Raw genomic sequence first — 72,089 nt, forward strand, 5'->3', positions numbered from 1 at the left:
AGTCTATGCAGAAGGCATATGCTGGGAGAGGGAGAAGAGGACATGAAGTCATAAAAATGAATTTTATTTTTTCCACACCACACGGCATTTGTCCTCTTGAATTCTTTACAATAAGCTTGATGGTTGAAAACAAAATTTATAACATTTTCTGATTGGGATTTCAATGTACGTAGATGTAATACACAAGACAACTACAATTTAAAGTGTGGAGGGTACAGAGACTTTTATGTGTCAACATATATACATTGCACTTAATTAGTGAAATATTGATTCTAGGTAGACTGAAAAGTTAAGTCTGTAAATTATAATCCCTAGCACAGCCACTAAAACACACTATACAAAGAGATATAGTAAAACGCACAACAGACAAATTAAAATGAAATATTAAAAACTTCAGAAAGAACCCTGAAGTAAACATCTGAATACTTCATTTGAGAAAATCTGATGATAATGATAATCAGTATTGTCCTTAGTTACAGACCCGATGGTCACTGACTTTTAGAGAGTTCTGAATATCACTAGTACACACTCAAATAAATGTATTAAAGTATATGTGGATGGCTGTGTCACTTGAAATTTGGAGCTCAGCCATGGCACCTTGCTAACTGTAACCTTAACATGGAATGTCCATTTTTGTGGCTCCACAGAAAAGTTTCTTCATTGCTCTTGTCTCATGTTCTCAGGGCAAAAGACAATTATATCTAAAAGTTGGGAAGATTTAATAGGCTATGCCAACTTTAGAGATGGATACTACTTTGGAGTGTGGGTAGGATTTGAATGGCATAAGAGAAAAAATAACTCGTCAAATCTATCATCCCATGTAGTATGAATGCAATAGATTCTTCCATAAGAAAGAGTAATTGCCCAATAATACCAAGAAAGCAGCCACTTTCCTGCTTCTCTTAGAATTACAATTTGTGCTTCTGCAGATATTGCTCAGCATGGTGCTCCCAACAATTGCACATGGCAACTGGAGAACATTTTGCAGTATGATAAATATTCAAATTATTCTTAAATTTGTATACTTGCAAGTCTAGATGTAATATCTATAAAACATAATATTAATTATTTACATTTACAACTGGTTGGACAGAGAATGTTAAAATCGCAAATGGTTTTATTTTATTAAAAATATTTTAAGGACTAACTAGCACTTAAAAAATAAATATAATTTAAAAAAAGAATTAGCTAGATGTTCAGAAAATAAATAGAATTCAGTTTTAAATAAATAGTTTGATTTTAAGGTTTATATTTATTCACTAAAATTCTATTTTGCTTTTTAATTTTAATAGGTAATTTTGAATATTTTAAAACATTTTGCAAGCACATACATAAAATCAATTATAATTACAACCATGATTTTCTAATTTTATATTTACTTTAGTTTGCATTTTTGATGAAAATATATTCAGATTGTGTATTCTTTACATAAATTTATTTTTTAATCCTCTAGATCATCATCAACAGAACATATATGAAAATATATTGACGTGACTAGTTATTGGACTAAATGAAAGCAATAAAAAACTAAATTTATAAAATAAATACACAATATTTTATGAATTAAATATGTCTTTATTTGATTATTTATCCAAATATCACTAGTCTAAAAATAGAATTCCCTTTTTTATTTTGTCATAATTAAGATATATTTTTTCATAGTAGAACGATAAAAATATGCTATTTAACACTTTTTAGCTTGACTTGTAATTGTTAAATATTTAGGTATCTGTTACATGGACCTCCATTTGTACATTTGCACTAAACCCCAGGGATAGGACTGATGATAATAATCACAGTAGCTAAGATGAATCACTTACTCTAATACTGAAGTAAGAAAGCAGATTTAAGCCAAATTATTTATTTTTTCATTCATTTAAAAACAGTCTTTGAAATCTATGCTGTGCCAAGTACTATATTCAACACCAGAAATAAGGGGCACTGAGTAAGCAAAACAGACCTTGATTCCTGCCCTCATCATGGATATAATCTAGTGAGGAGACAGGCACACAAGGTGACAAGTTAGGAGAGGTAAGTACAGAGTTCTAAGAGAACAGATGAAAAACACATTTGTGGAAAACTATTTTTTTCTTTTGAAATAAGAAGATTTCAGCCCTAAGGTTGGAAAAAGGGTACATCAGCATCAGTTTAAAGGAGCCAGTGGATACAGGTGTGGAAAACAAAGCCCCATCCAGAGAAAGAGGGGTACCAAATGGCAGGGCCAGTTCCCACAGCCGATTCCACATATGATTATTTCTAACATTCTTTTTTCCCCCATCTTCATATAAATAAAGTATTTGGGAACTCCAGGGGAAGCTTGACCAGGAACCAAAATCTCTCTTGTTGACATTTATATAAATCATGTCAACAGGGAAATAGAACACCCTCCTTGCCAAGAATAAGGGAAGAATACTGGGAATAACCCAATTAGGCAATTATTTCCTAAATCCTATTGTGCTGTTTTAACATATCGCATGAGGAAAATTCACCTACTTGCAAATGACAACCAGTTAGAATATATAATGCAAGAGAAGACTCACTTTGCAATAGCAACCAAGAGATTAACTATCTGAGAATAAATTTAACACAACATTCTAAGTCCTATATCAGTAGTTCTCAACTCTCACTGCACTTCAGAATCACCTGGGGTGCCTGATGCAAGTAGGTGATGAGAAACTCCCCATGAGGGAATAGCCAGTGAGGGGTGTCAGAGCCCAAGTAGAATGAAGAGGGTATCCACTTGATGAGGGTGGCCTGGTATAAGTGGGTTGAAGATGGGGTGTTGGCAGATTTGGGGATTGACTTTACACAGGGGGGTTGATTAAATCAGTAAATATGTTCAGAATAATGAGAGGCATAAAGACAGAACTAGAATGAATTCTGTGATGTTGTATTGGAATTAGAGGTCTCACTGTGAACTCATGGTTTTGAATATTTATAGAGAGATATAAAAGTACAGATGTAAATGTGTTTATATACATGCGTACATATATTTCATTGAGAAAGCTTGGCAGAAGTGGCACCTCAAGAGCAATGAGCATAGCTAACATCCAGTTTTTGGTTTCCAAATGCCATTCCTCTGATTCCAGAGCTGGGGAAAAGAAAGTAGGAGGTGACTTGGAATATCTCATTGTAAGAAAATTTATTAGAATTTCTATTGCTGTGTAACAAAGTAGCACAAACTTAGCACTTAAAAAAACACATGTGTATATCTCACAGTTTCTATGGGTCAGGAGTCTGGGCACATCTTAGCTGAATCCTCTGCTCAGTGTCTCACAAACCTGTATTTTGTGTCAGCCAGAGCTGTAGGCTCATCTGAGGCTCAAATGGAGAAAAATCCACTTCCAACTTCTTTCATGTTTTTGGAAGAATTCATTTCTTTGTGGCTGTATGATTGATGTCCCCATTTTCTTGCTAGCTTTTGGTCAGGGGCCATTCTCAGCTTCCAGAGGCTGCCCTCAGTCCTTTCCATGTGTCCCCCTCCATAGGTCCTCTCACAACATGGATACTTAATTCCTCAAGGATAGCTGGAGAATATCTTTCTCTTCAAGAAAGGCTATGCCTGCTTTGAAGGTGGTTATCTGATTAGGTCAGGCCAACACAGGATGATCTCCCTTTTGATGAACTTAAAGTTCATTGAGTGGGAAACTTAATTGCATATGCAACTCCCTTTGTCATATGATATAACCTAATCACAAGAGGGGTCTGCACCATATTCACAGGTTCAGCTCACAGTCAGGGAGAAATTTATATAAGGTGTATACACTAGGAGAAGGAATCTTGGGGATACCTTAGAATTCTGCCTACTAAAGAAGTGTTCAAAGAATGATGATGATATGCCAAAAGGACAGAGAAACCAAATTGAAGGGGTTCTCACTAGCTAAATCTGGGACAATTTAAGAATAAACAAAAAGAATATTGATAGTAATAAATTATAACCTATGGAATAAAATAAGAATCCATGAAGCAGGAGGACCCCATCTGGCCACCATTGCCTCATCGCCATGGCACCCACCAGGCCCAGAGGAAAGATGGACATAAGCTCATTTCCCACCGACTTTGACTGAGAGGTCTGGAGTGGTCTGTGGGTCAAGTACTGCAATCACCTTCCTGACATCACTTTTGATCCCAAGGTCATTACTTAGGCCTTGGACCAGAACAGGTTCGTCAGTACAAAGCAACTTCATTGGAGAAACAGTATAAACATGACCTATTGACTGAGCCAGACCTGGGATTCACCATTGACCACATCAACTGGGGTTCTGCATCAACCCCAGTGTTCTTCTAGATCCTGCTGATGAGAAGCTTTGGGAAGAGGATATTCAGGTTCCCCCAGGTCTAAGAGATTCCAGCAGCATGAAAAGGTTGTGCCATGGATGAGGAAGACAGACTATATCTCCACTAAGTTCAACCATTATGGTATTTTTAATGAGAAGTCTGAGGTCAAGATTGGGGTTTCTGTGAAGCAGCAGTTCACCAAGGAAGGAATATACAAAGACAGGGATAGCCAATTTTAACCATTGGGAAGAGTTTTGAGGATACCCAGAAATCCATTTTGCAGCATTACAGCAAGCCCTGAGTGATGCCAGTGCAGGTCATGCCTGTCTTCCCAGACTTCAAGATGTGGATCAACCCATGTGCTCAGGTAGTCTTTGACTCTGACTTGGCCCCCAAGGATATGCATGGAACAGCTGCACTGCAGATGATGTATCAGATATGATCAGGGTCATGACTGATGAGGAAGGGAAGCAGTTTGTTGCTTACTTCTTGCCCATGGAAGAGACACTGAAGAAATGAAAGTGGAACCAAGAAGAGATGGACTACACACCAGATGATGTGTATGACTATAAGGTGGCTTGGGAGTACGACTGGAATGTAAAGAATAAGGCTAGCAAGGACTATGAGGAAAATTACTTAATCTTCTGAGATGGTAATGGAATTTTCTGAAGTATTTGAAGGGGGATGGGCAACTTACTCTCAAATGGTTCAGGAAAAATAAACTCCTTGTACTGTACTTGCAACTTTTCCATAAGTTTGAGATCATTTCAAAACAAAAAAAAATTAATTTTAAAATGCACTGATCATGTATAGGTCCTCCAACAGTTTTCTGCTGTGCTCAGACTGATACCTTGCTTATTTATTTGTTTGCCTATTTATTTCCTATCTCCTTACTACAATGTCAGCTCACTGAATACAGGGATTATTTCTGTCTTGTCCACTGCTATATTCCCAGCACAAGACCTGGCACAGAGAAGGCATTTGATAAATAGTTGTCAAGTAGTGAAAACTGAATGAAAAAGTGAGTGGTGGGAATTATACATGGGAGCCTAGGGTAAAAGATGAGGTGGAGTAGGAGATAGGAGGCAGTATGCAAGTGAATTTGTTTTGTTCCCTTCACCCAGTGGTGTTCAAACTTAATATGCATCAGAAGCAGCTGGGGAGCATAAAGTCAAGAAGCCTGAAATCCAAAATGAGCTGAGGATGTTCCAAATGCCACACAACAAAAAAGGTTTTCCAATTATGGCTGGGAGAAAGGGGATGAGGAAGGAACAGGTCTGCTGACCAGAGAAGACTGGACAAGGGAACATTGACCAGGAAAGGGAAGATCAAACAGTGGTTGGGAAGCAGCAGAAGCTCAAGCATCACACTAGAGAGACCATGGAACAGCTGTCTTATTTAATCTCCTGGTCCAAATTCATTACATTCCAGATTACTCCAGAGTACTAAGACAATGAGTAGATGAGATCACTAAAGCATAGACAGTATACTCTAAGGAATCATGGCAGACAGGAAGGGGGCAAAAAACTGTAGTCACCTAAAATTTGTCCAGATTGACTAAAGGGAGAAAAATGTGAATGGTGCTAAAAGAAAAGATAGATTCTTGAAGGGTATGCAGAGAATATGTAGAAGACATACTTATCAAGTGCACAGAAGACAAAGCGGCAGAAGAAATGTTGAATGACAAGCCAGTATCCAAAAAAGATCTTTGGAAGCTCTGGCAACAAGATAAATCTAGTGACCAGAGTAGGAGGTAAAACATATCCTTGTTTCTTGATGTAGCCTGTGGTATCTCAGTCCCTCCTTCTCTTTCCACACTGGCTCCAGATGATTCAGTGCAACCTTCCACTAGCTATTCTCAATATTATCATAGATTTTCTCATCCCTTGTTCTTCCACAGTACTAACCATACTGAATCAGTTCCAATCCTGCATAGCCCAATCATGTTTGTTTTTGACCCTGCATCTTCTTTGGTCTCTCAAACCAATGGAATCTACCACCTGTGGTCTGTCCACTTCTAGATGCCATGCCATTTGACAATACTTTAAGTCATTCCCATATGATTTCCTAACCCATTCTCTATAGAAGTTCTTATAAAGATTCTCCATTCTCTTTAAGCCACTGGCACTTTTCCTTGCCATCCACTCTTAACAGATAATGGGGCCTCTTTTCTAGGAAACATCAAAGCCAAATTTCTTTCTACTTCCCTCCCCTCCACCCAGAACTCTCAGTGCCCTCACCCTTCATTCTCTTTCCTGTCTCTGTGATCAGAATCCATTCTTTTGTCTAAAGCTAACGATGTTTATCATCTCCAATCCTCCAATCTTGTAACTGCATTATCTCTCTTCTAATAGTTCCTTCTTGGACTATAAATGTCCTCATGTCTTCAAGCAAACATATGCTGCCATTCACAAACTTTATCCCTGAAAAGGTATCTTACCGGTTTGATAAGGCTTACCAATCTCTTATCATCTACCAGTTTCCATGAAGCAGATTTTGTATATGTTTCAATGACATTTTTGTCAGGCATTTCCTAAGTGCCTAATTTTTGCACAGCACTCTGCTAAATACTGGGAATGGTGAAATATATAGAGAGAAATCAAGCACAGACCCTAAGTTAAAAGAACTTACCATATACTTATGGAGAGAATAGGCACAGCCAAACCCAATACAAGGAGAACATATTAAAGGATCCCAAGGGGGAGCAAAAGGTTGCAGGCACTCAGAGGTGGGAGAGAGCTTAATTCCAACTGAGAGGACTCAAAAAAAAAAAGAAATGTTTTTCTAATTTTAATGTTTAAAAATCCTTCCTAAAGATTCTCTATTAAATTTTTGTTCTGTTTTCTGTGTGCTTGTTTATTTTTTTTTTGTGGTTGGGTTTTTTTGTTTGTTTGTTTGTTTTGTTTTTTGAGGTACCAGGGCTGGGTATTGAACCCAGGACCGCATATGTAGAAAGTCAGTGCTCTACCACTGAGCCACATCTGCTCCCTTGAGTTGGTTTTTTCATTTGTTTTCTTGTTTGTTTGTTTGTTTGTTTTGTTTTTAGGAGGCACCAGGGACCAAACCCAGGCCCTCCCTTGTGGAAAGCAGGCGCTTAACCACGTGAGCCACATCTCCCTCTATTAACTTTTCTGTGATTTAAACCTCTCTAAAAATAAAGTTTATAATGATTTTTTAAAGGACATTTTTGGGACATTTGAAAACATTGGAATATAGATTAAAAGCCTTAAATAAATGTTAAATGTCTTGAACTTGACAAATGTACTTAAGGTGGTTATGTAAGTGAATATCCTACTTCTTTGGGAATGTACATGCGATTATTATGTGTTCAGGAAGCATGATGTACACAACTAGTTCTCAAATGTTTTGAAAATAGAATGATACAGCAAAAGTGGCAAAATACTAGAATTGGTGGATATGGGTATTGTGGTATGGAGGTGTAGGTTGAAATTCTGTGTATGGGTTTTGTATTATTTTTGCAACTGTCCTGTAAATTTGAAATAATTTCAAAATAAAAATTTTAGGAGAAAAAACAATTGTGTTATGATGATTTACGCACTAGATTGTAACCACATTCATTCACTCAAGGACATTGCTGTAGTAATTTTCTTCTCTCCTACATCATCAATTTTTTTTTTACTATTTGATGATTGTCATCAACATACAAAAATGCTATTATTTCCCTCATCTTAAAAAAATCAAATACTTTCTCTTGACCTCACTTTCCCTACAGCTATAGTCAAGAGCCTTCAATATTCACTTTCCAACCCTCCCATTTCTCCAATTCTTCCCTTTGTGTTCTCTCTTTCTCTCTCTCACCTACTCTTCTAAGGTTTCCTTTTCCCTCCTCCATCCACAGAAACTTCTCTTGTGAAAGTAAATTATCTCCTCCTTTTCCTCCCTTCCCCTGTTACCTCTCTGATCCTCTCCTATTACTTTATCCCTTGCCCTCTCTGCTCCAACCACACTGGCCTCCTTGCTGTGACAATGTCAGTCTCACTCCTGCCTCAGGACATTTGCACAGACTGGTTCCTCTTACTGAACAATCTTTCCTCCAAATTCCATAAGGTTAGCTTCCTCACTTCCTTCAAGTCTGTGTAAATGTCACTTTCTCAATGACGCTTATCTTCATGTTAAAAAAATTAGACAAGATATTAACTATGGGAGTTTATTTGAGCAGTTTATTATTCCTGAATCAGGCAGCATCCAAACCGCATGTGGAAAGGAGCTCCACCTATATAAAGAAGCTTATATAGGGCAAATGTGGAAGCAAAATGAGATCTGAGCCCCCTGTCAATTAGAAGCAGAGTGGGCATCACCATCCCCAAATCCTCAAGATTAGGGAATGGACAATGGACTAAAGTAGACTTATTATTATTCTACTATAGACATTATTATTATAGCAATGGAAGAACTCTTATCATTGACCTAAAGGCACTAAGTGTGGATTATAGTTTACATTGTAGTTTACACTCTTTCCTACACAATTTTGTAAGTTACAACAAGATATATAAAGGCTTGTATCTGTCATTGCAATACCACTCAGGATAATTCCCAAGTCCTGAAAATGCCCCACCATGCTATTTTGCTTAACATTTGCCATCCTGTTTAACACAGCATCTTGCCCTAATCTCACGGCACCCACACATATACATACACACATTATACTTTCAATCTTCCTTACCATTTTACTTTTTTCATTTTTTATCAGCGTTTATCACTTTCCAACATACTACTATAAAATTCACTTATAGATTATATTAAGTATCTGTCTTCTCCTGTTAGAATATAAGTTCCATGTGGGCAGGACCTTTGCTTTGTTCATTGATGTATCTCAATCACCTACCACACTTTCTGGCACAAAATAGGCATTAAGTAATATTTGCTAAATGACTGAAAGAACTCATGTAAAAATAATCTTCTGTGTGCAGTGTTTCCTAATAGTCAGTTCTCAGATCACCTTTGTGAAAGTCCTCATGAACTTTGGCATCCTGAGTACCATATGAAGAGGAACTGTGCATTTGGAGAGGTGGGGGAAAGGCAGTGCCTTTCCACTGCTGCCAGGTGTATGAGAGAACATCAGAAAGGCCCCTGAGTGCCAGAGTGCCAGGCCCACGGAGGTTTGGCTGGTCCAGATTAAGGACGGGATCTAGACTCCCTGCAGTCAATAGTAGCTCTCTTTGGTGCCAGTGACTTTTCTTTTTACTACAACAGCAAATATTCTCTAAATTGTAAGTGTAAAAGAGGAAAAATGCTCAGTATGTGCAGAACATCCAAGAAGGCAGAAACATCACAATAAGAGAGCAATTCCAGAACTCTAAAATAACCAAATAGCCATTTGACCTGGGTGAATCTACCTGACATCTTATTTGAATTGACAAAAATATGAGGGCTGTCCACCCTACTGTGTGAACCCTTATGACCATCTCCTTATTAATAGAAAAGTGTCCTTTTCAGGAAAAAATGACTCATATATTTGTTCCTGCTTAGTGGTAATTATTAGGACACTTAAACAATTTCCTGGTGCCCCAAAAGCATGGATCCTGGAAACCATTGGTTGAGTGGATGAATGGACCCCTATGATCATGGGATTTAGTATATGAAGTGGAAATAGCATTGCATTTAGGGACAGAAAGTCAGAATTTGAGTCACAATACCACTGTCTATTATTTGTAGTACCACATTTTGGAGACTCAGTTTCCTCACCTATAAAATGCCGTAATGATTCTTATCCTGACTGCCACCAGGGATATTAAAAAGAGGATCAAATTATAAAATATATATGAAAGTTCTTTGCAAATTGTAAGGAATGGAATTTAAGTAAATAGTTAAACATTTTAAAACTCAAGTATGATCTAAGGCAATCTTTTTGGTAAACAGGCAGAGGGATACTGAGGCACAAAGAGGGGCAGAAGTTTGATCAAGGTCACACAGTAAAGCACTAGTATGGCAGATCCTAGAGAACAGGTTCTTGACTCTCAACCCAATTCTCTTTCCATTATACCACAATGGTTTTGTGTTTACCTAAAAGTTGGGAAGGATGTTAAGATTCTTGTGGGATCAAGGAAGCTAGATAACAGGATGGAGTACCAGAGAGGAGACAATTGAAGAAAAAAGAATTATGAACATCTTCAGAGTGTCCCTTTTGGGTATTCAGCAGAGTATCAATAAGCACGTGCATGTGATATAACTATCCAAGACCAGAGAACGAACCTGTCATAGAACTCAAGGAATCAGTACTTGGAGTTCACACAGGGATTAAATAGAGACTGTTCTCATCAGCCAACCTGGAACCCTCATGCTTCACAGAGCAAAGGGTAGAGTATTCAGAAGGATCTTGCTTCAGTGGTAGGGGATAGTTATTCCTAGAACAAATGCTGCTACTCTGGTCCCACCTAAAATTCTTAAAGCAAGACATGAAAAGATCAAATTGTTACAAGTAGCCTAATTGCATACCAGAAAAAAGGTCAACATGATTTCTACTAATGCAAAAATATCCAGCATACACAAGGTAAAATGTATAATGTGTTGTATCCAACCAAACATTAACAGGCTTGCAAAGAAGCTAGACAATATGCCCATAATAAGAAGAAAACTTAATGAATCATATTTGATCCAGAACTGACACAGATGTTAGAATTATCAGACAAAGAGTTCCCTTGACCTGCTTCAGTTCCTATCAGCTTTGGCTGTCTAAACAAGAGGGATATCCACTAAAGAATTCTTCCTATGGTAATTTACTAACCAGTCTTCCAGTGAAAAGAATGAGTCACACACAAAGATGGTCTTGTCAACAAAGCCAATATTCCTGTTAGTAGTTCCTTAGGCTTTGGTGAGAAAGGATGACATTTTAGTAATGGCTCAGGTACTGGAGTCCAGGACTGAAAGCCTTGTTTTCCTGGTGCCTCTGATGAGACCACTTTGGGAAAAAGATGAGGGAACTTGGCACTGAAGAGGGCTGACCCAGAATAGATAATGCTACCCTCCTCTCTATGGGAGAGTAGTTTTATTTTCTACCCACCCAGCAAGTTTCCACCATTTGCCACTGAGCAATCAACAATGGAAAGGCCCAATCCTTCCATGGGCCATTGAAGTTGGCTGGATTTGTGGGCACCTTATTCTGGTTCTGAACACACAAGGTAAGTGCATCATTCGTGATAGTGACCAAAGTTAATCCTGTCCTTAAATCAAGTTTTGGGGGAAAAAATCAAGTTTTGCCTTCATATTTACTCCTTTCTTTGGATTTTTCCAGGAAGATTCTGTTCCCACATTTAGCAAGATACTTTGAGGAAATTTGGAGTGTGGCTGGTACCTCCCATGACTAGCTGGTTACACTGAATTCTGTGGAGGAGTCCTTGTGCCTGGTGATGTCTTAGCTCTTTTTCTCAAGTAACTCAATAGATAAAATTCACATTGAACACACTACAGTTTTTAAGGCAGTTTGACATCTGCTATCATTAAAACTGTACAATCCAATGAAGGCTACGTAGGACAAAAATTGTTATCCCAATTTATAGGTGAGGAAGTTGAAGCTCAGAAGTATGAAACACAAGGTCACACACCTCAAGAAGTGGCTGGTCTAAGACCTGAATTTAGATCCTTCACTCCCCAGGACAATGCTTCTTTCACACACTCACCACCTTCTATTATTATTACTTTCCCTTCAGCCCAAATTGAAACCGTACAGTTATTTTGCATTAACTACCCACCGATCCTGTCTACCCCCACCTCTGGTAGTCTGTACTCTACTTTTTGCCTCTATGAATTTGCATATTCCTTGATATTTTCTTTGTGGTTACCATGGATCTTAAATTTAACATCCTCAAGCTACAATAATCTCATTTGTTAAGGTACCAGTTTAACTACAATAGCATATATAAACTATATTCCTATATTCCTCCAACCCCCACCTTTATGTAGTTCTTGTCACAAATTATGTATTCATTATGAGTTCTCAAACCATTGATTTCTCCCTATATTTTATGCATTTGCTTTTTAGATCCTGTAGGAAGTAAGAAATGGAGCTACAAATAAAAAATACAATAATATTGGTATTTATATTTACCCATATCATTTTCTTTACCAGATTTTTCTTTCTTTTTTTTTTTTTGGCTGAATTCATCAGTGAAACCAGATGGCCTGGAGATTAAAAAAAATTTTTTTTCAGGTTCTTTATTTCTTCATATGCCTTCAATCAATTGTCTATTTTCCTTTACTGTCAATCTGCAGAAATCCCTTTAGCATTTTTTGTAGGATTGGTCTTCTGGTGATGAAGTCCCCTGTTTTTCTTTATCTGGGAATTTCCTAATCCCACTCTCATTTTTGAAAGATAACTTTGCCAGATATAAAATTTTTGGTTGGCAATTTTTTCCCACTTTCAGCACTTTAGATATGTCCTCCCACTGCCTTCTTGCTGCCATTGTTTCTGATGAGAAATCAGCATTTAATCTTATTGAAGTATCTTTGTATGTGACTTGTTGCTTCTCTCTTGCAGCTTTCAGAATTGTCTCTTTATGTTTGGAATTCTACAGTTTAATTATAACATGGCACAGTGTGGGTCTACTTGAAATTATCCTGTTTGGAGTTCATTGAGCATCTTTGATATGTATATTCCTGTCTTTTATTGAATTTGGGAAGTTTTCTGCTACTATTTTTTTGAACACTCTTTCTGCCCCTTTCTTTCCTTATCCTCCTTCTGTAGCTCCCACAATACATATATTGATATGTTTGATGGTGTCCCACAGTTTCTTCAGGTCTGTCCATGTTCCTCCATTCTTTCTTCCTTCTGCTTCTCAGACTGGATTATTTCAATTCTCTTATCTTCAGGGTTACAGATTCTTTCTTCTGCTCTAGTATGTCCTTCAGTCAAATCTTCTCATTGATGGTTTTTAATATTTTAATATTCCCTTTTGCCTGGGCCTTTGCTTCCTGTTTCTTTATATACTCTGTAATCTTTTGTTGAAACCTGGACATTTTTATATTTTAATGTGTTATTACTGGAATTTAGACTATGAGGCATCTGTTCCTTAAGCTTGTATCCAGCTAGTTTTCTGACAGCTTTCTGTGAATGCCAGGAGTCAATAAAAAAATAAATGAATAAAAGAAAGAAAAAACGAAACACCTAGTCTTTGCAGATTGACCTGTGTGAGCGTACTCCTTCAGGGCTTATCCATACACTTAGTTTGGATAAATATCTCTGAGAGAGTGTGGAGGACTCCTTGATCTTTTCTGTGCATGTGTCATGTCTTGGACCTGACTTGTGGCCCTAGCTATTCCCATTTACACAGATATGAATGCCCCTCATCCCTAGAAAGTAGTTTCCAGTCTCGGGCACTATACTATTTGTCCTACAGCCAGCAATCTCTTGCCCCAAGCAGAGCAAATTGACTGCTTTCCAACAGCATTCTGTAAGTGAGATCTATGAGTTGCTTTTTATATGAAAGGCAAGGTCTGGGATAGTAAGTCCTGCAGCCCATCATCAGACAGATTGGGCCAGACATACATGCACCTAGTAAATGCATGAAGTTTACTCTGCTCCCTCCAGAACCAGAACCATGGACCACACTAAGAGTGTGGGCTGGCTCTGCAGAGCTGGTGAGGTGTGGGGAAGAGAACAGTCAGTGTGTCATGGCATCCTACCACTTTTAAGTAGTCTTTTTCTTAATTTGGTGCTTGCTTTGTTACTACAATCCTTTAACTGTTTTCTGGAGCTTTGAGAAAGATGTTTCTGCCAGTTGTTGCAGGTTGTTCAAAACTTCTATGGGGGATGGAGCACTGAAGCTTCTATGGAGGATGGAGCACTGAAGCATCTCATTCTGCCTTCTTGATTGAGGTGGGACATACACTGACCAGTTTGCATACCTTGTGAATATCTGTTCTCATTGATTTCATCTCCTCAATATTACATGGAACTGGTTGCTGCATAGTTCAGTTCTGTGTCATCTCTTGTCTGGACACTGAAGCAACCTCATTCATTCAACCAGCATTTATTGAAGCTTCTCTATGTGCTAGGCACTGTGCTAAGGATTTAATGGTAAGCAAAACTTAACCAGTACCTCCTACCATGGGGTTTACATTCTAGAAGAGGAAACAAAGTTTAAGCCAGCTGTCTTACCCTCACTCTTTCTAAAACAAAGATGAGCCCTATCTCAGAACCAGTGCATCAACCTTCAGGATAAGGTCCAAGCTTTTTAATTTGGCATATAAGGTTTGAAAAGCCTACCCCAATTTTCCTTTCCAAACTCAATATCCATCCCCCATCCAAACACACACATTCTCCTTTCCATTTCCAACATCCCATGAACCAGTCAGACTAGATTGAATCCCTGTTCTCCAAACACTTCAAGCACTATCCAGCTCATGGCATTAGAGTTCTTCTCTGAAATCCAGTCTTTGAGGACTCTCCCCACCATTACAGGCTGATATCCTATGAAATTCATAGGTTGCCCATAATTAGGCCAAATGTTGGAAGAAGGCCTTTGTGCTCCCTAACACCTCTGCCTGGAATAGAGATTGGGAGCACACAAATATTTGCAGAAATAATAGCCAAGCACTTTACAAAATCAATGACAAGCAGAAACTAAAGAAAAAGAAAAAAAAAAACAATGACCAGCATGAAAACACAAATACAAAAGCTCAGAGAACACCAATCAGAATAATTACAAAGCAAAACAAACAAATGAACAAAAAAACAAACATACCTAGACATATATATAACTGCTGAAAAGAAAAGGAAAAGAGAAAATCCTGATGGTATCAAAGACATATCACATAAAGGAAAATAAAATAATAATTACAAAAGACTTATCAGAAAATATGGGGGGGGGCAAGACGGCATCTGAGTGAGGGCACCTCATAATCTCTCCTGCAAAGAAGCGGCTGAGTAGGGTTGGAGTCCTGCTGAACCGGGCTGTTTTGGGTGCTTGTAGGGCAGGAGGTGTCTGGACGTCGATTTAGTGGGATGGTGACAGAGGAGATTCTTGCAAGAGGTAGAATTTTGGGTCTCTTTCACGGAGGTCGGGGTTGTGGATGGGACCCTTCCCCCTGGGGTTGGCGGCCCGGCGGTGGCAATTCCTGAAGGCTTTGCTGTGCTGGGGAATTCCCAAGCCCTGAGCAGGCTGTTTTGGGGGCTTGCAGGGCAGGAGGTGTCTGGAAGACGATTTGGTGAGACAGTGATGGAGGAGATTCTTGCGAAAGGTGGAATTTTGGGTTTCTGACTCAGAGATCGGAAGTTCTGGGTGGAGCCCCTCCCCCTAGGGCTGGCGGCTGGGCCACAGTGATCCCTGGGATCTTTGTTGTGTGGGGTGTTCCCAAACGCTGAGCAGGCTGTTTTGGGGGCTTGCAGGGCAGGAGGTGTCTGGATGTTGATTTGGTGAGACAGTGACAGAAGAGATTCTTGTGAGAGGTGGAATTTTGGGTTTCTGAAACAGAGGTCAGAGGTTGCAGGTGGGACCCCTCCCCCTGGGGCTCGCGCCCAGCTGCGGGAATCTCTGAAGGCTGTGTTGTGCTGCAGTGCTCCCAGGCCCCCTGTTAACCAGATGTGTGGTTCCCAGGTCTGTGTGCCCAAACCCTGGTGGCCCATGCTCCAGAGACTCACACACCTTGAGTCTGCAATATCACAGACTTCCCATCCCTGAATCCACCATGTCCTGAGGTCCATCTGAGGTCCTTGATTACCCTAGCCCTTGGCGTTTGTGGTGGTTTATTTTCCTCTCTCTCCTTGAACTAGAGGAGTGTACCAGCTGTCTCAGGGAGAGTATAGGAAGAGAGAAGAGGTGAATCTGCTGAGAAAGCTCAATTTAACTAAACGTCCTGGGATAGGAAACTTGGTCTGGGAGAAGGAGGAGTCAGAAAATGGATTAGACCTCTTCTAGCACACCTAAGGGGGAGAGACTGTAGGAGGTGCTATCCAAGCTTCCAATAACATATTTGGGGTTTTTGGTGAGGTGTAGGTGCTCTCAAGCTGGAAATAAAGAGTCGTAGTCTTCTGTGTTGAGTTGGTTCAACAAGGACCTACTTGAATCTCCTACAGGACATGTCAGGCAGCTTTCCTGCTGCCTTGGGAGAGAGAGAAGTGAGGAAAGTAGAAAGGGGGAAGGTCACATCCCTAAATGTATTATTTAACTGCAAAGAGTATTCCTAGCTTGAAACGTTGGTCTTTTTTCAAATTTATTTATTTATTTATTTATTTTTAAAAATTTTACCATGGTTGCTAATATTGCATTGTCTCCTGGTCTTTTCTCCCATTGTGTCAGCCAAGGTCCCTTTTCATTTATTTAGTTTTTTTCTCTTTTTCTTTTTCTTGCTTGTTTCCCCTCCTTTTTCTTTGCCCCCCCCCCTTTTCTCGTCTCTTTTTTTCTCTCTCTTTTTCTTCTTTTTTGTTTTATTTTCTTTATATAATAGATGCTGCAGGGAGTACTGCATACTTCCTGTGTTTCCTCATCCTCCATTTCCTCTTTTCTGTGAGTATTGATTTTGGCCACCTATACTATCCCCTTTCCCCCACATCTTTCTATCCTCCATCATCTGCTGTTTCCTTATATTCTACCTCCCTTTCTTTGGCCCCCAAATTGTCTGACATTTTATTTCTAATACCTTTGTTCTGTTTTCTGTCCCTTATCCACTCTTGATATTATTGTCTTTCTTTTCTCTTTCCCTCTTTCATGAAAAACTGGCCTTTTAATCCATACTATATTCCTCCCCATATTCAGTTGACTATCTCATTATCAGAACTCTACTTACTGCTATAACTCTACACAACTTATATGAGTCTAATATCCATTCTCCTAGATCTCACATTGTTGCTCTGTTAACATTTATTACCAATACTACTTTATACATTTTCTTTTCTTTCTCATTTTGCTTTCCCTAGCCCTAATATTTTCCTTTGAAGTGAACTTAGCCAGCAACAAGAAAATAGAGTAAAAAGAACAAAGTGAAAAAGAGAAGACATAACACTTATGCACAAACAAAAACTAATTAATCCCCAAGACTATACAAAGAAGCTAAGGAACTGAATAAACCCATCCAGATAAAATGATGACCAGACAGCAACAAAAAACTACAAAACAAACTAATAATCAGGAAAACATGGCTGAATCCAATGAAAAAACTAAAAACCAGGAAGAGGATCAGAACATCGGACAAGTAATTAAAGATCTGAAAACATATGTTAGAGACCAACTTAATGAAGTAAAGGAAGAGATTAACAATATGAAGAAAACACTTGGAGAGGAAATTGCAGATATATGCAAAAGGATAACAGATATGATGGTGATGAACACCACAGTTCAAGAAATCAAATATACATGCTCAGCAAATAGCAACAGATTAGAAGAGGCAGAGGAGAGAATTAGCAACGTGGAAGACAGTACATCTGAAATCAGACAGATAGCAGAACTGATCCATAAAAAGGTAGAAAAAATCCAGCTAGGACTTAGGGACCTAAATGACAAGGCAAAATGCATAAACATAGGTATTATAGGCATCCCAGAAGGAGAAGAGAAGGGAAAGGGGACAGAAGGGATGTTGGAGGAAATAATGGCTGAAAATTTCCCAAATCTACTGAGAGAGATGGATGTACATGTCCAGGAAGCACAACACACACCAAATATCATAAAACCCAACAGGAGCATGCCAAGACATATAATTGTAAAATTATCCAATGCTCACGACAAAGAGAAAATTCTAAAAGCAGCAAGAGAAAAGAAAACCATCACATACAAGGGAGGCTCCATAAGATTAAGTGCTAATTTCTCATCTGAAACCATGGAGGAAAGAAGTCAGTAGTATGATATAGTCAAGGTATTAAAAGAAAAAAATTTCCAACCAAAAATACTCTACCCAGCTAAGCTAGGATTCAAAAATGATGGAGAGTTCAAAATATTCACAGATAAAAAGAAATTAAGAGTATGCCAACAAGAACCCTGCCCTTCAAGAAATACTAAAGGGAGTTCCGCAGGAAGAAAACAAAAAACAGGAGAGGCAGAGCTGGAGGAGAGTGTAAGAGCAACAAAAAAGACAAAAAGAGAAGGAAAAAACAAACAAACAAAATATGACAAACACAAGTCCAAAGAAAATATGGCTAACATAAATAATTCCTTGAAAGTAATAACACTGAATGTCAATGGATTAAACTCACCTGTCAAAAGATTCAGACTGGAAGATTGGATAAGGAAATATGACCCATCTATATGCTATCTACAAGAAACACATCTTAGACCCAGGGATGCAGGGAGGTTGAAAGTGAATGGCTGGAAAACAATCTTACAAGCAAACAAACCAAAAAAGGCAGGAGTAGCTATATAAATATCAGACAAAATAGACTTTAAATGTGAAACAATTGTGGGAGACAAAGATGGATACATATTAGTGAAAGGGATAATCTTTCCAGAAGAAAGAACAATCATAATTATTTATGCTCCTAACAAAGGCGCATCCAAATATGTGAGGAAAACACTGGAAAAAATAAGTGAGAGAATAGATGCCTCTACAGTTATAGTTGGAGACTTTAATACACCACCATCAACTTTTGACAGAACATCTCAAAAGAAAATCAAAAAAGAAACAAAAACTTTGAACAGTAGATTAGAGGAACTGGATCTAATAAACATAAACAGATCATTACACCTGAATACAACAGGATATACATTTTTCTCAAGTGCACATGGATCATTCTCCAAGATAGACCACATGCTAGGCCACAAAGTAAGGCTCAATGAATTCAGGAAGATTGAAATCATACAAAATAATATCTCTGACCACAGTGGAGTAAAGCTGGGAATCTGCAAGGGCCAGAGACCCAGATTTCATGACAAGATATGGAAGTTAAAGAGCACACTCTTAGAAAAACTGTGGGTCAAAGAGGAAATCTCAAAAGAAATTAATAACTACCTTGAAACTAATGAAAATGATAACACAACATAGGAAGACTAAATATTATTAAGATGTCTATCCTACCAAAATCAATCTACACATTCAATGCAATCCAAATAGAAAGCAACACAGCATTCTTTAAATAACTAGAAAAACTAGCTATGAAATTTATTTGGAAAGGAAAGAGGTACCGAATAGCCAAAGACATATTGAAAAAGAAAAACGAAATTGGAGGAATCACACTACCCGACTTCAAAACATACTACAAAGCTACAGTAGTGAAAACAGCATGGTATTGGCACAAGGAGAGACACAAAGACCAATGGAACCGAATTGAGAGTTCTGATATAGATCCTCATATATATAGTCACATAATGTTCGATAAAGCCCCCAAACCCTCTCAACTGGCCTCTTTACAAATGGTAACTGGAGAAGTGGATATCCATATGTAAAAGAATGAAAGAGGATTACCAACTCACACTTTATACAAAAATCAACTCAAGATGGATCAGAGACCTAAATATAAGAGCCAAGACCATAAAGACTTTGGAAAGCAGTGTAGGGAAGCATCTACAGGATCTCGTAATAGGAAATGACTTCATGAACTTCACACCCAAATCACGAGCAGCAAAAGAACAAAAAGATAAATGGGACTTCCTCCAAATTAAAGCCTTCTGCACCTCAAAAGAGTTTAGCAAGAAAGTGAAAAGAGAACCTACACAATGGGAGAAAATATTTGGTAACCATTTATCTGATAGGAGACTTATAACCTGCATATATAAAGAACTCCTATATCTTGAGAATAAAAAGACAAACAACCCATTTTAAAAATGGGAAAAAGATTTAAACAGACACTTCTCCAAAGAAGAAATACAAATGGATAAAAAACACATGAAAAAATGCTCCAAATCTCTAGCTATCAGGGAAATGCAAATCAAAACTACAATGAGATACCATCTTACTCCCATAAAATTGGCAAGTATGAGAAAAACAGAAAACTACAAATGCTGGAGAGGATGTGGAGGAATGGGAACACTCATCCACTGGTGGCAGGAATGCAGAAGGATCCAGCCATTCTGGAGGACAGTTTGGTGGTTTCTCAAAAATCTAGCCATAGATTTGCCATATGACCCAGCAATTGCACTGCTGGGTATATACCCAGTAGAACTGAAAACAAGGACACAAACTGATATATGCACACCAATGTTCATAGCAGCATTGTTCACTATCGCCAAAAGTTGGAATCAACCCAAATGCCCACCAAAAGATGAATGGATAAATAAAATGTGGTATATACATACAATGGAATACTACTCAGCTTTAAGAACAAATACACTACAAACACATGTGATAACATGGATGAATCTTGAGAACCTTATGTTGAGTGAAGCAACCCAGACATTGAGGGACAAATACTACATGACCTCAATGATATGAAATAAATAAACCAAGCTGCCTTAGAGAGCTAGAGACTGGATGATAAGCTTAAAAGAAAATTGGGGATAGAGGAAGGATGTAAGCTGACACCCACATGGGTGAAATCTATGATAAGCTGGAGGTAAGTATTTGTACAAGGAAGGGATAAAATGGGGGCATAGGGTTACCTTTGGGTGGGGCTTTGTGGGCTTTAAGGGGGCCAGGGATGGGAAGATGGGTAATATTGCCCAAGAAATTGAGGGGAGGGTGGGGTAACATACAAACATAGGAGATTGTCAGGTATCTGGTTGAGAGTATAATGCTGAGAAAACTTTTTCAAAAATATAATAAGGAAGGTTACCTATTTAAGATGCTTAAAGAGGATAATCTGACGCAGGACAGGCTCCTAGGGAGTATGTGAATGCACATTTTGACATAGTGGGTTAAATCATTGGATAGAGACCCATATATTGAGAGTGAAGTTATACCCACATCCTGGGGAAGACTGATGTTCTCAAACAGAGGGAATTGTATCTCTTGAGAGAAATGGTGGCTCCCAGTGCATTAGGGCAGTTGAGCATGTCAAGCCCTCAACACTGTTGCAAGTATCTCTGAACATGGCCTTTCAAGCAATGAAGATTGACTGTCACTGTGGGCCCTAAGGGCAGGGGGAAAGAGGTATTGAATAGATGGAGCCAATGTAACTGTGTGGGCAATAGAAGTGTTCCACAGGAGTACGCAAGGATGGATATAAGACATGTACAATTACACCAAATATATGTAGGGGCTGATAGGCTAAAATGTAAATCATAATGTAAAACATAAGATAACTGAAAATTTAGAAAATTGTATAGTCTAAAATATAAACCACCATGTAAACCCAAATGTTACCTTATTTGAAAGCTATTGTCTCAATATCTGTACATCAATTTCAGTAAATATAATATGAATATATAGAGTATTGCTGTGGAAGGGAAAAGGGTTTTATGTTGGATATGTGGGAGTACTGTACATTGTATATAGGAATTACTGTGATCTAAAACTTTCATGAAGATAAGCTTAATATTTAGGAAAAAAGAAAAGAAAAAGATAGGATGTAGACACTGAGGAAAAGACGGAAGTAGTTGCCTTGCCAATTTCCATGCAGGGCAACACTTATTGGAGTGATGAAAGGCAAAATTTCAAAAACAAAGCTTTTGCATTTTAAAATTTTTGATATTTCAATTTAGTTTTACCTTAATTTTTCTAAATTAATATGTATTCTCTATATAACCTTTAAACTGGTCACTATATTACATTTTACTATTAATGGAAACTAACAATATATTGGGCTTTACTTTTGAAGAAGTCTTGGATCACAGAGAGGTTCAAAAATGGCAGGGGAGAAATACTGGTGTGGGATGTTATTGACAGGGGACACATGGTTGGCAGGGAGTCCTACAGGGCATATATCAAAGGTACATAAAAGTGTTTGGATATTTTCATAGTGGTTACAATTAAAAACAACAACTGAGGGAGTGCTGAGTTCCTAGCCAGGGGAGCTCTATCACAGTCCCTAAAGGAACAGCAACAATCCCCCAAGTGCATCGGCAAAGACCAAAAATGAAGGAAGGTCCAACAATGAGCCCTTGATACTAATGACTATGCTTGTAAGCCTGTGCACCTGAAATAAGAACAAGGCCTAAAGCTACAGGGTCCCTAAGAGTTCCCTCCTGAGAGCCTCCATGTTGCTCAAATGTGGCCAGTCTCGAAGCCAAACTCAGCATGTAAATGTGTTGTCTTCCCCCCAGTATGGGACATGACTCCTGGGGATGAGCCTCCCTGGCACCAAGGGATTACTACCAAGTACCAGTTGATGATGTAACTAGAAAATGACCTTGAATAAAAGGGTCAACCTGGACGAGGAGAATATCTCAGTCTACATATAATACCAGGAGTTAAAAATGCTTTTTTGACCTGAATCAAAAGAAGAAATGGAGAGGATAAATGAGTTTATATGGCTATGAGTCTCCAAATAGAGCCGGGAGGTTATCAGAGGGGTTGCCCTTATGCACACTTGAGCAGAGTCCCAGAGACACATAAAGTAGATACTACCCCAGGTATTGGTTCTTCTGAGCGCTACAGAGACCCACAGGTTCTATGGTCATGGAAGATGGAGTTCAGTGCCATGTCAGTTGGCCCTATTTTGGAGTTTGTGTTTCTGTGTGATGGAGCTGGACTCAGATGTGATCTTGTCCACAAGTCTCTCCTTTTACTTTTACAGGAACTGTAGTTGATGCAGGGGTTTAATGTATACCCAGGGGACCTGAATCTCTGGACTGAACATGTGATAGCCAGGCCCTGAGCCTCAACAGACTTGCAACTCCTACACTCTGGTTTATTGGACTTAGCCCACTCATCTAACGTGGAGGTGAAGAAGGTCAACCACAACACCAGGGAGCCAAGACTGCCTGCAACTGAAAGCAGGAGAATTGCACCCAGCATCCATCTGGAATCTAAGCCACTCTTGATATAGCTGTGGAGTGGACACAACCATTCTAAGTTCCACAGGATGGAGGAATAGAGTATGGTTTAGAGTGGGCTTACTGATATTCTATTCATGAACTATTGTGATTAGTAATTGAAGAAAATGTGGCATTGGTGTGGAGAAAGTGGCCATGGTGGCTGCTGGGTGTAGGAAGTGGGAGGAAGAGATGTGATGTGGGGGCATTTTTGGGACTTGGAGTTGTCCTGGGTGGTGCTGCAGGGACAGTTACCAGACATTGTAGGTCCTCCCATGGCCCACTGTGTTGAATGTGGGAGAGTGTGGGCTATGATGTGGACCATTGACCATGATGTGCAGCGGTGCTCAGAGATGTATTCACCAAATGCAATGAATGTCTCATGATGATGGAGGAAATTGTTGTTATAGGGGGAGGAGTGGGGTGAGGGGGGTAGGTGTATATGGGGACTGCATATTTTTTTAATGTAATATTTGAAAAAGAGACAAAAAATATGCAAATCAGGAGAAAAAAATAGAGTAAAATCTTTAAAGTGATGAAAGAATTGTCAACCCAGAATTCTCCAGAATTATATAGCATATACCTAAAAATTATCAAATCTTAAGTAGGAATTGAGACATTCTAAAGCTAAACAAAAAAACAAACAAAAAACACAAGAGAATTAATTGATAGCTAAAATAAGGCTATGTTAATAAAATAAATAAATATTAAAGGAAGATTTTCAGATGGAAGGAGTATGATACCAGGTAGAAACTAGGCTCAACACAAAGAAAAGTAGAACACTGGAAATGGAATAAACAAAGTAAAATAAAACTCATATTTTCATCTCATTTATAATTGTTCTAAAAGCTAACTCTTTAAAGCAAAATTAGTAGCAAAATATTAATGGAAATAGTGCTAAAGAATGGGAGAGAGGAATTTGATTTATACTGTTGTGTGATTCTTATATTACACATGAAATCTTATAACATTACTGAAGAAAAATTCTAACTATTTAAATGTGCACATTACAATTCTAGGGTAACAATTACAATTTTTTGAGAGTTTTAAAGTAAGTCAATAGTGTGCATAATATAGAGTCATAAAACTACTGAGTCAGAAAAAGAGAAAAAATAAGGAACAAAGAAAAATAGAAGAAAGCTAGAAAGACAGTGGATTTTTTGTCAAAGATTATTTTATTTGCTCTGCTGCCCACCCCCACCCCCCTTTGCTTTGCATTCACTGTCTGCCCTCTGTTCATCTTTTTTCTTTTTAGGTAGCACTGGGAACCAAACCCGGGACCTCCCATGTGGGAGGAAGGTGCTCAATCAGTCAAGCCACCTCCATGCCCTGCTTATTGTATCTCTCATGTGTTTCCTTGCTGTGTCTCTTCATTGCTTCATCTCACTGTGTCTTCTTGTTGTGTCAGCTTGCTGCACCAATCCATCACATCAGCTCACTGTCTTGCTCTTCTTCTTTATAAGACACTGGGAACTAAACCTGGGACCTACTATGTGATAGGTGGGTGTCCAGCTGCTTGAGTCAGATGTGCGTCCCAAAATGGTGGATTTTAAGAAAACAGCAATAATCACACTAGATGTGAATAATGTAAATACATATTAAAGGATAGAGGGGGAGGGGCAAGATGGTATTGGTTTAAGTGTGTTCTCACCATCTGTATCACAAAAAAATGGCTGGGTGGGGGCATGATCCTGCCTGAGTGAGGTGTTTTGGAGACCCACAGAGCAGAGGACTTTAGGGCATCAATCTGGAGAGAGCTGTACAAGGAGATAAATTGCTCAAGGTAAAACCCTGAGGTACTGAATAGATGGAACCAATGTAACTGTGTGGGCAATAGAAGTGTTTCACAAGAGTATGCAAGGATGGATATAACACATGTAAAATTATACCAAATGTATATAGGGGCTGATAGGCTAAAATGTAAATCATAATGTAAAACATAAGATAACTAAAAATTTAGAAAATTGTATAGTCTAAAATATAAACCACAATGTAAACACAAATGTTACCTTGTTTGAAAGCTATTGTCTCAATATCTGTACATCAGTTTCTGTAAATATGGTATGAATATGTTAATAGATTATTGCTATGGAAATAATATGGAAAGGAAAAGGTTTTATGTTGGATATGTGGGAATACTGTATATTGTATATATGATTTACTGTGATCTAAAACTCTTGTGAAGATAAGCTTAATAATTAGAAAAAAGAAAAGAAAATGATAGGATGTAGAATTTTTCCAAATTACTATGTATTATATATCTAACCTTTAAACTCATCGCTATATTCCATTTCACTATCAAGGGAACCTGGCAATATATTGGGCTTCACTTTTCTGGAAGTTTTGGATCACAGAGAGGTTCAACAATGGCAGCAGAGGAATACTGGTGTGGGATGTTGTAGACAGGGGACACATGGGTGGCAGGGAGTTCTACAGGCATATATCCAGGGTACATAAAAATGTTTGGATATTTTCATAGTGGAAACAATGAAAAACAACAACTGAGTGAGTGCTGATTTCCTAGCCAGGGGAGCTCTATCACAGTCCCTAAAGGAACAGCAACAATCCCCCAAGTGCAACGGCAAAGACCAAAAAAGAATGAAGGTCCAACAATGAGCCCCTGATACTAATGACTATGCCTGTGAGCCTGTGCACCTGAAATAAGAACAAGGTCTAGAGCAGCAGTGTGCCTAAGAGTTACCTCCTGAGAGCCTCCATGTTGCTCAAATGTGGCCAGTCTCAAAGCCAAACTCAGCATGTAAATGCGTTGCCTTCCCCCCAGTGTGGGACATGACTCCCAGGGATGAGCCTCCCTGGCACCAAGGGATTACTACGAAGTACCAGCTGATGGTGTAACTAGAAAATGACCTTGAATAAAAGGTTCAGCTCGGACCAGCAGAATATCTCTGTCTACATATAATAACAGGAGTTAAAGATGCTTTTTAACCTAAATCAAGGGGGAAATGGAAAGGACAAATGAGTTTACATGGCTATGAGTCTCTAAAAAAAGAGCCAGGAGGTTATCAGAGGGGTTGCTCTTATGCACACCTGAGAAGAGTCCCAGAGACACATAAAGTAGATACAGCCCCAGGTATTGGTTCTTCTGAGGGCTACAGAGACCCACAGATTTTATGGTCATGTCACATGGAGTTCACAGCCATGTCAGTTGGCCTTTCTTTGAAGTTGGTGTTTCTGTGTCATGGAGCTGGACTCAGATGTGATCTCTTTTCACAAGCCTTTCCTGTTACTTTACCAGAATTGTAGTTGGTGCTGGGATTTAATATATACCCAGGGGATATGAATCTCTGGATTGACCATATGATAGCCAGGCCCTGAGCCTCAACAGACTTCAGCTCCTACACCCTGTATTATTGGACTTACCTCACTCAGCTAACATGGACTTGAAGATTGTCAACCACCACACCATGGAGCCAAGAGTGCCTACAGCTGAAAGCAGGAGGATTGCATGCAGCATCCATGTGGAATGTAAGCTCCCTCTTGACATAGATGTGGAATGGACACAACCAATCCAAGATCCACAGGATGGAGGAATAGAATATGGATTAGAGTGGACTTACTGATATTCTATTCATGAACTATTGTGATTTGTAATCGAAGAAAATGTGGCATTGGGTGGAGAAAGTGGCCATGGTGGCTGCTGGGTGTAGGAAGTGGGAGGAAGAGATGAGATGTGGAGGCATTTTTGGGACTTGGAGTTGTCCTGGGTGGTGCTGCAGGCACAATTACCAGACATTGTAGGTCCTCCCATGGTCCACTGGATGGAACGTGGGAGAGTGTGGGCTATGATGTGGACCATTGACCATGAGGTGCAGCGATGCTCACAGATGTATTCACCAAATGCAGTGAATGTCTCAAAATGATGGAGGAGAATGTTGCTATGGGGGGAGTAGTGGGGTGAAGGGGGTGGGGGGTATATGGGGACCTCATATGTTTTGAATGTAATATTAAAAAAATGAATAAAGACAAAAACAACAAAAAAGATAAAGAAAAAAGGGAGAAGGAAAAATGGTGTGTATATGATAATACTGGTTTTGAATTAAGTTAAATTCCCATTTAAAATAAATGCCAATATTGTCACATACACAAAAAAAGATGACACTGGGAGAACAAACTGAAGAAATTTTAAGCATACTCGAAAAGATAACAGATGATGAATGGCAAAATGCAAGAAATTAAAAACACACTGGAAGCACATAACAGCAGATTTGCACAGGCAGAGAAAGAATTAGTGATGTGGAAAACAGTATATCTGAAATCAGAGAGTGGAACAGATAGATAAAAAGACAGAAACCAATACAGCAGGGACTTAGGCATTTGAACAACAACACAAAGCACGCAAACATATGCATTATAGGCATCCCAGTGTGAGAGGGGAAGGGAAAGGGAAGAGGAGGAACGTAGCAGGAAATAATTACTGAAAACTTCCCGACCCTATCAAAGGATATTGATGTACATATCCAGAATGCACAGTGTACCACAAACAGTATAAATCTCAACAGGCCTACTCCAAGGCAGACTTGTCAAACTTTCCACTGCTCAAGACAAGGAGAAAATACTGAAGGCAACAAGAGAAAAGAGAATCATCACATACAAGGGAAGCTCAATAAGATTAAGTGCTGATTTCTCATCTGAAATTATTGAGGCAAAAAAGCAGTGGTATGACATAGTTAAGGTACTAAAATAAAAGAAAACTTATAGCCAAGAATTCTCTATCCAACAAAGCTGGCATTTAAAAATGATGGTGAGTTGAAAATATTCACAGATAAACAGAAAATAAGAGTGTATGCCAATAAGAGACCTGCCTTTCAAGAAATACTAAAGAGAGTTCAGCAGGATGAAAGAAAAAAAAAACAGGAGACAAAAAGTTGGAGGAGAGTGTAAGAATAACAAAAAGACAAAAAGAAATAAAAACAATATGTGACATATACAAACCCATAGAAAATAGGGCTAAAGTAAGTAATTCCTTCGAGTAATAACACTGGCTGTTAATGAATTAAACTCCCCAGTCAAGAGACACAGATTGTCAGAATGGATAAGAAAATATGACCCATTTATATGCTGTCTACAAGAAACCCACCTTAGACCCAGGGATTCAAGAAGGCTGAAAGTGAATGGCTGGAAAACAATCTTATAAGCAAATAATAACAAGAAATGGTGGAAGACACTGTAGTAATATTGTACAAAATAGACTTTAAATATAAAACTATTGTAAGAGATAAAGAGGGGCACTATATATTAGTAAGAGAGGAAATATTTCAAGAAAGAATAATCATAAACATTTATTTACCTAACCAGGGTGCCTCAAAACACATGAAGCAAACACTGGAAAAATTAAGTGGTGAAATAGATGGCTCTACAATTATAGTGGGAGACTTTAATACACCATTATCACCATTAAACAGATCATCTTGACAGAGAATCAATAAAGAAGTAAATATTTTGAATAATACATTAGAAGATCTGGACATAATGGACACATACAAAGCAAAACACCCAAATAAAATGGGACGTACATTCTTCTTGAGCACACATGGATCATTCCTCAAGATAGACCACATGCTAGGCCACAGAAAAATTCTCAATCAACTCAGAAAGACTGAAATTTTACAAAGTAATTTCTCAGACCACAATGGAATGAAGCTGGAAATCTGTAAGGGCCAGAGAACCAGATTAGGCAAAAAGATATGGAAGGTAAACAACACACTATTAGAGAAACAGTGGGTGAAAGAGGAAATTTCAAAAGAAATTAGTAATTACCTTGAAACAAATGAAAATGGCAACACAGCTTTTCAAAAACTCATGGGATACAGTGCAAGTTGTGTGGACAGGGACAATCATAGCCATAAATTCATATATCAAAAAAAGAAAAAAGAGCTAAAAATTGAAGACCTAACTGCTCAGCAGGAGGAATTAGAAAGAGAAGAGTAAACTAACCCCAATGGAAGTAGAAGGAAGGAAATATCAAAGCTCATAGGAGAACTAAGTGAAATAGAAAATAAGAAAGCACCAGAGAAACAAAACAAAATCAAAAGCTGGTTCTTTGAGAAGATCAATAAAATTGACAAACCCTTAGCTAGACTATCAAAGAAAAAAAGAGAGAAGATGCAAATGCACAAAATAACAAATGAGGAAGCTGATATCACCACTGACCCCACAGAAATAAAAAGTATCATAAGAGGATACTTTGAAAAATTATATGCCAACAAGAAGGATAATTTAGAGGAAAATGGACAAATTCCTAGAAACACATAAGCAGCCTACATTGATGAAAGGAGAAATTGATGAACTCAACAGACCAATCTCAATTAAAGAGATAGAATCAGTCATTAAAACCTCCCAACTAAGAAGAGCCCAGGACCAGACAGCTTGTCAGGTGAATTCTACCAAACATTCCAGAAAGAATTAACAGCAATCCTATTTAAACTCTTCCAGAAAATAGAAGCAGAAGGAACATTGCCTAACAACAATACCCTAATACCAAAGGCAAACAAAAATGCCACAAGGAAAGAAATTTACAGACCCATCTCTCTAATGAACCTAGATGCAAAAATCCTCAAGAAAATACTTGCTAATCATATTCAACAGCACATCAAATGAATTATACAGCAAGATCAATTGGGTTTCATCCTGGGTATGCAAGGATGGTTCAACATAAGAAATTAATCAATGCAATACACCACATAAACAGATCAAAAGAAGTAGAAAAAACATTTAACAAAATACAGCACCCTTTCCTGATAAAAGCAGTGCAAAAGATAGGAATAGAAGTAAACTTCCTGAACATGAAAAAGGGTATATATGAAAACCCACAGCTAACATATAAAATGGTGAAATCCTAAAAATTTTCCCTCTAAGATTGGGAACAAGACAAGGATGCCCACTGTCACCGCTCCTATTTAACATTGTGTTAGAACTACTTGCTTGAGCAATGAGGCAAGAAAAAGATATAAAAGGCATCCAAATTGGAAAGGAAGAAGTCGAAATTTCACTATTTGCAGACGGCATGATCTTATACATAGAAAGCCCTGAAAAATCCACAACAAAGCTTCTAGAACTTATAAATGAGTTCAGTAAAGTCACAGGTTATAAGATCAATGTGCAAACATCAGTATCATTTCAATACACCAATAATGAGCAATCTGAGGAGAATATCAAGAAAAAAATAATGCTTACAATAGTAACTAAAAAAATAAAATACCTAGGAAAAAATTAAATAAAGATGTAAATGACATATGCAGAAAACTACACAACACTGTTAATGGAAATAAAAGAAGACTTAATCAATGGAAGAATATTCCAAGTTAATGGATAGGAAGACTAAATATAAAGGTCTACACTACCCAGACTAATCTACAGATTTAACGCAATCCCAATAAAAATCAACACAGCATTTATTACTGAATTGGAAAAACTATGAAATTTATTTGGAAGGGCAATAGGAACCTGAATATCCAAAGACACATTGAAAAGGAAAATTAAATTGGAGGAATCACACTACCTGACTTTAAAACATACAAACTACTGTGGACGAAATTGTATGATATTGGCACAAGGATAGACATACTGACCAATGGAATCAAATTGAGAATTCTGATGTAGATACTTGCATATGCAGTCATCTGATATTTGATAAGTCATCCAAGCCCATTCAACTGGGAGAGAATGGCCTCTTCAACAAATCGTGTTTGGTGAAATGAATATTCACACCCAAAAGAATAAGAGAGGAACACCATCTCACACCTTATACAAAAATCAACTCAAGATGGATCAAACATCTAAATATAAGAGCCAGGACCATAAAGACCTTGGAAGATAACAAAGGGAAGCATCTACAGGACCTTGTAATAGGAAATGGCTTCACGAACTTCACACCAAAAGTACAAGCAGTGAAAGAAAAAATAGACAAATGGGAACTCCTCAAAATTAAAAACTTTTGCAACTCAGAGGAGTTTGCAAAGAAAGTAAAAAGAGAGCCTACCCCATGGGAGAAAATATTTGGTAATCATAAGTCTGATAGGAGCCTAATACCCAGCATATATGAAGAACTCATATATTTCGAAAATAAAAAGACAACAATTCCTTTTAAAAATGGGCAAGTGATTTGAAAAGACACTTCTAGAAAGAAGAAATATAAATGGCTAAAAAGCACATGAAAGATGCAAAATATCACTAGCTATTAGGGAAAATAAACTACTGGGGATGGTGTATATTCAGAAGACCTGAATCTCTGGACTGTTCACGTGAGAGTCAGAACCTGAGCCTCAGCAGACTTGCAACTCCTACTCCCTGGTTTATTGGACTTACCCCGGCCAGCTAATAGGGAGGCGAATAAGGTCAACCATCACACCAGGGAGCCAAGAGTGCCTACAACAGCAAGCAGGAGAATTGCATCCATCATCCATGTGGAATCTAAGCCTCCTCTCAGTATAGAGGTGGAGTGGACATAACCATCCCAGGGTCCACAGGCTGGAGGAATAGAGTATGGATTAGAGTGGACTTACTGATGTTGTACTATGGAACTATTGTGATTAGAAATGGAAGAAATTGTAACATTGATGTGGAGAAAGTGGCCACAGTAGCTGCTGAGGGTAGGGGGAGGGAAGAAGAGATATGATGTGGGGGTATTTTCAGGACTTGGACTTGTCCTGGGTGGTACTGCAGGGACAGATGGCTAGACATTGTATGTCCTGCCATGGCCTACTGGGTGGACTGGGGGAGAGTGTAAACTACAATGTAAACCACTGTCCATGTGGTGCAGCAGTGTTCCAAAATGTATTCACCAAACGCAATGATTGTCCACGATGATGAAAGAAGTTGTTGATGTGGGAGGAGTGGGATGAGGGGGGTCAGGGCTATATGGGAACTTCTTGTAATTTTTAATGTAATATTTTAAAAAAGAGAGAGAGGAAAAAAACAACTACAGTGAGATACCATCTTACACCCATTAGACCGGTAGCCATTAAAAAAAGAGGACTACAAGTGTTGAAGAGGAAGTGGAGGAATGGGGACCCTCATCCATTCCTGATGGGAATTTAGAGTGGTCCAGTCATTTGTTGGACAATTTGGCGGTTCCTCAAAAAACTAATTATCAATCTTCCATATGACCCAGCAATTCCACGGATAGATATATACCCAGAAAAATTGAAGTAAAGGACACAGATATATGGACACCAATGTTTATAGCTATATTATTCACTATTGCCAAAAGTTTGAATCAACCCAAATGCCCATCAATGGATGAATGGGTAAACAAAATGTTGTATATACATACAATGGAATATTACTCAGCTGTAAGAAGGAATCCAGTACTAACACATGGGATAACATGGATGAATCTTGAGGACCTTGTGTTGAGTGAAGTAAGCCAGGCATTGAAGGACAAATACTACATGACCTCTCTGATATGAATTAAACAAATGGAGCTGACTCAGAGAGCTAGAGTCTGGAAGATAGGTTTACAGCAAATAGAAAGAGAGAAGGTTGTGAGCAAATGCCCTTATGGTTGAAATCTATGTTAAGCTGGAAGTGAGTAGTTGTAGAGTGAAGGGATATGATGGGGGTGTAGGGATATTATTGGGCTGAGCAGTGCAAGCTTAAAAGGAGGAGGATGAGTTGGATGGTCCATGGAAATGGGGGGAGGCTTGGGGTAGGGAGCAATTGAACACTAGGGATTAGCAGGTATGAGGTGGAAATTACAATGTTGCAAAAACTCTTTTGGCAATATGACAAGGAAAGGTGACTGGTTTAGGGTGTTGGATGGGGGGTAATTGGGGACAGAGCACACCTGGGGAAGTCTTCTAGTGAATGTGCGAGGGATCATTTTGTCATAGTGTGTTGTATCGGTGGGGGGAGAACCACATAATGAGTGGGAAGGAGTTGGACTCCCATACTGGGGAGGTCCGATATGTTCTCAAACAGAAGGGAGGTGTCTCTTGAGAGCATGGGTGGTTCCTAATAAGGGAGAGCAGACTAGTGTGTCAAGCCCTCAGCATTGTTGCAAGTATCTATGAATCTTGTCCTTCAAGGAATGAAGCCCATTGATCGCTGTGGGCTCCAAGGAGAGAGGCAGGGAGGAATAAAATAGATGTAAGAAGGGGAACTTAGGGGGCAATGGAAGTGTTTGCATGATCTTGCCATGACAGATACAGGCCATGTTAAATTTCATAAAAAATTATAAAGGTGTATGATCTAAAATATAAACCATAATGTAAACTACTGCCCATAATTAGTAGATACGTTTCAATATTTGTACTTCAGTTGTAACACACATACCAACCACATGTAAAAAGGTCATTAATTAGGGAAGGGGGAAAAGGGGGAGGATGTTGGGTATATGGGAGTCCCCTATAGATTCTGCATATGACTTTACCATTACCCAAAATGTTTTTGAAGACTTAATGAATAAAGTAAGTAAGACAGTGAGGAAGAAATGGGATAAATTGCCACTGTACATACAGGGCAACAGTTATTACAGTGATATAAGGCAAAACATCAAAAAAAGTTTTTAATATTTTTTATTTTTTAACACCCCATTTTTTCACTTTATTTTAGTTTCAGTTTTTTTCTAAATTATCATGTATTTTATTTTTTATGAGTAAACTGTCATGACTATCTCATTTTCCTGTTATTGAATCTGGCAATATGTTTGGCTTCATTTTTGAAGAAGTTTTGGATCACAGAAAGCTTACAACTCTGGCAAGGGAGAATCATTGGTGTGGGGTTTCAGAGATGGGAGATACATGGGAGGATGTTCACCTGGGCATATATATAAGGTACATAAATAAGTTCAAAGGTTCATGGGGCATTGCCACAGTGGGTAGAGATTCACACAACAACTGAAAGAATATTGAATTCCCATCCTGGAGAACTGTGCCACATTCTCTAATGGAACAGCAACCAGTACCCAAGTATGGGAGCAATGGAAAGTGAAGAAGGATGGTCCATTGATGGGCCCTTGATAGTGAAAATTATGCTTATAAGCCTTTTGTTCTTCAAATTGCAACTTAGCCTAGTGTTATAGGATGCCTAAGAGTTACCTACTGATAGGGTCCATGTTGCTTAAATGTGGCCACTCTCCAAGACAAAATCAGCTTATAAATGCATAATGTTCCCCCCAGTATGGGACATGACTCCTAGGGATAAGCCTCCCTGGATGCAAAGGATTACTAACAAGCAGGGTGATGCAACTGGAAAAAGACCTTGAATAAAAGGGGGAAAAGTTAAAGACAAAAGAGTTTGTGTGACTAAGAGACTTCAAAATGTGTTGGGTGGTCATCAGAGAGGTAACACTTATGCATGTCTCAGCAGGATCTCATAGACAGCCAATGTAGATGCTACCCCATATAATGGAACTCCTGAGGGCTCGAGAGACACCCAGGTCCTACAGTCATGGCAGACAGCTCTGGAGTTTGCTGCCTTGTCATTGGGGCCTACTTTGGAATTTGTACTCCCAAGATGTTCAGAGTTGGACTCAGATATGACTTCTTTAAGCATTCCTATTCTGTCCTTTTTATTGAACCTGTAGTTGGTAATGGTGTTGGTAGGTGCATGTATAAAATACTTGAATCTCTGGGCTGTCAATGTGCCAGTTGGGCCCTGAGCCTCAGTGGAGTTGCAACACCTACTCTCCAGGTCATTGGACTCACTGAGGACAACTAACAAGGAGGTGAGAATGGACAACCATCACACCAAGGAACTGAGAGAGTCTACAACTGCAATCAAGAGAGATCCATCCATCAGCCATATGGTAGGCATTTGGGTTGGTGTATACTCAGGAGACCTGAATCTCTGGACTGTCCACATGGCAGCTGGGCCCTGAACCACAGCAGACTTGCAGCTCCTACCCTCTGGTTTATTGGACTTAACCTCACCAGTTAACATGGAGATGAAGAAGGTCAACCACCACACCAGGGAGCCAAGAGTGCCTACAACTGCAAGCAGAATTGCATCCATCACCCATGTGGAATCTAAGCCCCCTCTTCATGTAGAGGGGGACTGTACATAACCACCCCAGGGTCCACAGAATGGAGGAATAGAGTATGGATTAGAGTGGACTTACTGGTGTTCTGCTGGAACTATTGTGATTAGTAAGGGAAGAAACTGTAGTAGTGATGTGGAGAGGGTGGCCACGGTGGCTGCTGATGGTTGGGATAGGGACAAAGCGATATGGTGTGGGGGCATTTTCAGGATTTGGAATTGTCCTAGGTGGTGCTGCAGGGATGGATGCTGGACGTTGTGTGTCCTGTCGTGGCCCACTGAGTGGACTGGGGGAGAGTGTGGACTACAATGTGGACCACTGCCAATGTGCTGCAGCAGTGCTCCACAATGTATTTGCTGGGTGCAGTGGATGTGCCGCCATGATGGAAGAGGTTGTTGATGTGGGAGGGGGGGAGTGGGAGAGTGGGGGGGTATATGAGGACCTCATATTTTTTTAATGTAACATTTAAAAGAAAATAAAGAAAAAAAAAGAATTGGGGCAAACAATAGACTAATAAAAAAGATTAAAAGGAGAGGAGTGAGGGGGTGGAGGGTACATGGCAACCTCATAATTTTTTAATGTAACATTTAAAAAAATAAAGAGAAAAAAAGATTAAAAGGAAAGTGGAAGTCAGATGTTCATAGAAGATTTGAAATGCTTTGACAAATTCCTCAGGATATAGAAAGCCATGCAAATATCCAGAGATGTGCCCATGCTCAAGAAAGAATGGGTAAAGGCCTTAAGCACTCTCTTCTGGCTGAACTTGAGGCACTGCAGGATCAGGAAGTGAAGGTTAAGACAAAGTCGTCAACTTTGTTGAAGATATGCCCAAACACTTACACATAGATCCTTGGCAAAGGCTGGGAAACATTGATTCCAGGCATTTAAGGAAATCTCTGTCTAACATTAACTTACTATTAAGCTAATTGAACAGAGACCTCAAAAACCACACATGAAAAAATACAGATGTTGCAGAATTAGTTCAGAAAAGACACTAAACAAATAAAAATGACAACAAAGAAGTTACAAAAAATAAAACCTAGGGAGGGGAGAGAATTTGACTTCCATAATTGATATATTATATTTTTAAATGTCCAATTTTCAACAAAAAAAATTTAAGACATGTTAATAAAGAAGAAGGATGGCCCATATACAGCAAAATAATCAATAGAAATTGTCCCTGAGGAAACCCACACATTGGTCTTACTAGACAAAGACTAAATCAACTATCTTTTTTCTTTTCTTTAAATTTAATTGTCTTTTTTTAAAGATATATACAGCACAAAAACTGTTACATTAAAAAATGTAAGAGTTTCCCATAAACACCACACCCCATCCCACTCCACTCCTTCCACATCAACAACCTCTTTCATCATTGTGGCACATTCATTGCATTTGCTGAATACATTTTGGAGCACTGCTACATTTCATGGATTATAGTTTACATTGTAGTTTACACTCTCTCCCAGTCCATTCAGTGGGTTACGGGAGGATATGTAATGCCTTGCATCTGTCCCTGCAATACCATTCAGGACAACTCCAATTACCAAAAATTCTCCACATCACACCTTTTCTTCCCTCTCCTTGCCCTCAGAAATGCCCATGGCCACTGTCTCCACATCAAGGATACAATTTCTTCCATGGCTAGTGTCACAATAGTTCTGTTACAGAAGAGGTCTAGGTCTAGCCAAGAAACCCAAGCAACACTCAAGAGATGGAGAAATGAAGTTTTATTATGTGCACAGACCCAGAGGAGAATTCAATCTCCAAATTTTGGGCCCCTTGCTGCAGTTTTCAGAGGCTTATATAGGGATTGGGGTTTCCATTGGTTGGCTTGTGATTTGCCAAGCTGACCGAGTTTCATAGGCTGGCAGGAAGCAGGCAGGAGTTTTGAACATGTTGGTTTGCAGGCAACAGCAATACAGAAGCGTATTTGCTGGTTACCTTGTGACAAGCAGACACAGGCTGAGACAATGGCTGCTAACTTAAATTAACCTGCTGACTCACACAATCAAGCTCTTACAGGTGCACACCCTGCAGCTCACAGCACACACATACACCCAATGGCTGCATTATCAGAAGGCAGCCTGTACCAGCATTACATGGTGGGATAAAAGAGAGAGACAAGGGATTACCTAAACAGTTCTATAGTACAGTACTAATAAGTCCACGCTAACTCATATTTTGTTCCTCCATCTTGTGGACCCTGGGTTGGTGATGTCCACTCCACCTCTAAATTGAGACAGGGCTTAGATCCCACATGGCTGATGGATGTGATTCTCCTGCTTGCAGTTGTAGACACTCTCAGTTCCTTGGTGTGGTGTCTGACCATCTTCACCTCCCTGTTAGGTGACCTGGGCCTGGGTAAGTCCAACAAAATGGAGAGTAGGAGTTGCAACTCTGCTGAGGCTGACAGCCCAGCTGGCACATGGCCAGTCCAGAGATTCAAGTCTCGTGAGCGTACACTAACCCCAGCTCCAACCACATGTTCAGTAAAAGTAACAGTATAGTCATGTGTAGAAAGGTCACATCTGAGTTTAACTCCATCACACAGGAACACAAACTCCAAAGTAGGGTCAACTGACATGGCACTGAATTCCAGAGCCATCTGCCATGACCATAAAGCCTGTATGTTTCTGCAGCCCTCAGGAGCACCTGTTCCTGGGGTTGCATCTACTTTGGTGGTCTCTGGGATTCTGCTGAGACATGCGTAAGTGCAACCACTCTGATGACCTCCCAACTCATACAAACTCATTTGTCCTTACCATTTCCTCCCTTTTATTCAAGGTCTTTTTCTAGTTGCATCATCAGCTGGTGATTGGTTGTAATCCCTCGGTGCCAGGGGGGCTCATCCCTGGGATTCATGTCCCATGCTGGGGGGAAGGTAATGCATTTATAAGCTGAGTTTGGCTTGGAGAGTGGCCACATTTAAGCAACAGGGAGGCTCTTAGGCGCCCTGCAGCTCTAGACCTAGTTGACATTTCAAGCACACCATAGGGATACTATTGGGTGGGGCTTTGCAGGCTTGAAGGAGGCTAGGGTTGGGAAGAAGAGTCAAATGGTCTATGGAATTGGGAGTAGGTATTGGGGGGAGCAGGTGAACATGGGAGATTGTCAGGTACATGGTTGAAGCTGTAATATTGAGAAAACCCTTTAGGAAATAAAATAAGGAAGGGTTACTGGTTACAGCATTTGATGGGGGCATCTGGGGCACAGGGTGCACCTGGGACAAGCGCCTAGGAACTTTGTGAGTGCTCATCTTATCATAGTGTGTTATACCATTGGGTGGAGACCCATAAAATGAACAGGAAGGTGTTATACCCCCATCTTGGGGAGGCTTTATGTTCTCAAACAGAGGGAAGGGTGTCTCAAGAGAGCATTGGTGGCTCCCAATTGGGGAGGGCAGTCTAGTGTGTCAAGCCCTCAGCATTGTTGCAAGTATCTATGAATCTTGTCCTTCAAGCAGTGAAGCTTGGTTGTCACTGTCATCCCCAAGGGGAGCAGGAGAGAGTAATAGAATAGATGGAAGAGGGGGTTATTGGGGCAATGGAAGTGTTCCACAAGATCGTGCAATGATAGATATAGGACATGTTAAATTTCACCCAAAATTTGTAGAAGTGTGTTCTAAAATGTACACCATAATGTAACTAAAATTTTAGAAAAGTGTACAGTCTAAAATATAACCCATAATGTAAACCAAACTGGAACCATTGTTAATACCTATGTTTCAATATCTGTACATCAGCTCTAGCAAATATATCATCCACCTATAAAAAGACTATTGCTGGGGAAGGCGGAAAAGGGCTTGATGTTGAGTATCTGGGTGTCCCCTATATTGTACATGTGACTTGACTGTGATCTAAAACTCTTTTGAAGATAAAATTTAAAAAAATTTTAAAAAGGATGTAAAATTGAGGAAGGAATGGAAGAGATTGCCTTGCCACTGTACATATAGGGCAACATTTATTCTAGTGATGAATGGCAAAATGTCAAAAACAAAGTTTTATGATATTTTTCATTTTTAATAACCCAATTTATGTTTTATCTTAGTTTTTCAAATTAGTATGTATTCTGTTTCTAAACTTTAAACCTATCATTACTATTTCATTTTCCTACCAATTGAATTTGGCAATATATTACACTTCATTTTTGAAGAAGTTTTGGATCACAGAGGGTTCAACCATGGCAGGGGAGGAGCACCAGAGTGGGGTATCATTGATGGTGACACATGTTGGGAGTTCCTCAAGGAATGTATATAGGGTATATAAAAATGTTCAGATATTAATTGGGTATTGTCATAGAAGGTAGAGTATCACACAACAACTGAGGTAGTGCTGAGTTCATAGCCAAGGGAGCTCTGTCACATTCCCCAGTGGAACAGCAACAATCTCCCAAGTGCAAAGACAAAGACCAGTGAAGAAGGACGGTACAATGATGGGCCCTTGATACTGATGACTATGAGCTTATGAGCCTGTATGATTGAAATTTAAATCAACTAAGTATATTCAAAGAACTAAAGGAAATCATGTCTAAAGAACTAAAGGAAACTATGAAAATGACATTTCCCTAAATCGAGAATATCAATAAAAATAGAAATTATATATGGAGAGAGAGAGAAAAAAAAATAGAAATTCTGGAGTTGAAAAGTACAATAAGTGAAATGAAAATGTCACTAGATGGGACTCAGCAGTAAATTTGAGTAAACAGAAGAAAATAGATCAATTGAGACTATCAAGTCTGCAGACAAAAAAAATGTAGAAAATGAACAGATTCGTATGCTTTATTAATATGTAACACTGAAATTGATTTTTTTAAAAACAATGTAAATTGTTATCTAAAGAGGGAGTGAGGGGACAGAGAAGGATCTAGACTTCTCTGAATGTACCATGTTTTGTAGACTTGTTAATTATTTTGCAGAATCATAAGAAAAATTTGAACAAGATAAATAAATAAAGAAAACGAACAGGGACTCATATACCTGGGGGAGGGTGGCGCCATCAAGTGTAGCAAATGCACATGAGAGTCTCAGAAAGAGAGAAGAGAGAAAACACCAAAAAAAAATATATGAAGAAATAATGGCTGAAAACTTTCCAAATTTGATGAAAAACAATAATATACATATCCAAGAAGCTCAATGAAATCCAGGTAGGATACAATCCAAGAGATCCACAAGTAAATACACCTTAATCCAACTGTTGAAAGACTTAAAAATCTTGAAAGTAGTAAGAAAGTAGTAAGTACAAGGAATCCTCAGTAATATTAACAGCTGATTTCTCATAAGAAACGATGGAAACAAAGAATTATCTGGCCCCAAGTGTAACAGTGCCAACGTTGAGAAACCCAGGCACAAGCTTACGTGTGTAAATTTGTACTTATTTGTGTGGCAATTACGTATTCCCTTTGTGTTTATATGTATTTCTGCCAGAATAAATTAATATGTTTGAAAAATAAAAAAAAAAAACAAAAAAAAACAAACAAAAAAAAAACCCCATGGAGGCCAGAAGGCAGTAGAATGACATATTCAAAGTGCTGGGAAAAAAGACTATAAAATTTTATACCATATCCAGAAAAACTAACCATTATAAATGAAGAATAATATAGAGAATGCATAACAATGATTTTGGTGGTAGATGAGGATTCTGGTTAATAATATAAATACAGGAATGTTCTTCTACTACAAGGTGTTAAGAATGTGGTCACAGTAAAGTCATGTAAGTGATACATGGGAACAATATAAATAGTGTAATTTATAGACTATGGTTAACAACAGTATAATGTTTTTATAGCAAAAGCAAAGAAGGTTCTATATTAATGTTAAAGATCAAAAACGAATATGGGGTTTGATTTTGTGAGATATGAATATGAATAAGCATTTTTTCTCTTCATTTTTGTGATGGTTCGGTTAATGTGTAAACTTGGCCAGGTAATTGTGCCCAGTTTTTGGTCAAGCAAGCACTGAGCTAATTGTAATATGAGGATATTTATGGACTTCACTTAACAGTGATTTCACTGCATAGATGACTGATTACATCTGCAATTAACCTGGGAGATTGCCATCCGCAGTGAGTGATGTTTTATCTAATCAGTTGAATGCCTTAAAAGGGGAAGTGATTCTATTATTTAGAGAAAATTTCCCAGCTCATCTTTGGATAGACAACTTCTCCTGGAAAGCCATCAAGGACCTTCATTGGACTTTAATCATGGCCCCTGGTTTGCAGCCTGCCTGTGGAACCTAGACTTGTGCATCCCCATAGACACTTGAGAGAATCTTAGAAATCTCATACTTTTTACAGATATCTCCTGTTGATTCTGTTTCCCAAAAGAACCCTGATTAATAAAATTTTTTTCATTAATAAAGAGACCTTGACTAAGACATTTAATTAATCTGTGTTCATCTGTGTATCTTTCTGAACACTAGAGGAGCAATTGAGTTAGTAGTTGGAATTAAGTGAGATAAAAAGTACCTGGGAAGAAGTTTTTAGGAGTAATATTTCCATAACTTGTTGAACTGGGCTTTTCTGTTCTTTCATTTATTTATTTATTTTTTATCACCCCCACCCAGTTGTCTGTTCTCTGTGTCTATTTTGCTGGGTGTTCTTCTTTGTCCGCTTCTGTTGTTGTCAGAGGCATGGGAATCTGTGCTTCTTTTTTTTTGTTGTGTCATCTTGTTGTGTCAGCTCTCCGTGTGTGCGGCACCATTCCTGGGCAGGCTGCACTTTCTTTTGCACTGGGTGGCTCTCCTTATAGGGCGCATTCCTTGCGCGTGGGGCTCCCCTATGCTGAGACACCCCTGTGTGGCACGGCACTCCTTGTGCGCATTAGCACTGCACACGGGCCAGCTCCACATGGGTCAAGGAGGCCCGGGGTTTTAACCACGGACCTCCCATGTGGTAGACAGATGCCCTAACCACTGGGCCAAGTCCACTTCCCTTCATTATTTTTGAATTTCAAATAAAATTTGAAAAAAATTAAAACAAAATACATATACCCACAAATTGGTCCACAACTATGGGCTGCAATTTTGGAATGAATAAAATATTAAATAAATGTCATAATAATCAAGAAAAAATAAAGAATAAATTAAGACTTTCCCAGATAAACAAAAAAATGAGGTCTTTGCTAGCAGAACTGCCCTACAAGAAATATTAGAGGCGGCAGACTTGGCCCAGTGGATAGGACATCCGTCTACCACATGGGAGGTCCATGGTTCAAACCCCGGGCCTCCTTGACCCGTGTGCAGCTGGCCCATGCGCAGTGCTGATGCATGCAAGGAGTGCCGTGCCACATAGGGGTGTCCCTGCATAGGGGAGCCCCACGCGCAAGGAGTGCGCCCCATAAGGAGAGCCGTCCAGCGCGAAAGTGCAGCCTGCCCAGGAATGGTGCCACAAACACGGAGAGCTGATACAAGATAACACAACAAAGAGAAACACAGATTCCTGTGCCACTTACAACAACAGAAGTGGACAAAGAAGATGCGGCAAATAGACACAGAGAACAGACAACTGGGTGGGGGAGGGGTGAAGGGGAGAGAAATAAATAAATAAATAAAAATCTTTTTAAAAAAAAGAAATATTAGAGTCCTTCAGATTGAAATGAAAAGGACAGTAGACAGTAACCTGACTCCACATGAAGAAACAAAAAGCACGGATGAGGGTACATACATAGATAAATATAAATGAAAATATATAAGTATTTTTTGCTTATAATCCTTTTTTTCTATCTGATTTAAAAGGCAACCACATAACTCAATAATTACAAATGTGTGTTGATTGCCACATAGCGTATAAATGTGTAATTTATATGACAATAAAAGCATAAAGGAGAGAAAAGGGAACAAAGCTATATAGAAGCAAAGTATTTGTATACTATCAAAAATAAATTAGCATTAATCTGAACTCTATTCTAATAAATTAAGATGTTAATTATAAGTCCCAGGCAACCAGTAAGAAAATAACTAAAAAATATAGGTAGCAAAAGATACAACCATGTCACTTACCACACTCAGCTAAGATGGAGTTGAAGAAGGACAACCACCACACCATGGAGCCTAGAGTGATTACAACTGAAAATGGGAGGATTGCATCCAGCATCCAGGTGGAATCTGACCCTCCTCTTGACATAGAGGTGCAATGGACACAACCAATCCAATGTCCACATAGAAGAGGTGGCATTGGAATGGGAAAAGTGGACATAGTGGACGAAGGGTATGGGGAAAGGCAGGAAGAGATGAGAGGTGGAGGCGTCTTTGGGACATGGAGCTGCCCTGGATGGTACTTCAGAGGCAATCACCGGACATTGTAAATCCTCACAGGGCCCACTGGATGGAATGGAGGAGAGTATGGGCTATGATGTGAACCAATGTATATGAGGTGCAGAGGTGCCCAAAGATGTACTTACAAAATCCAATGGATGTGTCATGATGATGGGAACGAGTGTTGTTGGGGGGGGAGAGGGGGGGTGGGGGGATGGGGTTGAATGGGACCTCACATATATATTTTTAATGTAATATTATTACAAAGTCAATAAAAAAAATTAAAAAAAAAAAAGATACAACCATGTCTATTTAATACAAATCAAGAATGTGGAGTGACTAATAAAGGGTATGGAGTTTCTCATAGGGGTGGTTAAAAATATTCCAAAATTAGGTAGTTATGATGACTGCACAACCATGTGGATATACTAAAAAACATTTAATTATATACTTTAAATGGGTTAATTTAATGGTATATGGAATATAACTCATTTTACAAAAACTGTACAGAAATGTAGCATGAATTTTATTTATTTATTTATTTTTAAAGATTTATTTATTTATTTAATTCCTCCCCTCCCCTGGTTGTCTGTTCTCTGTGTCTATTTGCTGCGTCTTGTTTCTTTGTCCGCTTCTGTTGTCATCAGCGGCACGGGAAGTGTGGGCAGCGCCATTCCTGGGCAGGCTGCACTTTCTTTCGCGCTGGGCGGCTCTCCTTACGGGTGCACTCCTTGCGCATGGGGCTCCCCTACGCGGGGGACACCCCTATGTGGCAGGGCACTCCTTGCGCACATCAGCACTGCACATGGGCCAGCTGCACACGGGTCAAGGAGGTCCAGGGTTTGAACCGCGGACCTCCCATGTGGTAGACGGACGCCCTAAACACTGGGCCAATTCCGTTTCCCGTGTAGCATGAATTTTAAAGAGCAGCCAAAGATTACCTACCTTTACCCATTAACTTAAATCAAATTCTAATAAAGATCACTTCTTTGTAAAAACCATCATGTGAACCTGATTGCTCATTTGTACAAAAGAAAAAAAGACTTTTTGGGAAAAAAGAGTAAAAGGTTGGAAAAAAGATGGAAAATATTGACATAAAGACAGCCAGAGTGGCTACATTAATATTAAGTCAAACTAGATTTATTAGTTTCCTGTGGTTGCTGTAACAAATGACCACAAATTTAATGGTTTAAAAGAATACAAACTTATTATATTACAGTTCTGGAGGTCAAAAGTCAAATATTGGTCTCACTGGGATAAAATCAAAGTGTCAGCAGGATTGTATTCCTTTCCAGAGGCTCTAGTGGAGATATGGCCCCCTTGCCCTTTCTAGTTTCCGTGTTCCATGGCTTGTAGTCCCCTTACCCTAACTTCAAAGCCAGCAACACCAGTCCTTATCAAACTGCCATCCCTTTGGACCGCTCTATTTTGCCTTCCACTTCTACTTAAAAGTAATCTTGTGATTACATTGGGCCCACCCAGAAAATACAGGATAATTTCCCCATCTCAATTTCAAAGGGTTAGCAAATTTAATTTCAATGGCAAATGTAATTCTCCTTTGTAATGTAACCTAACATATAAACAGGTTCTTGGAAGTAGAACTAGACACCTTTAGGGGGCCATTATTCTGCCTACCACAGAAGAATTCAGAACAAGCAATATTATCAGGTATGAAGAGGTATAAAGGAGTTTATTCTACAAGAAGACATAACAATCTTAAACATGTATGCATCCAACAACAGACCTTCAAAACATATTAAAAAAAACTGATAGAACTGAAATGAAAAATAAATCCACACTTAAAATTGAGACATCAACAATCGTTTCTTAGTATTTGGTAGAAAAAATAAACAGAAAATCAGTAAGGATATAAACAACCTATAAAAATTATCAATCAACCTAACCTAATTGACATTTATAGAACACTCTTTCTAATAACAGCAGAATAAATGTATTTCTCAAGTGCTTATGGAACATTAAACAAGATAGACCATATTTGGGGGTATTAAGCAAACTTTAACAAACTTAAAAGCATAGAAATCATACAGAGTATGTTCTAGAATAAAACCAGAAATTAGTTTTAGAAAGATCCAAATATTTAGAAATTAAACCACATACTTCTAAATACCCCAAAGGTCAAGAAGAAATCTCAAGGGATTTAAAAGAATATTTTAACTAAATTAAAATGAAGCTTACAACGTACTAATCTTTGTGAAATGAAGATAATACAGTCCTCAGTGGGTCGTTTATGGCATTAGATGACTATATTAGAAAAGAATATAAGTTTCAAATCAGCAATCTAAGCTCCCACCTTAAGACTAGAGTAAAAATAGCTAATTAAACCCAAAACAAATATAAAAGGAACGATATAATAATAAGTGATGACACTGACCAATATAAAAATAGACAAATAATTGGAAAATCAATAAACCCAAAGCTAATCCTTTAAAAGGATCAATAAAATCAGTTAATCTTTTGCAAGTTTAATTGAGAAAGAGAGAGAAGACACAAATTACTGACATCAGTAATGAAAGAGGAGACATCACCACAGATCACATAGGAAGTAAAAGTGAAGGAACAAGACAACATCTAATTTGTAAAAGAATAAAGGTTCTCTTCAACTTGAAGACAAATGGGATTCATGTGTTCTATTGCTTTGAAGCTTTTACACCAAGAATCTATTACAAAACAACAATGGTTTGATCTGTTTTAGGATGTGTGTGCAGTCTGTCTCTGAGATGACAAAGGCCCAACTAAAATTCATCAGGCTTTAAAATAAGATATTCTTAAGTTTATTAAGCAAGCACAGACATGAGTATTGAACCATCAAAATGATACTGCTTTGCTAAAAGCATATATTGTTAGAGTGGCAAAATTTCTCTACAAGATGTGATATTTTACTGAAACCTTTCTGTCAACTAGAGATTACTTTAATGGGTAAACAGGGCAGCAATAAAAAGTCAAATGTGGAAGACAGTATTGTTTGGAAGCTCATGGAATGAGTCAATCCTTTCAAAAATAAAAAACAGACTCCAAGATAGGGCAATGAAACTGGTGCATGCTGAAAGATTAGAACGAGCCTTTGATTCTCAGCTTGTTATTGGTGTAAGAGAATCCTATGTAAACGTTTGTTCTAATTCTGAGGATAAGCTTCAAATTTATAAGGACAATTTTGAGAAGGAATACTTGGATTCAACATAAATACTTCATAGAACACAGACTACCTCATATTTGCAACAAAACGGTGTGCAGAATTATATGAAATATGCAGGTGCTAAATTAAAAGAAGATAAATGAGTACTACAATATTTAGAAATACAACATGAATGTAACTCTGTTCAAGCGCTTTTAGAGTGCAGTGTAAATGCCCTGGTGACATCCTTTAAAGCGGCTATCTTAGCAGAGTGCCAGGGCATAATTAAGCAAAATGAAACTGAAAAATTATATTTAATGTTTTCATTAGTGGACATAGATTGTAATAAGATAGACAATGTTGAAAGACTTGGAAAAACATATCATTATTGTTCGCCTGACTGATATTGTAGTGTTGTGGAAGCAGAGATTCAATAATTGCTTATGGAAGGCTAGGACTCAGTAATAATTTTGGGAAGGAAAAATTTATTAATGACTGACCAGGCTCAGGAACTCTTGTTGAAAACCCCGAGCCCCAGATAAGATTTTCGAGTTCCATTTATATAGAGGAAGGGTCAAATAGTGCTTTGTTTGAGTGCTCAATAAGCTTGAGTTAACACATATTTCCCATATTCCATGTAGGCTTGAATTAACATATTTAGTTTGCATCCTTCCTGAATATTCAAAGTCTATAGAGCCTACATTGCTTAATTGGCTTTCCTGGGACTGGAGTGATTGGCATGTTTATGAAAGGTGGGGCTGCAGTTTTTATAGTCTAATACACACAACCCAGGTTATTCATGAAGAGATGCACAGGCCCCACCCATAGCCCATATCAGTAGCAGCTGCTGAAGCTATCACTACAGACTCTGAGAAATAAGTTGAGCAATTGCTTACATTATTTAATAGATTTAGTAAACTTGCAAAAGAAGTTTTTCAAGATGTTCCATGATTTTTTACTGCAAGAGATAAGGCACATAAAGCAGTTTTTAATGATGCTACCATATTTAAGCTTGAATTACCTTTGAAACAGAAAGGGGTGGGGTTAAAAAAAACAACTTGGATCAAAATTCCCTGAGCTGCTTGACAATTACTGTAACATGTTACTAATAAACACACCATTAAGCAAAAAACTAACTCTGAAGAAATTGAAACAAAGCTTAAAGAAGTGTTCTTGGTGCTTACATATGTACAAAACAAAGATGTTTTTATGGGATATCACAAGCATCATTTGACATGATGTCTTATATTAAATATCTCTTCTGATAGTGAAATTGAAGAGACTAGGGTAGAGTGTCAGAGAAATTCATATGCCAGCAGATTATGTAAAAAAAGTTTGCTAGAATGTTTCAGGGCATAAGTATCTTAAGATTTCACTTAAGATGCAAGAAAAGGAAAGCCCTCCTCCCTTCTGTCTATTTGTGGCAGCCAAGATTGAATGGAGGAACAGGAAATTCTAAAAACATGGGTTAGCAGAAAAATATCTTTGCAACTCATAAATAAACTTTTAAACAGCAGGAAAAAAAGTATCTGAAAATTTGAACCAAGCTTTTAAGGAAATGCACAAAATAATAAGGTGGCTCTACTAGCTGACTTAGTGAACATAAAAATTCTGAATGCTGGTACCTGGTCAAGAAGCTCTGAGAAAGTATTTGTCTCATTTCCCAATGAACTGGAGGCGGTGATACCTGAAATAGAAGAATTCTAAAATATGTATATATGGCATAGTTTTGAATACCATGAACAATATCAAGAACACAAATTTTGGAGGGCTTGGGCAGAAAGTTGTAACAGTTTGTGCAGGAAAAAGTTTATTCGGACTTTAATTACATAAACATTAACATCTCTGCCTTACCTTACAAAATAACTACATTTGCCAATTGCATAAGTTAGCCTGATGGCATTCCCTTTATGTTGCACACTCCCGACAGCATGCTGTTTTGTGGAGTCCATTATGAACTTTTAAAAGTGAATTTGATTTATATCCATCAGGAGAAATACAGCCAGGAAGGGGGAGGGCAGGGTTCTTGTTGCTTTTTTTTCTTTTTTTTCCTCTCTTGAAAAAATGTACTTGCATAAGGAAGGATCTTCAGATGTTCATGCTCTGGAAAATGCTGTTATCTTCTGTTTTTAAGAATGTGATTAGAACTTGAACTCGGTTTCTTTTGATCAAAAGAGAGCTGATGTAGGTGAGAAGATAGTATGAAAATGTTTGTTCAAATGCTGCTTTAGTATAAAAACTGGACTAACAGTGACCTAAAAATGTTATCAAGTATTTCCAATCTTAAAATGTTGGTTTTCTTTAAGCAAGGTACTACTGTTTTAGTTGTTTGCTATAAATGATAATGAGTTTTTATCTTATATTGCTGGAGAGTTTTGTTTGAAAAAGTGAAGCTATATTAATTGTTACTTCTGTTTAAAACAATGTACAGAATAGGTCATTATAATTGTAGAGTCAGAATAGAGAAAATGAACATATTAAGTGTGTTAGCTAACTCATTTAATATTTATATACCTAGTATTTATTATGCCCTACCTAAATTTGTTAAAATCAATGGTGAAAATATCCTACTCTGATAAAATACAGTTATGTAACTGATCTCCCAATCTGCAGCACAGAAATGTTTTGGTATTTTAAAGTCTCATGATTAGGGATTATAGCCTCAGGTTTCTGTAAAGGAAGACATTCTCTTTGAAAAAGTAGTAATGAAGCATCATTCACCTAGAAGGAAGTGAATAAATTACAACTTAAAATGACCTGAAATGCATAAGCAAAATGTTTGCAATCTTAATATGAGCAATAAACTTGACAAATATATGCACATATAATTCTTTTAAAAAAGAAACATTTAAAAATGTTTGGAAATCCAAAGTAGCAACTTAATAGTTGCTGACAACTGTATACCCAAAGTTATAGAAGTTTTAGAAGTTGAGGACATAAACACCTTAAAAGAGAAAAATGTATTTGCCATTGGGAAAGAATGTCTCAACACGGATTTTTATTCATTGAGGTACATGTTTCCAGTTTTCTTGCAAATAATAATTTGTTTTTAAATTAAGTAATATTTTTAAAAATATAATTTTGAGATAGTAGGAAATGGAGTGCCGGGGCACTGAAAAGCATACGGTATTTATTAGATGAGTACTTTCAATATCACTTCTTGGAATATGACCCAATGTCAAGATACTTTGTGAGCTGCCTGCTGAAAGGAAGGAAAGCAAATTTAAAGCATTTAAGGTTTTGCTGATTATAATCAACTGCTTTCTGTGGAACTCATAGGAAGTTGGAATTTTGTTTATAAATTAGAAATGTTATACTTCACCTCTAATGTAGCATATGTCAATTACTACACCAAGCACACTGTACAGAATTAAACTAAAATTAGTGCTCATTGTTTTCTCCAATTAAAGACTGCTAACAGTGGAGAAATCTGAGATTTAGGGACATAATTTTACATTAATGGTGGCCCTAAAGTTTAAGAGATGGTTTGGTATTGTCATATTTTCTTGTCCCAGTACAAGAATGCAAAAGGAGAAAATATTTGGGTAAAATCATAGGCAATTTTTTAAAGTTTAAGGTTTGTTGTAGTTTTAAACCTTAATTGTTCTCAATGCTTTTTTTTTAGAATTTCTAATCTTTTTGGTTATTTAGTTTAAGAATGAGAGCCATAAATGTTTTGATTTATAAAAGCAAATTTAATGCAAAAATATGTGACTTAATCCATAGCCAAGTTTTCTGTTAAATTTTATGAATTATATAATAGCTATTTGTGTCCTACTTGTACTCTGTGTAGCAGAACAGCAGCACCTACTGTCAAATTACAATTTTCATCACTTTTTCATTATGTATACAAAAATTTATCTAAGTAATTTTTTCTTCTTTATTTTCTTTTAAATGTTACATTCAAAAAAGATGAGGTCCCCACATACCCCCACCCCACCCACCCCACGCCTCCCACATCAACAACCTCTTCCATCATCACAGCACATCCTAAGTACTTTTTGATGTTTGGGAAAATCACTGTTAACAAGATGCCCATACCATTGTTAATTTTTCTTTAAATATGTTTGGCTATAGATTTACTAGTTTAAAAAAGAAGAATCTGGAAAAAAATCTCGCCAGCAACTTGCTAAAGATTACAAAATCACATTTAGCATCATTTATCAAATCCTTTTCTCCATTATGCATTTAGAATTAGTGCTATGTGAGTAGAGGTAACATAATTAAGGGAAAGAAGACAAGCAAAAAGAACATGTTATTTAGGATGTTTCAGAGGTTAATTTAAGCTTTGAACAGTCTTATTCTAATTTAAAGATTGATCCATCTAGATGTTTTTAATCTTTGTTGCCATTTCCAGAAAAAGTAGACATGAAAAAATTACAAAGTAAAAATATAGAACAATTTTCATGCTTATAATGAGATAAATATGAAAACAATTACTATTCTAATGATTTAATGATGATCTTGAAATAAATTCTGAAGTCTTCTCATTTTTACATTCATTGAAGGTGGTCCCTGAGTTCTGTCAATCTGTTTATTTAAATCTCTTGTTCTTATTTTGAGCATAAAGGTTAAAACTTGCAAAATGAAATGTTAGCTTTCTTACTTTTACTTTTTATTAAATATAATACAAAATATGACCTGAGTAGTTAAAAAAAATATTTTGTATTATATGCAATAGAATGTCATTAGCTCTGCTATAGGGGCGGATTTTAAAAATTCAATTTGGGTGAAAATTTTGCTAGTTTTACAGAAATATTTGCTATCTTAAACTCAAACTTGTTTTTCTATTTTCATGTAAATGACTGGGATGCTATCTTATAAATTCTTCTGAAGTCATGTTTGTAAGATAAACATAGGAAAACTTTTCTGTCATCTAGACTATACATCGTCTGGAGTGTTGAACAGATTTGAGTTCCTAAGTTGTAATCTATCTTCATATGATATATTCAATTTTGAATGTGTGCCACTACATATGAGATGATAATGCTATAAAATTTTAGTAGCAGTATCTGTATGTAGTAATCTGAAAGATTTTGATGAGAACGCTCAATTTTTTCATTTTATTTTTTAGTTGTATAAGTTATATTTTTGCAAAACAAAAATGAATATAAAAACAATACTAAGAGAACTACAAATAAATTTATGTACATACATTTTACATCTTAGGTAAAATGGATAAATTCCTTTTAAAAATCCGAACTACCAAAATCTACTAAGGAAGAAATAGATGCCCTGAGCAGTTCTATATCTATTTAAAAATTGAATCCACGGTTTAAAATTCTCCAGTAAGAACTCCAGACCCATATCATCTGACTAGTGAATTTTATAAAATATGTAAGGAATAAATAATACTAATTTTATCCAACTTCTTCCATAAAATAGAGGAGGAGAGAATATTTATGAATTAAATTTATGAATTTTGATTACCCTTGTGTCAATATGAAGACATTACAAGAAAAGAAACCCACAGACCAATCTCCCTCATGAGAAGAAATACAAAAGCCCTTAACAAAATAACTACAGATTGAATCTAGCAATATTTACAAAGAATAATATAACATAACTAAATGGGGCTTAACTCTGAAATATATGGCTGGTAAAATGTTCAAAAGTCAATCAATGCAATTCATCATATTAATAGACTAAAGAAAATAATAGCCTATGATCCTCTCCATAGATTCACAAAAAAGCACTGGATAAAATTTACCATCTATTCACAATAAAAAAGTCTATATAAACTAGAAATATAAGGTGACCTCATTAGCCTGATAAAAGGTACTTGCAAAAAAATCTATAGCCAACATGATAATTAAAAGGGAAAAGACAATGCTATCTCCTTGCGATGAAGAATAAAGCAAGTATGTCCCTTCTCAACTTTTCTATTCAACTTTGTACTGGAAGTCTTAGCCAGTGAAATAAGAAAAGAAAAAGAAATAAAGCCATAGAGATCAGAAAGAAAGAAATAACTCTCTATGTCAGAATGCCTGTCTACACAGAAAATTCCAAATAATCTACAAAAAAAAATTTCCTAGAACTTCTAAGTTGTGCAATTTTCATGATTAAAAGCAATAATTAAAATTAATTATACTTCTATATGCTAAAAATGAACAAATGTTTTTCAGTACCATTTATAATAGCACAAAAATTTAAATATTTAGATATGTCTAAAAAAATATGGCATGCTGAAAAGTACAGTACCCTGATGAAAAAAATGAAAGAAGTCTTTAAAAAATGGGGAAATATGCCATGTTCATGGATTAAAAGGTTTAATATTGTTAAGATATTAAATCTCAAATTGATCAGTAAATTCAAAGCTAACATGATAAAAATCCCACCAAGCATTTTAGTAGATATAATACACATCAAAAACAATTCTAAAATTTATGTAGCAGTAAAGGTATTAGAATAGCCAAAAAAAAAAAATTAGAAAGAGAGAACAATGTCAGAGGACTGTCATTACCTGATTTTGAGAACCCATGGAGTATAAACCAAGATAGACATATCTGGGCCATAAAATGAATCTCAATTTTAAAAAAATTTTTAAATCATATAGTGTCTTCTGACAAAAAATGGAATGAAACTACACATCAATAACAGAAAGATAACAGGAAAATCTCTGAAAACTCATAAGCTAAAAGGAAGTCTCAAGGGAAGAAAAAAATTACATTGAACTAAATGAAAATGAAAATACAACATATCAAGATTTGGGGTACACAGTTAAAGCAGTGCTAAGAGGGAAATTTTTAATACTTTATGCATACATCAGCAAAAAGGAAAAATCTCCAATCAATAATCTAAGGTCCCACCTCAAGAACCTAAATAGAAGAGCAAAGCAAATCCAAAACAAGCAGAAGAATATACATAATAAACACAAGAGCAGATATCAATGGAACTGAAAACAGAAAAACAACAGAGAAAATCAATGGAAAAGAAGAACTGGTTCTTTGCAAAGATCCATAAAATTCACAGAGCTCTAGCAAGACTGACAACAAAGAGAAAACCCAAATGGCCAATATCAAGAATGAAAAGGGATACCCTAACAGATTCTGGAGAAATGAGAGAAAAAAAAAGAATACTACAAACAATTCTGCACACATAGATTTGATAATGTACACAAAATGGACCACTTCCTTGAAAAACACAAACTATCACAACTTACTCAATATGAGACAGAACATTTGAATAGCCCTATAACTATCAGAGAAATTCAGCTAGTAATATTAAAATATCCAAAAAAGAAATCTCCAGGCCCAGAAAAATTTCCCTGAAAAATTTTACCTAACATTTAAAGAAGAATTAACTAAGGCATTCGCTCTGTACCCGCCTTTCCCTCAGTTTCTGACCTTCATTCAGATCTCATTTTTGACCCAGGATTTTAAGGGGTGTGCATTATAGTTTCAAGAAAGTTTAATATTATCAAACCAATAATAATATAATTATTTTATATTCTTTTGTTAAATTGTGATAAAGAGGAATGCGGACTATAAAATATCTAGTCTTGTAATATATTCCTTTTCCTTTTCTTAATTTATATTTTTTATTCTTAAAGAAGTTTTAGATTCCATAAAAGTTACATCAAAAATATAGGGAAATGGCCAGTTTCTCCACATCAATGCTACAATTTCTTCCATTACTAATCACAATAGTTCCATGGTAAAATATCAGTAAGTTCACTCTAATTCAGACTCTATTCCTTCATCCTGTGGACCCTGGGATGGTTTTGTCCACTCCACCTCTATATCAAGAGGGGGCTTAAATTCCACATGGATGATGGATGCTGCAGGGAAAGGTGCTGGACATTGTAAGTCCTGCCATGGCCCACTGGGTGGACTGGGGGAGAGTGTAAACTACAATGTAAATCACTATCCATGTGGTGCAGCAGTGCTCCAAAACGTATTCACAAAATGCAATGAATGTCCCAAGATGATGAAAGAGGTTGTTGATGTGGGAGGAGTGGGGTGACAGGGATGGGGGGTATATGTATATGTAAAAAAAATACATATTTTTTTAATGTAACATTTTTTAAAAATAGAGAGGAAAAGAAAAACAGCATGGGGGGAAACGGATGTGGCTCAAGTAGTTGGGCTCCTGTCTACTATATAGGAGGTCCAGGGTTTGATATCCAGGCCCTCCTGGTGAAGGAAGTTGGCCCATGAAGCGAGCTGGCCCACATGGAGTGCCGGCAAACACAGGAGTGCCACCTGGCATGGGAGTGCTGCCCTGCATAGGAATGCCACCCTGCGCAGGAATGCTGCCCCACGCGTGAGTGCCAGCTGACGTGGTGAGCTAGCACAGCAAGATAATGCAACAAAAAGAGACATAGAGGAGATACAATAAAAGACATAGCAGAACAGGGAGCTGAAGTAGCATAAGAGAATCATTGCTTCTCTCCCGTCTGGAAGGTCCTAGGATCAGTTCCTGGAGCCACCTAATGAGAATACAAAAAGATACAGAAGAACACACAGCGAATGGACACAGGGAGCAGATAACAAGGGGTGGGAAGAGATAAATAAATAAATGTTTAAAAAAACAGCATGGGGTCCTACAAAGAGATGGCCACTTTCTCCACCTCAATGCTACATTTACTTCCATTACTAATCACATTAGTTCCAAAATAGAGTATCAGTAAGTCCACTCCCCTATACTTTTTATGTAACATTTATGTAATCTATGTATCTTTTAAAAATTTAAGTATATTAAAAAAAACAAAAGGGGAAAATATTAACTACAAATAAGTTTTTATGGCTAAGAGATTTCAGTGTGAGTCTGAAGGTCTTCCAGAGGTTACATTTATGCATATCTCAGCAGGATCTCATTGACTGCCCCAGCAAACAGCACCTCAAATAGCGGAGTTCCTGAGGGCTCTAGAGACATCCAGACACTTTAAGCAGGATAGACAAGCTCAGGAATCTGGCACCCTATCAGTGGACCTTACTTTGGAATTTATGCTCACTAGTGTAACAGTTAGACTCATTTATAGTTACCTTACACATGGCTCTTCTGCTCCTTTTAATTGAACCTATAATTAGCACCATACTTGTTAAATATATGTCCCAGAGATTTAATCTTTGGTCCGTCCATGTACCAGTTGAGCCCTGAATCTCGTCAGAGTTGCAATACTTATTCTCCAGTTCTATAGGACTCACCCAGGACAACTAACAAGGAGATGATGATGGACAACGCCCATTCCAAGAAAGAGAGAGTGTCTGCAACTGCAAGCAAAATAGTTCCATCCATCTGTCCCATGAGATCTAAGCCCACTTTCAGTTAGAAACAGAGTGGGCATCATCATCCCCAAATCCTCAAGATAGGAGAATGAACAATGGATTAAAGTGGACTTATTATTATTCTAGTATAGACCTATTATTCTAGCAATGGAAGAACCTTTATCATTCATATAAAGGCAGTGGTCACCAGAGGTTCTGAGGGGTGGGAGAGGGAAGAATGAATGTAATATGGGAGCATTTTCAGGACATTGGAGTTGTCTTGCATGACATTGCATGAGAGATACAGGCTATTATATATTTTGTCATAACCTACAAAATTGTGTGAGGCAGAATGTAAACTATAATGTAAACTATTGACCATGGTTAGTACAACACTTCAGTAAGTGTTCATCAATTGTAACAAATGTACCACACTAATAAAAGACATTGTTAATATGGGAAAGTGTAGGATGGGGAGGAGGTCGGGTATATTGGAATCCCCTATATTTTTTATGTAACTCTTAGGTAATCTGAAGTTTCTTTAAAAATAAAAAAATAGATGAAAATGGAACACCACAGACCAATATCCCTCATGAATGTAGTCACAACATCCTTAACAAAATATCAGCAAATAGACCACAGTTCATGAAGAAGCCCAGACCAAAGTGAGCTTTCCTAATGGCCTGAAGTCTGTCCTTCATCACGGTTACCCATGTGATATGGGGTGAAAGAGCCACCACATGTGACCTTAGGTAAATTACTTAATTTCTCAAGGCATCAGTTTTTACATTTGTAAAATAAGGATGATCTCAGCTCCTACCGCACAAGGTTATGTGAGGCTTAGAGGAAGTAAAATATGTAAAATACTTACCATAACGGGCAACCTTGTGGAAGTGCCCAACTAATTGCAGGCATAACCGACAGGGTAGAAAGTAACTTGAAAGCAAGATCTGTGCTTTGCTCATCTCAGTATACCTCACAGTATCTGTCATGGAGATGGCACTCAGAAGATATCTGGTCAATCGTACTGTATTTTACAGAGCTGAAAGAAGCCCAGAGCTAATTGGTTGCCAGCGAGATAGACACACAACTGGGAATAGATGCTAGATCTGCTGTTTCCCAGTCTAGAGAGAGTTCTTTCTAGTACATTATATAGTAGAGGGTGGCAAACACACACAACTTTTCAAGGAATGCAGCTGCTGTGTAAGACATATAAACATATTTAAGTAAAGGCCCATCTATTATATAGAATAAAAGAGACCTTTAGTTTCATTTGCTGGCAGAACCACATAACTAGTTTCCCCTTCTGACACATCCATGATCTGGAGCTCAGTTTGTACCAATCTCTTGCTCGCCCCATCTAATAATTTTGAAGTTTTCCCTCTTAGTCTTTCAAAGTAAAAATTATATTTTTATACATTTAAGCTCTGACTCATTTCACAATTCTCTGTAGCTTCAGGCTAATTTAATTGTTAGAATTAGCCCATGAGGAGTTGTTAAGAGACTATAATGATCAAGTTAAATTCACACTGCATGATTAGTGTTTAATTAGGTATTGTTGCAAAACTCTTCGTAATTATAATGCTGATATCATAACAAAATGAGGATTCACATTTTATATATCTCAGAGGAAATTAAAGCAATGCATATTAGGACCCAAAGCCTGTGAAGCCCTGAATAGGTGAAAAATCCAAGGATGTCCAACTAATTTTTGGAAAAGTTGCAAAATTAGTGAAGGAAGGTAGCTTTGTCAACAAATGGTGCTGGAGCAAATGGACAACTATAGGTAAAAACAAACAAACAAACAAACAAAAAAGAACCTCAACCTCACTCTCACACTTCATACCAAATTAATTCAAATTGGATCACATACATAAATACAAAACACAAAACTATAAAACTTTTAGAAAAAGTAGGTAAAAATATTTGGGATTTAGGACTAGGCAAAGAGTGTTTATATTTGACAGTAAATGCATGATGCATAAAAGCAAAGATCAATAAATTGGACCTCATCAAAATGCAAAACTTTTGCTCTTCAAAAGCCCATATGAAAGGATGAAAAGAAAAGTTGCAGACTGGAAAAAAGATTTGCAAACCACATATCCAACAAAAGATTTGTACCTAGAATATCTGAGGAGCTCTCAAAACTCAGTTAAAAAAAAAAAACATGATGTGGAGGGACATTTCACAAAAGAGGATATGCAAATTGCAAATAAGCATATGCAAAGATGCTCAGAATCACTAGCCATTAGAGAATGCAAATTATAATCATGATAAGATATTTCTAAACACATATCAGAATGGTAAAATAAAAATAGTGACATCACTAAATGCTGGTGAGGATACAGAGGAACTGGATCACTCATTCATTGCTGATGGGAATATAAAATGGTACAGCCACTATGGAAAATGGTTTGGCAGTTTCTTTTTGTGTTCATGTTTGTTTGAACATGCAACTACCATAATGGCTAGCAATTTCATTCTTGGGCATTTATTCCAGAGAAATGTGAGTTTATGTTGAAACAAAAACCTGTATAAGGCGGTGGACTTGGCCCAGTGGTTAGGGCGTCTGTCTACCACATGGGAGGTCCGTGGTTCAAACCCAGGCCTCCTTGACCCGTGTGCAGCTGACCTATGTGCAGTGCTCATGCGCAGAAGGAGAGCCGTGACACGCAGGGATGTCCCCCGCGTAGGGGAGCCCCATGTGCAAGGAGTGTACCCGTGAGGAGAGCTTCCCAGTGCGAAAGAAAGTGCAGCCTGCCCAGGAAGGGTGCCACACACACAGAGAGCTGACACAACAAGATGACGCAACAAAAAGAAACACAGATTCCTGAGCCGCTGACAACAACAGAAGCGGACAAAGAAGATGCAGCAAATAGACACAGAGAACAGACACCCGGGATGGGGAGGGGGAGAAATAAATTAATTAATTTTTAAAAAAACCTGTACAAGAATGTTTATAGCAGATTTATTCCTAATAACCCCAAACTGGAAACAATCCAGATGTTCCTTGATGAGTTAATGGTTAAACAAAGTGGGGTACATCCACAGAAATAATATGGAATGAACTATGATACACAGAATAATTTGGATGAATTTCAGGATCATTGTGCTGAGTGAAAAGAGCCAGTCCCAAAAGGTAACATGCTGGATGACTCCATTCATATTACATTCTCTAAATGACAAAATTACAGAAATGAAGAACATATTAGCAGTTGCCATGGAGTAGGAATGGAGTGAGAATGTGAACACAAGAGGGAGGGAGGTGCAGGATACTTGTGGTGATGGAACTTTTGAATACCTAGACTGTGGTAGTGGATACACAAACCTACACAGGTGATAAAATTGTGTAGAATTTAATACACACACGAGTGCAAGTAAAACTGGAGGAATCTGAACAAGATGGGTGGATTATATCAATGTTAATATCCTGGTTATGAAATTATACTATAATTTTGTAAATTGTTACCATTGGGGAAACTGGATAAAGTATACAAGGGATCTGTGTATTATTTCTTATAACTGCATGTGAATCTACAATTTTCCCATTAATAAAATAAAATTCAAGGAGGCATTAAAGACCTAAATGTGAGAAACACAATGTTAAAGCTTTAGAAGAAAATAGAGAATATCTCTATGACCTCAGGGTAAGGAGTGATTTCTTTTAAAAAAGGCACACAGAGCACAAACCATGAAATAAAAGATGGATATGCTTGACTACATTTAAAAGAAAAATTCCATGCAGCAAAAAACCATTTGAAAAAGAGAAAAGACAAACCACAGGGTGCAGAGAAGTTATTTGCAACATGGGTATCTGACAGAATATATTATAAACTCCTATACATAAATAATCTAAGAAACAACCCAACTTTTTAATGGACAAAAGATATGAACAAGCAATTTCCAGAAGAGGAAATCTGAAGAAGAAACATGTTTAAAAAAAAGTTAAATAAAAAGGTGCTCAACCCATCCTAGTCATCTGAAAAATGCCAATAATAACATTTCACACCCATCAGATTGGAAAACTTTAAAACATCTGACAATACCAAGAGCTGGTGAGGATAGGGAACAATTAGAGCTCTCATACAGGCTTTCAGTGTGGAAATTAGTGCAAATATTTTAGCAAGCAATTTGGCAGCATATGGTGAGTTTAGAAATGCATATATTTTGTGACTTAAAAATTGTTCTCCTAGATCTGTAGGTTAGAACAATGACTTGAAAATTTTTTTAATCCATGACCATGGTATGAAATTCTATTTACATTGTAAACTAATGTATATTTATAACAGAAAGAAAAGTTTCCTGCAAGAATTTTTATCCCACATGCAAAGCACACTGCTATTTTCTATTCTATTCCATTCCATTTTTTAAAAATCTTTGACATGATCAATTAAACTGATTTCATGATCTACTAATGTAGTGGTTTTTAATACTGGCTACATACTAAATCATCTAGGGAGCTTTTAAATTTCCATTTCCAGGTGAGGACCTAAGCAAATTAAATTAGAATATGGGGCAGGGAGGGCAGCAGCATTATTTTTAAAGTTCCCAGGGGATTCTGATGTATAGTCAAAGTTGAGAAACACTGCACTAATGGGTCACAACACGAAGTTTGTAAAACACTGGTCTGATCTAACTGTTGAAATTCTAATAAAATGTGTAGTTTAGTTTGCAGTATTGTAACTGTTAATAGTATTGGTTCTGATTATTGTACAACAGTTTCTGTAGTTTTGTTTTTTTTAAGCTGAGTAGTTGGTGCCTAGCATTGCTTGTATTATTATTTTTGCTCAATTTCTATGTCTGACATATTTCACAATAAAACATTAATTCAGGGGGCGGGGCAAGATGGTGGCTGAGTGAGTGCACCTGATAATATCTCCTGCAAAGAAGCGGCTGGGCAGCATTGGAGGTTCTCCGGGACCAGGCTGTTTCAGGATTTTTGCAGGGCAGGAGGTGTCTGGACATTGATTTGGTGGGAAGGTAACAGAGAAAATTCATGTATAAGATAAAATTGAGGCTCTATTACACGAACGTGGGAGCTGCATGTGGGATGCTCCCTCCTGGGGTGGGCGGAGCCACAGCACCTGGCACTGCGGCAGCATTTTTTTGGAGGGTCTGCAATACTGGGGAATTCATAAGCCCTGAGCAGCCTATTGGGGGGTTTATAGGACAGGAGGACCTTGCAGACCGATTTGGGGAGACAAACGGGAGTTTTATTGTGAAGCGGGGGAGTTTTTGATTGCGGACACAAATAATAGCGCTTCCACTTAGAGCCCCGCCCCCCCCCAAGCCCGGCTGCCGATCTGCAGCAGGCTTAAATTGATAGCAATAAAGAGACGCCACCAGGGTTTGGCAGGGTGGGAGACATCTGGAAGCCGATTAGGGGAATATTTTGCAAAGCGTGGGAATTTCGGTTTTGGACTCTGTTATCAGCGTTTCCAGCTGGAGCCCCACCCCCGGGCCTGGCTATTTATCTGCATCATTAAATTGGCTACAGTGTAGAGGCACCCCCAGGTGTCCATTCCGGGGGATCACAGGGTGGGAGGGGTCCTGAAGTCGAATTGGTGATACATGCAAAGAATAGACCCCAGTGAGTGAGTGAATTGTGGGGTACAGACACACAGGATAGAGCTTGCGGATGTGACCTCACCCATAGGGCTGGCACCCAGCTGCGGGGATCCCTGAAGGCTGTGATGCACTGCGGTGCTCCCAGGCCCCCTGTTAACCGGACTTGAGGTTGCCAGGTCTGAGTCCCCTAAACCCAGGTGGCCCAAACCCAAGAGACTCACACCTCTTGAGTCTTCAATATCTCAGACTTTCCATCCCTGAATCCATCATGCCCTGAGGTCCATCTGAGGTCCTTGAATGTCCTAGCCCTCAACGTTTGTGTTTTTTCTTTTTCGTTTTGTTTTGTTTTTATTTTTATTTTATTTTTCATTTTTTTTAATGTCCTGATTGCTAACATTGAGTTATCCCCTAGTCTTTTATCCCAGCATATCCCCCAAAGTCTTTTTTTCAGTTATTTAGGGTTTTTTTTGGTTGTTGTTGTTGTGGCTGTTATGGTTGGTGTATATCTTTTTTTTCTTTTCCCTAGTTGTTCCCCGCCCTTTACCCACCCCATTTTTCTTTCTTCCTTTCTTCTCTTTTTTTTCCCCTCTCTTTCTTGTCCCTCATTTTCTTCTTATTTTATTTTATCTTAATTATACAATAGGTGCTGCAGGGAACACCTCACATTTGCTGGGTTTCCTCATCCTCCACTGCCTCATTTCTGTGTGAATTGATTTTGGCTACCTACACTATCCCCTTTCCCCTACATCTTGATAGCCTCCATCATCTACTGTCTCTCCTATATTCCACCTCCCTTTCTTTGATCCACAAAGTGTCTAACTCTTACTTTCTAATACCTTTGTTTTGTTTTGTCTGTTATCGACTCTTGAAACTATTGCCTTTCTTTTCTCTATCCCTCTCTCATGAAAACAATAGCTTTTTAATGCATACCATATTCCTCCCATATTCAGCCGACTACCTCATTATAGGTACTCTACCTACTACTATAACTCTACACAACTTACATGAATCTAACATCCATCCTCCCAGATCTCATATTGTTGCTCTGTTAACATATATCACCAATACTACTTTACACTTTTTCCTTGCTTACACAATTGCCTTTCCCTGGCCCTAATACTTTCCTTTAAAGTGAACTCAACCAGCAATAAGAAATTAGAATAAGAAGAACAAAGTGACAAAGAGAAGATATAACACTTATGCAAAAACAACAGCTAATTAATCCCCAAGACTAGACAAAGGAGCTATGGAACTGATTAAACACGTCAACATAAAATGATGACCAGACAGCAACAAAAGTCTACAAACCAAACCAGTAATCAGGAAAACATGGCTGAATCCAATGAACAAACTAAAAATCAGGAAGGGGAGCAGAACTTCACACAAGTAATGAAAGATCTCAGAACATTTATCACCGACAAATTTAATGAAGTAAAGGAAGAGGTTAACAACATGAAGACAACACTTGGGGGGGAAATTGCAGACATACGCAAAAAGATAACAGATATGATGGGAATGAACACCAGAGTTCAAGAAAACAAAAATACACTTGCAGCAAATAACAGCAGAGTAGAAGAGGCAGAGCAGAGAATTAGTGATGTGGAAGACAGTACCTCGGAAATCAAACAACTAGTAGAATTGGTCGATAAAAAGATAGAAAAAATCCAGCTAGGACTTAGGGACCTGAATGATAATGCAAAATGCTCAAACATACATATTATAGGCATTCCAGATGGAGAAGAGAAGCGAAAGGGGTCAGAAGGAGTGTTGCAGGAAATAATGGCTGAAAACTTCCCAAATCTACGGAAAGAGACAGATGTACATATCCAAGAAGCACAGGGCACCCCACTGGTCATAAACCCCAACAAGACCACCCCAAGACATATACTTGTCAAATTATCCAGTGCTCAAGACAAAGAGAAAATTCTAAAAGCAGCAAGAGAAAAGAAAACCATCACATACAAGGGAAGCTCCATAAGATTAAGTGCTGATTTCTCATCTGAGCAAGAAGGCAAGAAGGCAGTGGTATCATATAGTCAAGGGACTAAAGGAAAAAAATTTCCAACCAAGAATAATCTATCCAGCTAAACTAGCATTCAAAAATGATGGAGAGTTCAAAATATTCACAGATAAACAGAAACTGAAAGAGTATGCCAACAAGAAACCTCCCCTTCAAGAAATTCTAAAGGGAGTTCTGCAGGAAGAAAGGAAAAAACAGGACAGGCAGAGTTGGAGGAGAGTGTAACAGCAACAAAAAAGACAAAAAGAGAAGGGGAAAAAAAACGCAAACAAAATATGACAAACACAACTCCAATCAAAATATGGCTAAAACAAATAATTCCTTGAAAGTAATAACACTGAATGTCAACGGATTAAACTCACCTATCAAAAGATTCAGACTGGAACATTGGATAAGGAAATATGACCCATCTATATGCTGTCTACAAGAGACACATTTTAGACCCAGAGACTCATGGAGGTTGAGGCTGGAAAACAATCATACAAGCAAACAATAAGCAAAAAAAGGCAGGAGTAGCTATATTAATATCAGACAAAATAGACTTTAAATGTGAAACAATTGTGAGAGACAAAGAAGGATACTACATTTTAGTGAAAGGGACAATCTCTCAAGAAGATCGAACAATCATAAATATTTATGCTCCTAACAAGGGCGCCTCTAAATACATGAGGCAAATGCTGAAAAAACTAAGTGAAAGAATAGATGCATCTACAATTATAGTGGGGGGTTTCTTTTTATTGATTTTTTAAAAAATTTTTTATTTATTTTTTTTAAAAAATATTACATTCAAAAAATATGAAGTCCCATTCAACCCCACTGCCCCCACCCCCCACTCCCCCCACAGCAACACTCTCTCCCATCATCATGACACATCCATTGCACCTGTTAAGTACATCACTGGGCATCACTGCACCTCATAGTCAATGGTCCACATCATAGCCCACACTCTCCCACGTTCCATCCAGTGGGCCCTGGGGGGATCTACAATGTCCCGTAGTTGTCCGTGAAGCACCCCCCAGGACAACTTCAAGTCCCGAATACACCTCCCCATCTCATCTCTTCCTCCCATTCCCCACACCCAGCAGCCACCATGGCCACCCTTCCCACACCAATGCAACATTTTCTCTGTGGACATTGGATTGGTTGTCTTATAGTGGGGGATTTTAAGACACCACTACCAACTCTGGACAGAACATCTCAAAAGAGAATCACTAAAGAAACAAAACATTTGAACAGTATATTAGAGGAGCTGGATCTAATAGACATATATAGATCATTACACCCAAACACAGCAGGATATACATTTTTCACAAGTGCACATGGATCATTCTCCAAGATAGACCATATGCTGGGCCACAAAGAAAGGCTTAATGAATTCAGAAAGATCGAAATCATACAAAATAATATCTCTGACCACAGTGGAGTGAAGCTGGAAATTTGCAAGTGTCAGAGGCCCAGATTTCACAACACGATTTGGAAATTAAACAGCACACTCTTAGAAAAACAGTGGGTCAAAGAGGAAATCTCAAAAGAAATCAAAGACTATCTTGAAACAAATGATAACGATAACACAACATACCAAAATTTATGGGACGCGGCAAAAGCTGGACTGAGAGGGAAATTTATAGCCATAAATTCATATATCAAAAAAGAAGAAAGAGCAAAAATTGAAGAACTAACTGCACATTTGGAGGAATTAGAAAAAAACAACAAAGTAATCCAACAGGAAGAAGAAGGAAGGAAATAACAAAGATAAGAGCAGAACTAAATGAAATAGAAAATAAGAAAGCACTTGAAAAGATAAACAAGACCAAGAGCTGCTTTTTGAGATCAACAAAATTGACAAACCTTTAGCGAGACTAATAAAGAAAAAAAGAGAAAAGATGCAAATATACAAAATAAGAAATGAGAAAGGCGATATCACCACTGACCCCAACAGAAATAAAGACTATCATAAGAGGATACTTTGAAAAACTATATTCCAACAAAAATGACAATTCAGAGGAAATGGACAAATTCCTAGAAACACATAAGTAGCCCATATTGATGAAAGAAGAAATTGATGATCTTAACAAACCAATCACAAGTAAAGAGATAGAATCAGTCATTAAAAACCTCCCAACGAAGAAGAGCCCAGGACCAGACGGCGCCACAGGTGAATTCTACAAAACATTCCGGAAAGAACTAACACCAATCCTGCTGAAACTATTCAAAAAAATCGAAACAGCAAGAACATTACCTAATTCCTTCTATGATGCCAACATTACCCTAGTACCAAAGCCAAACAAAGACACCACAAGAAAAGAAAATTACAGAGCAATCTCTCTAATGAACCTAGACACAAAAATACTTAACAAAATACGTCCTAATCATATTCAACAACACATTAAATGAATTATACACCACGACCAAGTGGGATTCATTCCAGGTATGCAAGGATGGTTCAACATAAGAAAATCAATCAATGTAATACACCATATAAGCAGATTGAAGGGAAAAAATTCAAATGATTATATCTATAGATGCAGAAAAAGCATTTGACAAAATACAGCACCCTTTCTTGATAAAAACACTCCAAAAGATCGGAATACAAGGAAATTTTTTGAACATGATAAAGAGTATATATGAAAAACCTACAGCGAACATTGTTTACAATGGAGAAATCCCAAAATCCTTCCCTCTAAAGTCAGGAACAAGACAAAGATGCCCATTGTCTTCCCTTCTATTTAACATTGTCTTAGAAGTACTTGCTCAAGCACTGAGGCAAGAACCAGATATAAAAGGCATTCAAATTGGAAAGGAAGAAGTCAAAATTTCATTATTTGCAGATGACATGATCCTATACATACAAAACCCTGAGCGGTCTACAACAAAGCTTCTAGAACTCATAAATGGGTTTAGTAAAGTCGCAGGTTATAAGATCAATGCGCAAAAATCAGTAGCATTTCTGTACACCAATAATGAGCAAGATCAGGAGGAAATCAAGAAACAAATACCATTTACAATAGTAAATTAAAAAATCAAATATTTAGGAATAAATTTAACTAAAGATGAAAAAACTTATACACCGAGAACTATACAAGACTGTTCAAGGAAATCAAAGAAGACCTAAATAAATGGAAGAATATTCCTTGTTCATGGATAGGAAGACTAAATATTATTAAGATGTCTATCCTACCAAAACTGATCTACACATTCAATGCAATCCCAATAAAAATCAACACAGCCTTCTTTAAGGAACTAGAAAAACTAACTATGAAATTTGTTTGGAAAGGAAAGAGACCCCGAATAGCCAAAGACATATTGAAAAAGAAAAATGAAATTGGAGGAATCACACTACCTGACTTCAAAACATACTACAAAGCTACAGTAGTGAAAACATCATGGTATTGGCATAAGGAGAGACACACAGACCAATGGAATCAAATTGAAAGTTCTGATATAGAACCTCATATATATAGCCATATAATATTCGATAAAGCCACCAAACTCTCTCAACTGGGAGAGAATGGCCTATTCAACAAATGGTGCCTGGAGAACTGGATATCCATATGTAGAAGAATGAAAGAGGATTACCATCTCACACCTTATAAAAAGATCAACTCAAGATGGATCAAAGACCTAAATATAAGAGCCAAGACAATAAAGACCTTGGAAAGCAGTGTAGGGAAACATTTACAGGACCTTGTAATAGGAAATGGCTTCATGAATATCACACCAAAAGTACGAGCAGCAAAAGAACAAATAGATAAATGGGACTTCCTCAAAATTAAAGCCTTCTGCACCTCAAAGGAGTTTGTCAAGAAAGTAAAAAGGGAACCCACACAATGGGAGAAAATATTTGGCAACCATATATCTGATAAGAGACTTATAACTTGCATATATAAAGAACTCATATATCTTGAAAATAAAAAGATAAACAACCCATTTAAAAAATGGGGAAAAGATTTAAACAGACACTTCTCCAAAGAAGAAATACAAATGGCTAAAAAGCACATGAAAAAACGCTCCAAATCTCTAGCTATCAGGGAAATGCAAATCAAAACTACAATGAGATACCATCTTACTTCATAAGATTGGCAGCTATGGAAAAAAAACAGAAGAATACAAATGCTGGAGAGGATGTGAAGAAATGGAAACACTCATCCACTGCCAGTGGGAATGCAGAAGGATACAACCATTCTGTAGGACAGTTTGGTGGTTTCTCAAAAAACTAATCATAGATTTGCCATATGACCCAGCAATACCACTGCTGGGTGTATACCCAGCAGAACTGAAAACAAGGACACAAACCGATATATGTACACCAATGTTCATAGCAGCACTGTTCACTATCACCAAAAGTTGGAGTCGACCCAAATGCCCATCAACAGATGAGTGGATCAATAAAATGTGGTGTATACATAAAATGGAATACTACTCGGCTGTAAGAACAAATACACTACAAACACACGTGATAACATGGATGAATCTTGAGAACCTTATGTTGAGTGAAGCAACCCAGGCATTGAAGGACAAATACTACATGACCTCAATGATATGAAATAAGCAAGCTGCCTCAGAGAGCTAGAGACTGAAAGATAGGCTTACAGGAAATCGGGGGGTGGAGGAAGGATGTGAGCCAATGTCTGCAGGGGTGGAATCTATGATGAGCTGGTGGTAAGTATGAGCACAAAGAAGAGATAAAATGGGGGCAAGGGGTTTCCTTTGGGTGGGGCTTTGCGGGTTTGAGGGGGGCTGGGGATGGGCGGAGGGGTAATATTGCCCAAAAAATTGGGGGGAGGGAGGGGCAACAAATGAACATAGGAGAGTGTCAGGCGTTGGTTGAGAGTAAAATGCTGAGAAAACCGTATCAAAATATAATTAGGAGGGTTACCTGTTTAGGATGCTCAGAGGGGATGGTCTGACGCGGGACGGACTACTGGGGAATGTCTGAATGCTCATTTTGCCAGGGTGGGTTGTACCATTGGATAGAAAACCCAAGCAGCGAGAGTGGGGGTGGACCCACATCTTGGGGAGGACTAATGCCATCAAATAGAGGGAACTGTATCTCTCGAGAGAAAGGGTGGCTCCCAGGGCATTAGGGCAGTTGAGCATGTCAGGCTCTGAACACTGTTGCAAGTATCTCTGGATGTGGCTCCTCGGGAAATGGAGATTGGCTGTCGCTGTGGGTCCCAAGGGGAGGGGAAAATGGATGTTGAATGGATGGAACCGAGGTAAGTGTGGGGGTAAGAGAGGAGTTTCGTGAGAGTACACAAGGATGGATATAAAACATGTAATATTACACCAAAAACATATAGGGGATGACAGACTAATAATGTAAATCATAATGTAAAACATAGGATAACTAAAAATTTAGAAAACTGTATATCCTAGGGTATGGACCACAATGTAAGCACAGATCTCACCTTGTTTGAAAGCTATTGTCTTAGAGTCTGTACATCAGTTTAAGTAAATATGATATGAATAAGTTAAAAGATTATCGCTGTGGAAGGGAAAGGTTTTATGGTGGATGTGTGGTAGTACTGTATATTGTATATATGAATTACTGTGATCTAAGGCTCTTGTGAAGAGAAGCTCAATAATTAGGAAAAAAGAAAAGAAAAAGATAGGATGTAGAATTTTTCCAAATCAATACTTATTCTACATCTAACCTTTAAACTCATCGCTATATTCTATTTTACTAGTAAGGGAACCTGACATTATATTGGGCTTCACTTTTCAGGAAGTTTTGGATCACAGAGTGGTTCAACAATGGCAGCGCAGAAATATTGGTATGGGATGTTATTGACAGGCAATATATGGTTGACAGGGAGTCATACAGGGCATGTGTCCAGGGTGCATGGAAATGTTTGGATATACTCATAGTGGAAACAATTAAAAACAACAGCTGGGGGGGTACTGGGTTCCTGGCTGGCGGTCCTCTGTCGTGGTCCCTAGGGGAGCAGCAGCAGTCCCCCAGGTGCAAGGGTAAGGACCAGGAAGGAATGAGGGTCCAACAGTGAGCCCCTGATACTAATGACTATGCTTGTGAGCCTATATGCCTGAAATAAGAACAAGGCCTAGAGCAGCACTGTGCCTGGGAGTTTCCTCCTGACAGCCTTCATGTTACTCAAATGTGGCCTATCTCAAAGCCAAACTCAGCATGTAAATGCAATGCATTCCCCCCAGCGTGGGACATGACACCTGGGGATGAGCCTCCCTGGCACCGAGGGATCACTACCAAATACCAGCTGATGATGCAACTAGAAAATGACCTTGAATTAAAGGTTCAACGCAGACCAGCAGAATATCCCTGTCTACATATAATAACAGGAGTTTAAAATGCTGTTTGATCTAATGTAAGGGGGAAATGGAAAGGAGAAATGAGTTTATATGGCTATGAGTCTCTAAAAAAGAGTCTGGAGGATGTCAGAAGGATTGCCCATATGCACACCTGAGCAGAGTCTCAGAGACAGATAAAGTAGATACAACCCCAGGTATTGGTTCTTTTGAGGGCTAAAGAGACCCACGGGTTCTATGGTCATGGCAGATGGGGTTCACTGCTATGTCAGTTGGCCCTGTTTTGGAGCTGGTGTTTTTGAGTGATGGAGCTGGACACAGATGTGATCTCTTTTCACAAGGCTTTCATGCTACTTTACTGGAATTGTAGTTGGTGCTGGGGTTTAAGATATATCTAGGGGATTTGAATCTCTGGACTGACAATATGATAGCTAGCCCTGAACCTCAACAGACTTCAACTCCTACACTCTGATTTTTTGGACTTACCCCACTCAACTAACATGGAGTTGAAGATTGTCAACCACCACACCATGGAGCCTAGAGTGCCTACAACTGAAAGCAGGAGAACTGCATCCAGTATCCATGTGGAATCTAAGCCCCCTCTTGACATAGATGTGTAACGGACACAACCAATCCAAGGTCCACAGAGAAAATGTGGCATTGGTGTGGGAAAAATGGCCATGGTGGCTGCTGGGTGCAGGGAATGGGAGGAAGAGATGAGATGTGGAAGTGTTTTCGGGACTTGGAGTTGTCCTGGGTGGTGCTTCACGGACAATTACGGGACATTTTAGATCCCCCCAGGGCCCACTGGATGGAACGTGGGAGAGTATGGGCTATGATGTGGACCATTGACCATGAGGTGCAGCGATGCCCAGAGAGGTACTTACCAAATGCAATGGATGTGCCATGATGATGGGAGAGTGTTGCTGTGGGGGGAGTGGTGGGGTGGGGGCGGTGGGGTTGAATGGGACCTCATATTTTTTGAATGTAATATTTTTTAAAAATGAATAATAAAAAAAACATTAATTCAAAGAACTAGTAAATTATCAGGTAGGATAGAAAAGAGAAAGGCTGAACAGAGGCTCTGAGTTTGGGGGCCAGTGAGAAGAAACAGCATGCACTACCTACTCTCTAGCTAACCAGGACATTTTGCCAATATGCTTGACTGCCAGTGTGACCTGAACAGGAATAAGCTCAAATGACAACCCAACTCCTCTGATTCTACTTCAGAGACAAAACTCCTCTTCATTGGTATTCTCTTAGATGAATTAAACTAAGCCCTAGGAATACAGTCAAATCTATGCAATCGCCATCATCATTAATCACATGCGTTTCTCTAATACAACCCAAACCCCAGAGACAAAAGTTGGGACAGGAGTATGGGGGAAAAAGGTGGCAGGAGCTGAGCTAGAGACAACATTTCTCCTATTAGAGCAGTGAGCAATCAGACTTTTCCATTACCAATCACATAGCTGACTTCTGTTTCTAAAGCCACTCAACATCCCACTAAGGGAAGGAAAGGAGGAGGTGAAGGAGTTAATTTAGGATCCAGGACCACTTTGAGGAGGTGGATCAGGCAGCAACCAAAAGCGCTGGACACCTAGAATGAGCATGAGGGTACTGAGTACCTAGAAAAATTCAGCAGAGAATAAAGAAAGTAAGGTGGGAGGCACCAAAGACAAACCCCTCTATGTCCCAGTCCTGTCTCCCAGCTTTCTCCCAGAGAGCATGTGGGAAATGCTTCCTAAGCAGGAAGGGAGTATTTTAACCTCTATTCCATTTTCCTTTGGTGGAGTTACAGGGTTTGAGGGTGGAGGGGTCCAGTGTGACAGCACCCTTCATCCTGCATCCATGCCACAGAAATGGATGTTCCCATTCCCTTGGCCCAGACCACCCCTTGAAAAAGGGAAACCCATTAACCACACTTGCAGCTGGGAAGAGCCCTATTGGAATGTCTACTTATGGAAAGTTGGGGAGACCCGCTTATGAATGGGGTCATTATGTAAATCTTCCAAAGCAAATCTGAGTCCCAGGCAGGTGTCCCTGTTCAGGGCACAACCCTGAATAACTATAGAAGTAGTGAAGATAAGAGTGGGAAGGCTGGGAAGAGATTTAGAAGGTTGAGAAAAGTTTTGACTATTGATACAGCATTGAAGTAGAAGTTGAGGGAATTGAAGGAATAGTAAAGTTTGGTAAATCGGTGGTTGCCATACCCTGAGATGCTGTGTCATGGAGGAGAAGCAGATTTGGGTGGGTTAGATAGTGATGATTTTCATTTTGTACTTGCCCGAACAGGCTGAGCTTGAGGAGTTTGGGGAACAACTGAGTTGGGGCGTCCAAAGGCAGATGGTTCCTCAGGTCTGGAATTCAGCAGAGAGATCTGGGCTCAAGCAATGTGCAGGGGCATGCCAGAATAAAGACAGTAACTAAGTAGTGGAGGAGATGGCCTAGGATAGAGTGTAGAGAGAAAAGTAGACTGACTTAGTGAAGGAAGTACAACTTAGAAGACAAAGAATTAGGTAACTTCATTTTCAATCCTGTTGCTTTTCTGAAACTGTT

General features: G+C 38.3%; 2 pseudogenes; both read left to right on the forward strand.

The window, feature by feature from the left end:
• Window positions 1-3,961: 3,961 nt before the first annotated feature.
• On the forward strand, window positions 3,962-4,947 carry LOC101436339 (RNA polymerase II-associated factor 1 homolog pseudogene; annotated as a pseudogene).
• Window positions 4,948-17,367: 12,420 nt separating this feature from the next.
• Window positions 17,368-48,158, forward strand: LOC101435911 (cullin-5-like; annotated as a pseudogene).
• Window positions 48,159-72,089: the final 23,931 nt, after the last annotated feature.

Source organism: Dasypus novemcinctus, chromosome X (assembly GCF_030445035.2).
Source record: "Dasypus novemcinctus isolate mDasNov1 chromosome X, mDasNov1.1.hap2, whole genome shotgun sequence".
Taxonomy (NCBI): Eukaryota; Metazoa; Chordata; class Mammalia; order Cingulata; family Dasypodidae; genus Dasypus; species Dasypus novemcinctus.